The following is a 72,089-nucleotide window of genomic DNA, read 5'->3' as shown; positions in this document are numbered from 1 at the left end:
GTGACTAAGTTATTCAATTTTGCAACCCTCAAAATATTATATTTGAGTCCTTGAACCCAATATGCATCATCACATTTAATCTTATCATTCAACATTAGTGATCATTTACCTTTCATCAGGCATGGAACATCATTTCCTAGATTAACAGTTCCACCATCATCAATTTCTTCAAATTTATCAAACTTACTTAGATCACCAATTATGTGATGTGAGCAACCACTATCAATAATTAATATGATTCATTCTTACTAACATGTGAAATTAGGGTAATTTTATTCTCATATCTTCCACCATTTGGATCTTTCTCTTTATCTTTGTAGTCCTTGTTCTTCTTGTACTCTAAATCTTTCTTGTCATTTCTATCAGACTTACTTCAATTAGGACATTTGTTAGCAAAGTGACCAACCTCATTACATTCGCAACATATGAAGGGAAGTTTATCTTTATATTTACCTTTACCTCTTGATAATCTTCTTGTAATAAATTCTTCAAGTTTGTCTAGATCATCTTCAATTTTAGACACTTTCTTCTTTACTTCTTTTCTTTCTTTGAATTATTGATGGTTGATGAATAATTAATTGCATTTCCCATTGTAACCATACTTTCGTCATAATTTCTCAACTCAAATGTAGTCAATCAACCAACTAAATCATCAAGTGTCAGATCATTTCTAGGCATAGCTCTTACTTCTTGGATTGCATAAACTTTAATACCATAAATTGGTAGAAGAGATCTGAGAACCTTACTTACAATTTCAGAATTAATGGTAGTTCCTCTAACAGCTCTAATTGCATGTACAACATCCTTTATTCAGTTCACATATTGTGAAACATTCTCAACTTTTCTCATTCTCGTATTATCATACTTACCTCTCAAATTTCCATCTTTGGCTCTTCTAACATTATCATCTCCTCCATGTACAAGTTTCATTTTATCACACATTTGTTTAGTATTGGCATAGTTCTTGATATCATCAAACTTGGCATCATTGAGAACAGATGCAATCTCAATCATCAAACTATTTTGATTTCTCTTCTCATTCATTTTCTCCATAGTCAAGGGACTAGGAGGTGTAGTACATTCATTCTCCAACCAATTTGTGACATTATCTCCAATTCCAGAAACATACATCTTCATTCATTTTTTCCATGATGAAAAGTTTTCCTTGTTCAATCATGGTACCTTTCTCTTATACATATTCAATCTTTAGCTCAGGCTCCTTTAAAATGTTGGAAAATTTGGGAGATTGTTAGAAGATTAGTTGCAAGCATGAATGTTGATGATATTCCTATGGGGGAGTATTGTAGATATTCTACTATGATGATATGTTACATTCATGACTAAGTTTGTCATCGATGTCAACATAGCAGTTTTCTGTGGTATCTGACAGAAGAATAGCAGAAAGATCAAGTTGGTATGGATGGCTAGTTAAGTATTATAACCACTTGAAGTTATGGGAGATACATCTGAGTATTTAGCATATGTAGTTAACATCAAAAGAAGAAAGGATAAGTATAAGAGAAGTTATGTAAGTTTCAGTGATGTTTGTTCTGAGATAGAGTTTACAAAGACGTGTTCTAGTAAACTTGTTACATCTCTTAGTAGAATTATTATTATTAGATTTTAGGTTGAGAACATTAAGAAGACATTTTAATGATGATGTGGCTAAGCTCACTCGTCATAATGTTGTGTGTACAAAAATTTATTCAAGTTGCAAGCTGGAAGATCAATGTTATTGCTAAGTGTAACATGTTCTTAATGTGGTCCTATAATAATTAATTGAGAAGGACTAATAGTCAACTCAAGAAAATTTTTTGAGGACTTGATATAAAGGAAGGACATTTTCCTTATCATGACACGAATGATATGTTTATGATGATTGATGATAAGTAGTAGAGAGTGTGAAATGCGAAGTTGAGCAGAACAGTGCGGAAGTGAAGAAAACTTCATTGCCAAGGTTTTTGTTGAGTGATCTAAGGTTTGATATTTGGATCTAAGGTTCGTGACCTGGTCTACAAGGTCTAACGGTGATTGGTCCAGCTAACAAGATAAAGGAAAGGAGAAGATAACAGTAAATTACTTGTTTGAACAATGAGCTCTTCTTGTAGTTGAAATTGCATCTTTGGGCAATGGGCTCTTCTTGCATACATTGTACTACAACTCTTAACAGGGTTGGCACAAATCCTAATAGGGTTGGAATATCTTAATAGGGATTTAAAGTCTCCTAATAGGGACTCATTGTACTAAATATTATAATAGACTCCTAATAGGGTCCATCCTCTAACAAGGAATATTTATATTAGTACATCATCTTGTGGGCATCATTCCCACTGGGGTTTCCCTCTGATCAAGGGTTTCCCTAGTCAACATATCTGGTGTAATTGTCTATGAACATTTTATTATGGTTGTTGTTTACTTTGGTTGAATGGTTAATTTTTTTTAAACAAGATAAATGTTTTAATTGTTGGATAACTAATTCACCCCCCCCCCCCCCCCTCCCCTCTCAATTATCTTGGTGGACTATTGTTATTGACAATTGGTATCAGAGCATCAGTTCCTTAAAGGAAAAGTTTAACAACTTTGAGAGATTCATGGCAAACATGTTCAGAGAAGATAGTCCTACATCTGATAGAAGAAATTTTGACACCTAAGTAATAAAAATTCTTGGTGAGTTATCAAATTTGTGTAAAGAGTGGAGTATTGAGTTTACAGATCTAGAATCCTTTTGTTGTATACAAAGGAACAGTAACACAAATGAAGATAGATCCAAAATAGAAGAAGACATAAAGATAAAGGAAGGTATTGATCTACTTACAAAGAGAGAACTAGAATATATGAAAAAAAATTGTCATTGGACATGTAAAGAGTTTGGTCATTTCTTGAGTAAATGTCCTAAGAGGATGAGAAAAGCTAGGAAGAGTCTACTTTCTAATAAAGTTGAAGAGTTTAGAGAAAGTGTGGAAAGATCCTTGAAAGAATGTGTTAATGAGTCTAGATTGGTTGATGAAGAACAAGTAATATAAGAGACTATTATGGAAAGTGAAAATGTGAGAATTGGTAAGAAATTTAGAATACAAGGGAGAATAGTTTATTACAATTTAGATGATGATCTTGTTACTAAGCCAAGAAATGATGAGGTATTTCTTCAGACTAACAGTGATTTGCAGAATGAAGGAGAATCAAGGCAGGAACAAAGCTCGAAACCTTCAGTAGAGCCAAGAGTTGAGATAGAAACTCCTACTTTAGGAAAGAATATGATAAAGAATCACCCATGAACATATCATCGGAAGAAGAGACAAAGGAGTGATGACAAGAAGTAGAGTCAATTAAGAACTATGCTTGATATCTCAAGTTGAGCCTAAGAATGCAGATGAAGCATGCAAAGATGATTACTAGAAACAAACTATGAAAGAGGAATTAGATTAGATAGTAAAAAATGAAACATGGGAATTGGTCCCTAGGCCAGTAGACAAGAATGTGATAGGAATCATATGGGTATTCAGGAACAAGATGAATGAACAAGGAGAAGTTGTAAGGAGAAAAACAAGATTGGTATGTAAAAGTTACTCATAGCAATAAGGAATAGACTATTATGAAACCTATGCTCTAGTGGTTAGAATAGAAGCCATAAGATTATTCTTAGCCTATGCAACATAGAAGAAATTCAAAGTATATCAGATGGATTTTAAGTCAACATTTTTGAATGGAGAACTTGAAGAAGAAGTGTACATTGAGTAGCAAATGACAAATGACAAGGACATATTGTGCAAACTAAGGAAAGCATTGTATGGATTGAAGCAAGCACCAAGAACCTGGTATGCGAGGTTGGACAGGTATTTGACAGAGCTTGGATATAGCAAAGGTATGGTAGATAGTAATCTATATTGGAAAGAAATTGATGATGGTTTGATGATTTTGGTAATATTTGTTGATGATATCATATTTGGAGGAAATGATGAAGAAAGTGAGAAGTTTGTAGAAAAGATGAAGAAAGAATTTGAAATGAGTATGATAGGAGAGATGAAATATTTGCTAGGATTATAGATCGTACATAATAAAGAAGTAATATTTATTTCTCGAACTAAGAAAGGACTTACTAAAAAGGTTTGGTTTGGAAACATGCAAACCCATTGGAACACCTATGGTAACTAGACACAAGTTATCTACAAAAGATGAGACACCTACTATTGAGCAAAAAATGTACAAATCTATGATCGGAGGATTGCAATATATGACTCACACAAGGCCATATATAGAAAATGTAGATGGAATTATTGCAAGATTCTAGGTTGATCCTAGAGAAGCACATTATGCAGCAGTAAAAAGGATATTTAGATATTTGAAAGGAACCTAAGAATTTGGATTGTGGTATGACAGATCTAATGATTTCACTCTAAGTGCTTATACTAATGTGGATTGGGCAGGTAATATGGATGAAAAAAATCACTAGTGGAGGAGCTTTCTTTCTTGGAGGAAGATTGGTTTCTTGGTTAAGCAAGAAGCAAGATTATACATCACAAAAAACAACTAAAGTAGAGTATGTTGCAGCAGCAAATAATTGCAATCAAGTCATTTGGATGAAGTAGATGTTGAAGGATATAAGGATAGAAATAAATGAACCTATTGTCATATATTGTGACAACACAAGCATGGTAAATATGTCTAAGAATCTAGTATTGCATTCGAGGGCTAAGCACATTTCTATTAAGTATCATATGTTGAGAGAAAAAGTTACGAAAATAGAAATCAGATTGGAGTATGTGAGCAGTAAAGAGCAGATTGCAAATATATTCACTAAGCCTCTTCCCAAAGAGACTTTTGATTATTTGCAAGGTATGTTTAGGGTTATGCCCTTTCCTACATCAGAGTAGAAGATGCAAGAATGCATCAGTCCAATATACCAGAGCACCATTGTTCGTTTGCATCGAATGTTGATGCTTCCTATATGGGGGAGTATCTATGATGGAAAGAGTCATCTAGGACTCTTGTTGTTGTTGCTTTGAATAGTGTCTTTTGACACTTGAGCTAGTAATGATTAGTTGTTATAGAGTTTGATACAAAGATGTTAGTTGTTGAAACCTTTGACATTAATGTCAATGGGGGGGAGTATTGCATAAAAAAATCATGGAACATCATGGGGAGAAGTATTGAAGAAAGCATATTGAGGTATATCAATGAGGGGGAATGATTGATAAAGTGGATTTGAAAAGAAGACTAACATTCTTTTGTTGGTATTCTTGGAACTAGATGTTTTTTCATCTATGTTGTCATCAATGCCAAAGGGGGAGATTGTTGGAAGATTTGGGATCTTGTTAGAAGATTGGTTGCAAGCATGAATTTTGATGATATTCCTATGGGGGAGTATTATAGATATGCTACTATGATGATATGTTACATTCATGATTGAGTTTTTCATTGATGTCAACATAGCAATTTTCTGTGGTATCTGACAAAAAAATAGCTAAAAGATCAAGTTGGTATGGGTGGCTAGTCAAGTATTATAACCACCCAAGATTATGGGAGATATGTACAAGTATCTATTATATGTAATTAACATCAGAAGAAGAAAGGATAAGTCTATGAGAAGTTATGTAAGTTTTGGTGATGTTTGTTCTAAAATAGAGTTGACAAAAGACATGTTCTGGTAAACTTGTTATATCTCTTCGTTGAATTTTTATTCTGAGAATCAAGGTTGAGGACATGAAGAATACATGTTGATGATGATGTGGCTAAGCTCGCTCATCATAATGTTGCTTGTATAGAAATTTATTCAAGTTGCAAGATAGAAGATTAATGTTATCACTAAGTGTAACATGTTTTTAATGTGGTTCTATAATAATTAATTGAGAAGGACTAATAGTTGACTTAGGAATTATTTTGAGGACTTGGCATAAAGGAAGGACATTTTCCTTTATCATGGCATGAATGATATGTTTATGATGATTGATGATAAGCAGCAGAGAGTGTGGAATGCGAAGTTGAGCAGAGAAGTGTGGAAGTGAAGGAAACTTCATTACCGAGGTTTTTGTTGAGTGATCTGAGGTTTGGTATTTGGATTTTAGGTTTGTGACCTGGTCTACAAGGCCTAACAATGATTGGCCCATTTGATAGGATAGAGGAAAGGAGAAGATAATAGTAAATTACTTGTTTGAGAAATGAGCTCTTCTTGTAGTTGAAATTGCATGTTTGGGTAGTGGACTCTTCTTCCATACATTTTACTACAACTCCTAATAGGGTTGGCACAGCTCCTAATAGTGTTGGAATCTCCTAATAGGGATTCAAAGTCTCCTAACAAGGACTCATCGTACTAAATATTGTAATAAACTCCTAACAGGGTACATTCTCTAAGAAGGAATATTTATATTAGTACATCATCTTGTGGGCATCATTCCCACCGAGGATTTCCCTCTTATCAAGAGTTTATGTAGTCAACATATCTAGTGTAATGATTAATTTTTTTTAAAGAAGATAAATGTTTTAATTGTTGAATAACTAATTCACCTCCACCCCACCCCCTCCACTCTCAGTTATCTTGGTGGACTATTGTTTCTAACATAAACTTATTTCTTCAGGCATTGTGCTTGGATACCAATTGTTAGATAATTGAGAAGGGGGTGAATCAGTTATGTCCAATTATCATACAGTCCCTTCAAACAATCCTAGTACCAAGAAAACTTCATAAACATCAGTAATAAACATCAGGTGATATCACTAATTAACTATATCAACCAATTTATTCCAAACTGTTAACTTATTATTTTATGCATTACCAAATGTCAGTAAACTTAGTTATAGCCTTGCAAATTCTGTGGAAACCTATGAAGGGAAAAAAAATCACCTGGGACCAAAAACCCAAAAATACTCACTCTTTTGAAGTGACCTCTACTAGGAGCCAACCTTGTTAAAGGTTACATACACATTTTTAATGTGACATTGTTAGAGGGTTTCACCAGAAGATCATTTAGACCTTATCACTCCTCGTTCTTGACTAAAGAGTGGCCTTATTTAAAGGACTTACAAGCACCACTAATAGATGTTACCATATAACATTTCACAGACTTGTTAGGTCCACTTATTTCTTTTTAGATTTTCTACTACAATGGTTAAAAAGTAACATTAGAAATGATATGTTAAGAATAGAAACTACATTTGCTTGTTAGATCTTTGTTCTTTTCTCTTTCCCTATATGATCTCTCTCTTGGATCTTCTTTCACTTTGTACTTTTGACTGGTTGATTAACACCTTCTCTTTCTCCAATTCTGCTTGGTTCACTTGGCTCAACAATCTTCTTTCACCTTCTTCAACTTCGTAGTCATAGCAACTTAACACACCAACAATATGATTATCAATTAAATTAGCTTCAAACCAATAGCCTAGAAAAATCAACCAAAAACTATCTTGAACTCCTTAAATAGTCATCACCAATCTTTCAGATTCTTCCATCTTTTTTGACTTAATCGCAATTGTTGATCTTCAGTTCATAGCAAATTTCTAGATTGAAAACTTCATATAATGAATCTAGACACTTGGAAAATATAACTTGTATAGAAATTTGTGCACATCCCTATTATTCTTCAATCTCCATCATTAGATCCTTATTGAATTTTCTCATTCATTGATCTTGTAACAAACTTCGGCTTGTGCCTTAGACCATCTCAAACTTTCCAATTTTTTGTCAAAATTCAGCCTTAGATTTAATTTCTACAAACTTGTTCATCTAGTTGTTATTCGATAAACATAACATTTACTCAGGTAATATAGAACTTGATTATTAATATACTCGCTTGGGAAACACTATGTTTCTCTCTTTCTTTTTCAATTGCTCAGGAAATACTACAATCACTCGATGAATATAATCTCCCTTCATTAACCTTGTAACTCGCTTAAGCATGTGTTCTTCAACACATTGCAAGAATATATGATTGTAAAATAGTCAAACCAATAATATATTATCACTATCCAACTCATTCAAGTACCGATTGAATACCTTACATATCAATTTTGTCTTCATCATACTTTCTTCAAATCCTCTTCATTAATCAAATTATATGACAATCTACTAAATTAGTAATATGTCTAGCCAACTAAGACTTTGACATATATGATAATATAACAACTACTATGACTCTTTATCATACATTCATAGCATTACTTATTACATTATCATTTGGGACTAACAAGACATTCAAAAGAATGAAATAGAGATCAAAATATTCAAGTTGAATGGTTGTCAAGTTCCAAAGATTTTCCAAACCCCTAGAAGCCTCCTACAAAAAGCACAAAGTTTGACTTTCACTTTTTCAATTTAACCATAGATTTAGAGAATGTTGAATCAGATATCTTTGTTTCTTGAAGAATGACAATGTCATCTTTTCTCAAATCTATTTTTTTTATTCAATCCCACTTGTTAGGGGCGTTCAAGCCCTTGAAATTTCATGTAACAATATTTATTGCAAACGAGGGTGCATGTAGCACTCCTCGTTCACTTGCAAATGACAAAAATTGTATCTAATTTTTCTTAGCAATCAATCAAAAGTCATCTTGTACTCTGTTAACATCATTATTGCTTAACTTAACAACAAGTAGAATAGTTGTATCATACTTGTTCTAAAACAAGGATTTTTTATTAGGTCCTATTTTCTTAGGAAGGGGAGAATCTTGAAACAATGTTTTCTGAAGTGAAAGAATTGAAGAGAAATCAAATCCTAGAGGTGTGGTGGGAGGATATTTGTAAATAAATTTGGGGCAATCTAGTATTGGGTGACAAAGTAGATCATCACCATAAAACTCAAGCTGAGGCAAAGTGAACGAATCCATACTAGCAAAAAAAGGGGCATGAATGATAAATCTTTGAGGGACATGAGATGAGGAGAATGAAGTGGACTCAGAATTATAAAAGGGGGAAGAGGGGTTGCAAATGGATGGGCGAGAATAAATTAGATAAGCACTAAAATAAAATAAAAAAGAGGTAAAACACAAAGCAGGAAGCGAATGAAAAAGGGGGATGGGATAAAGAAAACAAGTCAGAAGTGGGCTTCAGACAAACCTAAAGTAGAGAAAGATTCTAACAGAGAGGGATCAACTCTTTAACTTGAGTAAGTGCCTTATGTACTAAAACATTGGTTAATTGCTAGTAGAAGAGTAAGAAAAATTGATCTGACAATGACTACTCAAATGGCTTGTATTATGGCACTTATGGCAAGTGTTATCTAGAAATCCAACAAACAGAGATTGTTTCCAAACTCCAAATTTGGAAGCAAGATTGATATGATGAGGGAAAGGTTTAGATGTATCAATAAGGAGACATAAATGAACTGCATATTCTATCATGTGAAAGATTTTATAATCTATTGTAAGGAAATTATCCACCTGGTTGCCCATGATCTCTAGCATCTTTGATTCCTGGTATTCTAAAAGCATTTGTACCCAAAAGAAGACAAAATAGTCATCAAGTGATGCAGAAGAAAAATTAGTGTGTCAAGCATGCATAACAAGACCATAACCATCATGGATCCAAAACTTAACCTTAAACACTTGATCTTTGTGATGAGGGGTGTCAAATAAAGCAATAATTACACCATTAAATTGATCTAAGTTAAAGACTCTGGAAACACTAGTCCATTCAAAATCAAGTTCTAGAAGATAATTAATATCAAAGGTTTTGTTTTAAAACATAGAAAAGGGCACCCATTGTCAAAGGTCTTGTAATGACAGAAGCATTTGGTCCATGGAGAGGACAATTGATGCACTAGAGCCTCTTTATAGATGAGCTTCATGCCATTTTGAAACCTCTACAGTATGTCCCTAAATAGGTAATTTGGAAATCAAAATATTTCTTATGACTTTTTGAAGGCTCTTATTTTCAGGAATGGGTTTGTTATATTATACAGTAGTTGGATTGAAGGGAGGTCCAAAAGAAGCTTTATTACATTCGAAAGCAATGTCTATAACATTGGCCACTATTCTCTTGGTTGAAGATTTTCCCACTTTAGTAGAGTAGATACATGGATATCATGGTTGTACATTTTCCTAAAAAAGCTTCATCCAATCGAAGGCCCCTTCCAAGTATACCTTGGGCATTCGATGGCAGGGAGAGAGGGGGGAGGGGGGTTACCTAGTACTTTGATTTGGCTCTCTAAACAATCAAGGTGTGTGCAAACAATATGGACAGATTAACACCTTGTTGAAAACTACACTCTAACTATGTATTTGATCCAAAAATATCAGATGGCAATGGATTAGACAATTTGGAAATTCTTTGTTTGGATCCCACAGCTATGATCAAGTTTTCCACTTGAACAATTGGTCGTGGTCTAAAAATGGAGAAATCTGAAGTTGTATCCTTGCACCTCTTTCTAGCTCTTTCCACTATAGGTCTATGCCTAAAGATGGAGAACGCCAATACAAATGCAGGTTGTGGACACTCTAAACCAAGTTCAAACTCTACTCCCACCTGACATCACCAACGACTCGCCATCATATATTTGAAATATTTGTTGAAATTTTTAGAATACTTAAGAGGAGGGGTGAATTAGTTATCCAAGGTCCAAATGTATGAATAAAACTTTTCATAGCTTAGTGAACCCATAAAACATTTATCATCATGCATGCATCCATAAGGTTATGCAATCACTTAAAACTTATAGGTTACTGTCAAATCAATTTACATAAATATAAACATCAAACATAACAGATTCAACAACACATTTGGCACAATGATTTATGTGGAAACCTAATTTGGGAAAAACCACTAGTAACATCCTACTCTTTTTCACTCTTCTAAAGTGATGCCTTATGAAAGGCCAACCCTATTAAAGGTTACAATACACACTGTTAAATGTGACTCTGTTAAAGGATTCAAATCACCCTGTTAGGAGTGAGCCTTGTTAGAGGACTTTAGACCATTCACTTGGAATGTCATCTGGTTAAAGGATTTACAAATGATTGCTAGGTCGACCTTAATCCAAAGGATTTACCCAACACTAATACAATTATCAGAGATTAATAGTAAGGCTTGATCTAATAACAACTTACAACTCCATTTTTAGATTACAGATCTCTATTTCAATCCTCCATTCTACTTGGTTTTCACACATTTTAGCTCTGATAGCTTGTTCACCCTTCAAGCATCCATACCCTTAAGCCTTCTTGATTAACATGTCAATGCAGACTCTTCACTTAGTTCACTTGATGAAGCAATACCTTTGACACCTTGTCTTCCTTAGGTTCTCACACATGACAACCCTTGCTTTTGACCAGCCATCCCTATAAATAGAGAATTAAGAACTTTTTTCATTCATTCTCCATCATCCAATTTAGGGTTAGGACAAATTAGGTAGGATTCAATGAATGTACCCTTCATTCCACATCACTTCTAGAAACTTCTCCTTCAATCCTCTTTGAATTTTTGGCAAAATGGTTTACCATGAATTCTGTGTCACCCGCTCATCAATCTTATTTTTCACCTGGTACACACAATCTAAGAAAACAAACTTGTTGCTCAGATCCATAGAATTCATGATCTTTCTAATAATGTTGACACTCGGCATTAACTTGCTTCTAATGCTCGGCACATATTGTGTTGCTCGACATCCTCTATAAAATCACTCGGCATGAACTAAAGTTTACTGGTGCTCGACATCAACTAAACTTTACTCGACATCCACTATTTTGCTCAACATACACTAAAATAGACTTTTACTCAACTCCAACTGATTTTTTGCTCAACTTGCATTAATTTTGCTCGGCACCTACTATCCATTCGGTCAAGCTTGGCAGACAAACTTTGTTTAACTTATTCTTCTGAACTTGCTTAGTGTAATCAACTTTTGCAACCTTAAGTAGATTATCAATGCACTATGATATCATTGTCTTGGTTGATTCTTATACTTCTTTTTATATCATAACTCAACCTTTCCTCTAGGTGCTTTTGTTACATCTTTTTGATCAAATCCTCTTCATCAATCAAACAAGTGATAGTATTTAAATAATATAAGTAGTTGTCTTACTAGGAAAATAGCAGCTTTGACATCAATGGAAAAATAATGATTGAAACACATTTATCATACTTGTATCAATCTGTTTTCAAGAATCTCCTTCAACAATCTCTCTCTTTGGAATTGATGACAAACCAAACTGATCAACCAGGCTGATTTGGTTAAAACTGTAAGACCAACAAAATACCAAAAAGAAAATAATTCCTTGTATTGAAATCTCTCCCTCTATTAGCAACTTTCATCTTCTGAATAGGCTACAAAATTATGTTTTGTTCTGATCAATTGACAATCAATGATCAATTCATCCTTATGACTCATTCTAAATTACTTCTTATATCTCCCTTCTATAGTAGCTCCCTCTTACTAGGTAGATGTTATGTCATCAATATATTTCTCCCTCATACTGTGTGTTAGGATTTCTTCCTCTTTGTTCAATCTTCAATCTCTTGTATTTCTCCCTTCTAGATTAGTTTTAATCTTGTATTACTCCCTCTTTGACAACAGTGTCAAAGACTTCTAATCTTAATATGCAGATGTGAATTTTTTTAGTTTCTCCTATGTCACCTTGCTTGTCATTGATTTGTAGTTTCAACTCTTTGATTACTTTAGGCAGCTCCTAAAATAAGATCTATTGCATCAATTTGTAACATATGGTAATCAGCTTGTTTGATGCAGGGCACTCTTTTTGTTACTTAGATAGCCTTTGATAGGGGTATCACCCCTAGTTTACCTCTCAGATACTCATGAGAATCCTTAGGTAATGCTTTTATGAAGATATCAACAATTTTCTCTTTTGTGTTAACTTATTCCATCTTCACCTCTTTATCTTGAACTAATTCTCTCAAGTAATGATACTTGATTGCAATGTGCTTAGTCTCTATGTGCATCACAGGATTCATTGATATATTTATAGCACTTGTATTATCACAATAAAGTGTCACTGGTTCAATGATCTCTTCCTTCATACCTTTGAGTAGTGGTTTGATTCATATAATGTTTGTACAATTTACAGCAGCAACAACATATTTAGCTTCAATAGTAGATTGTAAAGTGCAATTTTGTTTCTTGCTAGTCCATGCAACCAGCCTCTTGCCCAAGAAAAATGCTCCTCCACCGGTGCTCTTTCTGTCATTAATGTTTCTAGCCCAATCAGCATTAGTATAGGCTCTTAATTCAAATTTCTCATTTTTCTTATAGTATAAACCATATTCCTATGTTCCTTTCAGATATCTCATTATTGTCTTTACAGCCATCAAATGATTCTCCCTAGGATTAGCAGTGAATCTTGCAACTATCCCTACAGATAATGCAATATCAAGTCTACTATGTACTATATATTGTAATTTGTCAATCATAGATTTGTATAATGTTTGATTCACCTTAGTTGAATCATCATTCTTTGACAATTTATGTCATGTTACCATAGGTGTGTTGGAAATGTTTTAGAATAACTAAGAGAGGGGGTGAATCAATTATCCAAGGTCTAAATGTCCTAATAATACTTTTTCACTAATTATAGTGAGCCCATTAAACTACTCATCCATCCAAGCTTAAAACAAACATCTTAGCAAGTTACAACAAATCAACATGCAAGATCAACACATGACACAGTGATTTACATGGAAACCCAATTTGGGAAAAACCACCAGTAACATGCTACTCAATTCTCACTCTTCTGAAGTGATGCCCTGTTAAAGGCTTATAGCACACTGTTAAATGTGACCTTGTTAGAGGATTTTACCATACTGTTAGGAATGGGCCTGGTCAAAGGACTTTGGAACATTCACTTGGAATGTCACCCTATTAAAGGATTTACAACATGGCTATTAAACCAACCTAAGTCCATAGGATTTATACTAACTATTACAATTGCTAGAGAGTAACAATAAGAGCTTTTGATCTGATACAACTCACAACATATCTTTGTAGATTTCATATCACACTTCAGTTCAATCCTTCACTTGGCTTTAATCATTGTGGCTCTGACACCTTGTCTTACTTTCAAGATTTATCTCCTTGAGTCTCCTTGCTCATCATACCAATGCAATCATCTCTGTGGTCATCTATCGAAACAGATTTTTTGTGCTCTCTTCCCCCTTAGCACCTTCTTCAGCACTTCATGCTTTCATGCTTGACCAACTCTTTTTCTTTGTGACCTTATGACTCGTTAAATAGAAATCTGGAATACTTTTCTTGCTCGATTCTCCCTCTCCAACTTTAGGGTTTCCATAGATTAGGTAGGATACAATGTATCCATCCCATATCTCATTTTTATCTAGAAACTTCGTCTAGAATCCAATTGTATTCGCCAAAAATGTTTTACATAGTGTTCTGTGCCACTAGCTCATCATTCTTATCTTCTATCTATTTCACAAAATTCTAGATAACAACCATGTTGGCTCAGATCTGGCAAATCTTTGACTTTTCAAAATAATGCAATAGCTCGACACTTTTGACTTTCTGATGCTCGGCACATGAACACAACTTGGCACTTGATCTTCAATCGGCACTTGATCTTTACTCGGCACTTAATCTTCACGTATATTGTCAATACATCACTTTATCATTATCTTAACTGATCTTTCTGATGCTCAGCACATGAACACAACTCGACACTTGATCTTCACATATATTGTCAATACATCACTTTATCATTGTCTTAACTGATCTTTCTGATGCTCGACACATGAACACAACTCGGCACTTGATCTTCACTCGACACTTGATCTTTATCGGCACCTGATCTTCAAGTATATTGTCAATACATCACTTTATCATTGTCTTAACTGATCTTTGCACTTCATTCCAAGACCATAACTCAACCTTTCCCTTAGGTGCTTTTGTTACATCTTATTGATTCCTCATCAATCAATTAAGTGATAGTGCTTGGATCTTATAAGCAATTGCCATTTCAGCAAATAGCAGGTTTGACATTAGTGACAAAATAATGATTGAACACATTCTGTAGCAATAATATCTTTCATACAATGATCTATTTCAATCATATTACAACAAGGTGTACTTACTAGTTTGGAATCCTCAGTCCAAAAGTTTTTAGTATCTCCTTGAAATACTTTGACTGAGTGATGTATATACCATATTTCATATGATGTACTTGTAAACCCACAAAGAACTTGATCTCTCCAAACATAGACATCTCAAATTCTTGCTTCATTTCATTTGAAAAAGTCTCACATAAAGCATCTTGACCTCCAAATATGATATCATAGACAAAAATTTCAAATAACAAAATACCTATTCCTTTCTTTGTCTTCATGTACAGATTATTTTTATCATCAGTCCTTTCAAATCCAATCTTCATAAGATAATTATGAAGTCTCTCATACCATGCTCTTGGTGCTTGTTTCAAACCATATAGAGCTTTGTGTAATCTACATACCTTATTTTTATTGTTAATATCAAAAAATCTTTCTGGTTGTTCTATGTAAACTTCTTCCTCTAATATGCCATTCATAAATGTAGATTTAACATCCATTTGATAAACTTTGAAACCTTTGTATGCAGAATAAGCAAGCAGAGTTCTCACTCCTTCCAATCTAGGAACAGGAGCAAATGTTTCTCCATAGTTAATTCCTTCTTCTTGTGCATATCCTTTGCAGACTAATCTTGCCTTATTCCTTGTGACTTTACCATTTTCATCTAGCTTATTTTTGAATACCCACTTGGTGTCAATCACATTTTTGTCTTCTAGTTTGGAAGCTAGAGTCCATGTCTTATTTTTTCTAAATTTGTTCAATCTCTTCTTCCATGGCTTTACTCCAGTCCATATCTTCTAAGGTGTCTTTTATTGATTTAGGCCCTTTTATGCTTAGCAAGCATGTATCATTTCTCAACTTGTTCCTTGTCATTGGTCTAGCATCTTTATCTCCAATGATATGTGCAGCAGGATGATGTCTCTTGACATATTTGAGCAATCTTGGTTTAGGTCTGGTTTCTTCATTTGGTCTATATACTTCAAAGTCACTATGTACATCTCTATCAATTTTTTCAGTATCTCTCTCATGTACACTAATCTCAAACTCAGAATGTGCCTCAACTTCATTCTATAACTCGGCATCTAAATGTGGCTGGGTTCCTGAATGTAGCTCAACATTCATAGTATGTGACTCAGTAGTCACTGAAACTAATTGTTGGTTTATATCTTGATTTACAACATCTTCTTCAATAGGCATACCTTCATAAAAGTATACAAATGATTTGTATTCTTTTGGTTCTTTTGTAGGTTCATCCTCATGTACTTTTGTATATTCATCAAATTTCACATTTGTACTTTCCACAACTTTTTTAGTGTTAGTATTTAAACACTTGTAAGCTTTACTTCTTGTGGAATAACCTGGTAATATACCTTCTTCACTTTTTGCATCTAGTTTACCATTCCTAAAATCTTTGAGAATAAATCATTTGCTTCCAAATACCTTAAAATATTTTACATTAGGTGAGTATCCATACCATAGTTCAAAGGTGTTGAGTGAGTACCTTTCTTGACTTGTACACGATTTAAGGTATAGATAGTTGTACTTACATCTTATCTCCAGTATTTCAAAGCAACATTTTTCTCCATCATGAGTGTTCTAGCACAGTCCATTATAGACCTCTTCCTCCTTTTAGCAATTCCATTTTGTGGAGGGGTTCTAGGAGCAGATGTCTATATTTTGATACCTTTGTCATTATAGAACATCTCAAACTTATTTGATGTAAATTCTCCTCCTCTATCAAATCTCAAATATTTTAGACTTTTACCTGTTTCCTTCTCAACTCTTGCTAAGTACCACTTAAACATTTGGAAAGCATCAGATTTCTATTTCAGAAACATAACTATCATCATTCTAGAATAATCTTCAACAAGCAACATAATATACTTATCTCCTTTTTAGATTTTCACTTCAATTGGTCCACACAAGTCAGTATGAACAATCTCTAGTATTCATTTAGAGGTATGAGTTTTACTCTTAAAACTTGAGTCTATCATTTTGCCTAACTGACATTGGTTGCACATTATATTATCTAGCTTCTTCAACTTAGGCAAACCTCTAACTTTTCTCATGTTACTGATACTAACCAAGTTATCAAAATTAATATGAAATAACCTCTTGTGTTATAGCCACACATCATTTTACAATTAGACAAGTAGCATCCTCTATATCAAGATAGAATAGATTACTCCTAGTTTGATCACCCTTTCCAATCAGTTTTCCATTAGCATCATATATCTTAGCAATCTTGTTTTCAAACTCAACATTACATCCTGAATTATTCAATTGTGACACACTCAATAGATTATAGTTAAGTCCTTTAACATAGTAAGAATTGTCATGTAGAATCTTTTTTGTGAGTTTGATAGAGTCTTTTCCTTTTATCAAACATAGTGCATCATTACCAAATCTTATGCTATTTTTATCATAAAAATTCAACGTAATGAACTTACTTTTATCTCTGGTCATGTGATGTGAACACCCACTGTCAATGATCCATCTGTCATTCTTGTTCACACAAGACAAAGGGCAATTGCCTCATCTTTGTTGGATTTGTCCTTCATTGCAACATACACCACTTCATCATCATGTTCATCATATTCATCTTTTGTTTCCTCTTCAGCAATGTAGCAAGACTTCTTGGCTTTTTTCTTTGTAATCATTTTTGTCTTCATCTCTTCTACTTTTGTACTTGTCACCACCTCTGTAGTTCTTCTTCTCTGGACATCTAGCAGTAATATGGCCAACTTCATTACAATTGAAACAAATGATAGGTAGTTTACCTTTAAACTTTCCTTTACCTCTGTGAAATCTCCTTGTTAGTAATGCTTCAAGTTAATCTACGTCCTCCTCATCTGTATCACTATCACTAGACACATACTTTGTCTTTTTCTTTGTCTTCTTCTCATTAGGTTCCTTCAATGACAGCTTAGCTTTGAAAGCAGATTCAATATTTTCAAGCTTGTAATTATCAAAGTTAGATAGCTCAAAAGTAGTGAGCCTACCTACTAGACCTTCAAGAGATGGAGTATTCCCTAGTATACATCTCAGTTCTTGTATTGCAGAAAATCTAATAGCATATATAGGCAGTAGAATTCTTAAAACTTTTCTTAATATAGTATCATCATCTATTGTACCAGTAGCTCCTCTTATTGCATTAACAACATCTTTTATCCTTGAGCAATATTGAGCAACATTTTCATCTTCTTGCATTCTCATATCGTCAAACTTACCTCTGAGACTTTCAGCTTTGGCTCTTAAAACATTCTTGTCTCCTCCATAGATGGTGTTTAAAGCATCCCACATTTTCTTTGAACTATCAAGACTTTTGATATCATCAAATTTAGCATAGCTTAGGGCAGAGGCAATCTCCAACATTGCCTAGTTGTGTTATTTCTTCTTTTTCATATCCTCGGCAATTAGGACTCCAACAAGATCAACATGCTCAATAGTGATGGTAGATTCTGCATGATCTCCAAGTACTCCAAGGTGTAGCTTCATCAAAATTTTCCATGCAAGAAAGTTATCTCTATTGAGCATGCATGCATCCATAAGGTTATGCAATCACTTAAAACTTGTAGTTTACTGTCAAATCAATTTGCAGAAATGTAAACATGAAACATAATAAATTTAGCAACACATTTGACACAATGATTTATGTGGAAACCCAATTTGGGAAAAATCACTAGTAACATGCTACTCTTTTTCACTCTTCTGAAATGATGCCCTGTGAAAGGCCAATATTGTTAAAGGTTACAGTACACACTGTAAAATGTGACCCTGTTAAAGGATTTCAATCACCCTGTTAGGAGTGAGCCTTGTTAGAGGACTTTAGACTATTCACTTAGAATGTCACTCAGTTAAAGGATTTAAAAATAGTTGTTAGGTCAACCTTAATCGAAAGGATTTACCCTAGACTGATACAATTATTAGAGTGTAACAATAAGGTTTGATCTAATAACAACTTACAACTCTATTTGCAGATTACAAATCTTTGTTTCAATCCTCCATTATGCTTGTCTTTCACACATTTTAGCTCTAATAGCTTGTTCACCCTTCAAGCATCCATACTCTTAAGCCTTCTTGCTTAACATGCCAATGCAGACTCTTCACTTAGGTCACTTGATGAAGCAATACCCTTGACTCCTTCTCTTCCTTAGGTTCTCGCACATGACAACCCTTGCTTCTGACCAGTCGTCCCTATAAATAGAGAATTAAGATCTTTTGTCATTCATTCTCCATCGTCCAATTTAGGGTTAGGACAGATTAGGTAGGATTCAATGAATCTACCCTTCATTCCATAACACTTCTAGAAACTTCTCCTTCAATCCTCTTTGAATTCATCTCAAAATGGTTTACCATGAATTATGTGCCACTAGTTCATCAATCTTATCTTTCACTTGGTTCACACAATCCAAGAAAACAAACTTGTTGCCTCAAATCCATCAAATTCATGATCTTTCTAATAATGTTGACACTCGGAATTAACTTGCTTCTAATGCTCGACATTTACTACATTGCTCGGCATCCTCTGTAAAATGACTCGACACGTCCATTAAAGTTTATTGGTGTTCGGCATCAACTAAACTTTACTCAACATCCACTATTTTTCTCGGCATACACTAAAATAGACTTTTACTCGGCTCCAACTAATTTTTTGTTGGCTTGCATGGACTTTTCTTGGCACCTACTATCCATTCAGTCAAGCTTGGAAAAAAAAAATTATTTAACTTGTTCTTCTGAACTTGCTTAGTGTAACCAACCTTTGCAACCTTAAGTAGATTATCAATGCACTATGATATCACTGTCTTAGTTGATTATTGTACTCCTTTTCATATCATAACTCATCCTTTCCTTTAGGTGCTTTTGTTACATCTTTTTTATCAAATCCTATTCATCAATCAAACAAGTGATAGTAGTTAAATCATATAAGCAATTGCCTTACTAACAAAATAGCAGGTTTGACATCAGTGACAAAATAATGATTGAAACACATTTATCATACTTGTATCAACCTGTTTTCAACAATCTCCTTCTTCAACAATATTATCCATAGTAATTAATTTTAAAATTCTAACTAAACTAAATTATCTTACAAATAATATATAAACATACAAACTAACTAAAAACTTTTTTTTAAAAAGCACCTACTTGATTCTGTCAAAAGCCCTAATTGCCCTCTCCAAGCTCTCTAGAAATTGTTGTAGTGAAACTGAGTAGCTAAGGGCTCATTCACCCTATATATAGACTAAAGAAGGTCCAATCAAACCCTTTTGGCCATGTAAGTGTCACATCGTTGCCACATGGGTTCAATTGAAAGGGTTTCGTTCAGACCCCTTCCATTCGTAACCATTTCATCCATAACCCCCTCAGATGTCCTAAAAGATGGCATATATTTGTACTTTTACCCACCTACAATTTCTTGACCAATGCTTACAAGTGTACACGTTATCTTCTACCCCTTCTTCATTTCACATTAACATAAAGTTACGTTTGTAACAATCATTGTATTAATGAATGTGAAATATATTAATTACACCATTGTCATGGGACATGGGACTCCTCACTTGGCAAGATTGACAAAGAATTGGTGAGAAAAGATAAATAAAAGTTTATAAAGAAATAACAAGTAATAACATTAAAAGCACAAGTAGTCCCTTCTTTTGTACCATCGCAAATTTTTTTATTTTTTTATATTAATAATCTCTTGCGAAATTAGTAAGGTCTACAATCAATTCATTTTTAGAGTTGCAATTTCTAATTTTATAAACATCATCTCAATTTCAAATGCATGTAAATCGATAGTGATATATTTATTCTAATTTAATCAAAATTATTCATACTATTTATCAAGGTTGTCCTTTATTGTATTAAAAAACTTTCATGGTTTTATTTTTATAATTAGGTGATAGGCTATTACAAGTGAAAAACCTTTCAACAGAGTTCAATTCCTCCCTTCGAGAAAATAGTTGTGGTGACAAAAAATTTATGGGGTTAGAATACTCACTGAAATGTTTGGGTCCAATTCGACTTTCGTACTAAACTTGGCTTCCAAGCAACCAAAAGTTGTTACAAAGTAGAATATGATTTAAGATTGTTAAATGTGTTAGATCATGTCGTCCAAAATTTCACTAGCTCTGTTAAAGGTTTTAAAAAAATATGGTGCTCGCTACACAAAATGTGACCACTTACTATAAAGGGAGCACAATGACACCTTGACAATATTAACAATCTTATGTTGACCAGTATTTATTAAGCCAATAGGCTTTGTGTGAGAGCTGTTGAAGTTTCTATTTTTCCTTTAATATTTTTTTGGTAGTTTTCTCATATATTCTATAAAATGTTAAACAAGCATAATTTGCTTCTTATTTGTGCTTGTTGTAGGGTAAGTACAATTGTGACACTTTTTGGATTACTTGTACTAACTAGTTATTGAATGAGCTCTACTCTACCAATTAAAATTTATTCTTTTAAATATCTTTTAATAAATATTATGTTTCTTTAAAACTACATGCTAATTTTTTAACTCTAAAATTTCTATATACTAATTTTTCAAATTTTGATTGGATGAATGATTTGGAGTCTTATATGTTGATTTGTGAATTTGTAATATATGATTCTTTATAAATTATGTAAATTGCTTTCTCTTATCCTTTGAGCACATTTCTTTGCCCCCTATATCTATATTATAGGGCCATATTGTCTCTCCATTATCTATTTATTCAAAAGTACATTAAATTTCTATTTATGGGACCATATTGTCCATTATCTATATATTCAAAAGTGCATTAAATTTCTATTTTTATACTTCAAGATTTTTACAATAGTTTTAAAAATCCATATACCTAACTATTAAACCTATACATTATAATAGTATAATTAATAATTTGATCTTGTTGTACGTATAATAGTTTTTAAAATCTATATAGATAACATTAAAACTATACATTATAATTAATAATTAATAATTTCATCTTTTTTATGTTTCTAGAACCATTATAAATATGTTGAAAATATATTACTATTAAATTAGTTAATTGGCAATTTATATTAACATTAAATATCAAGAAAGTAATATAATATTCATTATATTCTAATAAATCAATTGATTTCAGGATTCCTATCATTTAATGCACATTTATCTCCTAAGTATGTAAAATCACAACAACATATGCAAAATAAATATTTAGTCCATTAAATTATATTGCTAAGGTCTCTATATTAAACATTAAATATTATAAAGGTATTATCATATCTATTCACCTTGTGTATATGAATTTTTGTATTATATAAAGCTTTGTAGTAACATGTATCCTACATAACTAAAGGCAAGTACTTGGCCACTATGTGGCGCTTGTTTACATAAGCATATAAGAATTTGTCTCCCCCTATGGCTCATTTGTTTAAAATAGTTATTAAGTGACAATTATCAGGTTTCTTATCAACTATTTTAAATATTGTAGGCCATAGTGGTTGTACCTAAATTAATTATGTGGGACATGCAAATATATTTTTCTTAGTTTTTCTAGTTTTAGATTAAAAATTTGCATCGACTCTTGCACACATTTTTATATAAACATAAACAAAATTCTGCAACAAATATGAATAATATTCTTTAGTTGTTAACCCATTATTAGAGTTTGGCATGCATTTTATTTCACCAGCACTTAACCCAAGTACAAAACCCCTTATAAGATGTACATATTTACGTTGCATGCACATAATGACACGAAAATATTTGCATAGGCTAAATTTTTTTTTTAATTAAAATTTAATTTTGCATGATAGAGGGTGTAGAAAAATTGTCTTAAATTTTTTAAAATTTATTTTTCATGATTTGAGGTTGTCCTTTTCATTAATTTCATTCAAAACTTGTATTTAAATTATATATTTATTATTAATTATATATTTAGTATTTTTCATGAAAATATTTGATTAATTATACATTTATTATTTTTTCATGCTAAATTTTTGAGGTAGTATCATCACTTGCAATTATTATTAATCATAGAGATAAATTATAATGAGTTTATTCTTGATAATAATAATAAAATTATTTATTTTATTTGATTTATAGAATGACTTTTCATTAATTTCATTATGGATTTAGATTACGTTAATCAATTCACAACAATCAATCTTTTTCTAAACAAACTAATATTAAATTTGAAGTTAATTATTTAATTTATAATATTGATTTTAATTATTATAAATAATATTTGGTGTAAATATTAATATATTAAGTTATATTATTCATATTTATTATTATTTTAATTTAACATATTGTATATATTATTGTTAATAATATATTATCAATGTATTTCTTATTAGTATTTTCCACTCATACATAGACACTTTTTATTTCTATATAGAACATTCATCATAATCTATATGGCTATTTATGACACTTTATAGTCAATAAGTAATGTTGGGCTCCTAGCATTATATGTGACATTTTGATGATGTGTTATGTACACCGCAGTATATATATATATATATATATATATATATCGCCTAATTGTTGCATGCGCATAACCGTGCAATTGCTAGTTTATTTCATTGCAGTGAAATAATTTTAAAAACATATATATGTAATGAAAGTCATGTAGAAGGAAAATAAGTTTTACAACTATGTGTTCAATTAAGGTTTTAAAAAACCCATCCAATAATTCAATTACTTTAATAATGGATACAATTTAACAAAGTTCACTTAAAAATATTGAAGTGTACTATCTAGAAGGTAAACATGCATATTCTTCATGGCTTTGTAATAGACATCCTAACAATTGTCATTTGTTTTAAGATATTATAAATTCCTTAGGAGTGATCCATGGAATTTTCACAAGCTCGCGACCTAAAGCTATGGATTCAATGCATGTTTATGGAAGGACATTGGGGTGTGCATATTTTAAAATCCTTTTCAAGTTGACTACTTAATAAAAATAGGCCATCCATTAGATAACAAAGATGTGAACATGCAATTTTCTCAAGAATAAATATGTCAATCAAATCATAACCATCAATTATTTTCCCAATTAAGACATGCACAATCTCATCAAATATTAGAGAACATACTAAAGTACAACCAAGTCAAGAATAGTGATAACTCTTGATGACATGCACATATAAACATAGCATCATATGACAAGAAAAATTTTGACAACTCAATGCACCTATTTGCTACCAATGACGTAGTCAAGCTACATAATAGGATGTACAAATATTCAAATTGTCCAGTCACAACTTGAGAAATAGGTCCTTCTGAGAAAAAGCCAATGCATCATGCTATCAACAAACATATGGACAAGAGCAGGGCTTGTAAATGGTGCTCTTGGCAAAGTAACAACCCACCTAACATTCTGATGTATGTTGCAGCGAGAATTGAAAATGATCGTGACCCACCATTGAAAAAGATGACCTCAAAGTTGTGTTGATTGTTCATGTATCGCTAGGTAGTTGACAACAAATACCACTCACAATGGCATGAGCTATAACCATACACAAATCCTAATGGCCAACTCTACAAAAAGCAATAATTGGCATTGACATAATGAAGACTTGAGGCTAGACATTCACATCCATGTCACGAGTCAAGTCACTAAGCAACCTTCACATTCAAGCAATGTTTTCCTTCAAGAGATTCTTAAAAATGCAAAACAATCTATATATAATTTTAAAGAAAAAATAAATCAACATACTTGCAACAACTTTCTTTGTGACAAATCAAATATTGCAAATTCAAAGCAATCATCTCCACATTTTTGTTAAATATGCATTTTACACTAGGAAAATAAAAAATAAATTTTCTTATTCATGATTATTTATTGTTTATCTATAGTTCAATAATATGCTAATTGCAAATCTCTCTATCAGTGTAACCACTGCACCTCCTTTTGGTACAAATGCTAATTATAAAATTTATTAAATTGAAAGTGCAATTGAAATAAAACACAAATGAATTTCAAAACAATGTAACTACAAACACTTAATTGATAATAGGCATATCTTGGAACAAGGTTTGTTCGTTGAACTTGCAAACTACCTAACAATAAGATGTTGTCAAAGTTCAAACCATATATTTACAAATTTATGTTTAAAACAATTATAATGTTATATTTATGTGTAAAGGTACATAAAATATATTTATCAACAAACATACACATGATTAGTCAAATAATTAAAAGAAAAACATAGAATACACATAACATATTAGTATTCAAATAACTAAAAGCAAAAAGAAAATGTTAATTTCTCATAACCTAGTTACAAATTAATTGCAAATAAAAATTCTATATGATTTATAACAACCAATACTATGGATTAATTAACAAAATAAGAAGCTAAAAGAAAAATATAAGGCGTATAAAAAGACAATAACATAGAATATTCATGTAGGAAAAAATCAATCTTCCTTTGACCCTAACAACCTTCTCTTCAAGAATCCAATGCAAATTTCAATCTCGCACGTTAAATTATATTTAAATTTACTTTTACTCAATTTCACAAAACTTAGAAATATATATAAAAAAACAAAATTATTGATGAACATGAAATTCAAAATGATTTGAAACAACTTCACTCCCTTTATAAGTATGAGACATTTTCTACAAGAAGTCAAATTGTTATATTACTATTAGGATTTAACTATGTAGTTTTTGAGTCAAAATCATTGACCCATGTTTCATGAGTAGTGGTTCATAGGAACCCATCTCTCATGAGAGTAAATGGAACACTTAGCAATCATTGGATCTAGGTTATGCTCACAGAGGTGAAGCGTCGACACTTCTCAGGAGGTCACTCATCCTAGTACTACTCTGGTTGGAGCACACTTAACAATGGAGTTTCCTTCATGGGGTTGCAAGCAAAGTGGGATTAACTATGGAGGAAACTCTGTAGTTAAGTGCGCTCAAGTTGTACTCAGACATGTGACATTCCGAAAAGTCGTAACGCTTCACCTCCATGAACATCACCTAAATCCAGTAAGTGCTAAGTGTTCCATTTATTCTCACAAAAAATGGATTTGTGTGAATCACGTACTCATAAAACATAGGTCAATAAATTTGACTCAAACTACACATTTGAATTGTGATTTCACTTTGAACTAAACCAAAAATCAACAATAATTATATTCTTTTAAAGGGCGTAAAAAGTTGGCGACAAAACACAAAACAATTGGCATCTACTATACGTACTTTCTTGAAATTAAACGGAAAAGCGCGATTTTGCATCAAGGCTCTCAGCCATGAAAAAATAAATAACTATTAAAATTAGTCAAAAAGTAATATTAAATTTCGTAAAGATTAACTTCTAGCCCGGAGGAACGCATGCATTTCCAATGAATAGATTGTTCAGTTTTCCTATAAATACATGGAAATTAAACTAACTTCTAGCCCCGAGGAACGCATGCATTTCCAATGAATAGATTGTTCAGTTTTCCTATAAATACATGGAAATTAAACATTGTCTCCAGTTGACAATTGCAAAGAGTCATAATGCGTCGATGATAGCAAAGATACTCTCAAGTAAAATAGCGAAAGCAACTTAACAAGATTGGATACGCTTAAAACAAACGGAAGAAATCTAAATCTAGCTTGCAGAGGTCAGTTTCTGCGTGCCCAAATTAAGCATTCATGACTGTTTTAGAGGGTTATTTATGGTGTAAGATTTCATAATGATCTTTCTAATTTCTGTTTGCAGTAAAGGTGGTTGGAATGAGATCAATCAATTTAAAAGCGTATGGGGGAAGCTCTGGCAGAGTACCACAATGTAATTCCCAGGGTTGTGTTTTAAATGGTCTCTGCTTTTCACCATTATTCTCTACAGAAAAGGTCAGTTACATATGATATAATGCTTAAGCCTTGAATTTTATCCCCCGACAGAATTTCAATCACTCCCTCTCCACGCGTGTATCAGCAAATGGTTTGCATGTACATTTACCTAGAAGAAATCGATTGATAAACACTGATATTGTCTGTATTGCCATATTTTGGCGCTATATTTTTTATTTCGGAGGTCGTTCTACTAACTCACACATACAGTGCTTCTGATCAGGATAACAAAAATCTCTCTCACCTGCTAAAAAACTAAAAAGAATCACATTTTCATTGCCAAACTCTCTACTATCACTGTTTACTTGTAAGGATGATTTGATTTTAGAGAACACGACAATTATGTTAGCTATTTTAATTTCACCATCAATATTGCTTTCCATCTAATACAATCAGGTGAGATCCACCAGTTCTTACCTCGTTACTATTTGACTTACTGACATCAACCTGCAACAGTTCTAACCACAGAAATAAAAATTGCTGTAAACTCAACATAATCGAAAGCATTGTTTACAACAAAGATTACTGTGGCATATTAATCGATGGTACTGCGAAACTTTTGCACTTGGCCGTTGCTTCTCCTTTAACCGTCTCAAAAGCATGCATGCATGTACGTAATATCTAGCATTGATTGCTGATTTGAAATCGCACAAAAGAAACAGCTTTTTGAGGGTGGACAAAAGTCAATATTACACCTGAATATGATCTTGCTAATTTGCTAAATTTGCTCTCATGCTTGGGTTCCCGGAATGCAGTTACTGCTGTGTGACTTTGTTGTACTGGGAACGAGTTCGTGCCCGTGGGAGAAGTTCAAAGCGAGGCGATGACCTTGCTACAACATTTCTAGATGTGCGTTCTTTCGTTTCAGGGTCAACTTGCCATTGTGCCACTTTTGAGTTTTCATCTGCAAAACGAGCAGTGTTAATTTTACTAGTGAAGTAGTGTCTTCTTAAAAAAGATGATGGAAATCAAGAGTGGTGAATATATATAGTATTTCTTCATTTACCTTCCTTGGCAGAAGATGCTTTCCTACTTGAAGACTTTTGTCTCATTTTATCTCCTCCATCAGAATTTTCCTGATAGGGTAGACTTACGTTGGTCTTCGAGCTTTTAACATTCGACATGGATGGTTTGGAAGCTCTTTTGCCTTGAAAGCTCTCTTCAACAGTTCCTAGGGAATTCTCAGCTGTATCATTTGTTTCTGATGGTTGTTTGACAGCGTGAGAAGTTGTGACCATTGTCCTTTTTATATTCTTGGCCTCCAATGATGCTTTATCTGATGTGCACGTGCCATAACCACTATCCTTTGAGTGTTCTGTAGTTGCTCCATTCATATCTTCTGTACAATCATCAATTGGTATTGTCTTAGCTTTTGCTCTTTCAACTGGTGCTGCCTTGTATTTTCGCTTGCCACGATTATTGCTCTTCTCTTGTGGATCTTTATTGACTTTCTGATCATGTTCATTGCCATTGTTAGACATGATAGTATTTTCAGGATCGGGTTCACTGAGGTCAGATGATTTTCTTTCCTGCTGTCGCAGCATAGACAACTAAAAGCAATCAGTCATCTAAATAACTGCAGTGGTGGTCGAAAATTCTGACTAAACAGACTACTGCATATTGCTATATGCTTTTTTGCATGAATAGAATAAATGACATTATCGTATATTGACATGATTGAAAGCTAAGATTGAAACAAAAATGCATTACGAATTTCTCATTGTATAGATAACTTGTGCATTGCACTCCACTTCATAATATTCACCAACAACTACAGATGTACCATTACATTTAATATTGAAAAAGGACTTTCTAAGAACTTTAGTGACTTAGTAACATATAGCAAGTGCTGCTACTATTAATTAAAGACAGCATGATAATTAATACAGACTTCATTATATGTTGAAAGCTGCATTGACAGGCTAAAACTAATTTTCATGTCCATTTTTGCCAAGCCCTTCAAACAGCGCTTCAAAAGCAAGAGATCTTTGTTCAATCTGTTGGACTGAACATCAGATATTTTTTCGCATTGACAGAGTTTGGTGACTGTGTTGCATAAGCATGCAGATAGCAATCAGTCCCTAGTAAACACATGGAGTTGCATTCTTTCAACCAAGTAAGAACGTAAATTATGGTCTTAGATTACCATAATCAGAAAATTGAGAAATCGTTGGACAGGATGGATAGCTTAGAAACGGTTTGTGCATGTCACAGGCATGATGTGGCATTTCAAAAACTGAGAGGAGTAAAATTAGTCTTACCATTTTTGGCTTTCTGACATTGAATCTAGTTGCAGCAGAAGACCCATTAATCTCTCCTTGACCGTGCTCAGGTAGCGTTGGTTCATTATTTTCAGTCTCTGTATTGTGCCAACTTCCACATGTTTCCTCTTTATCTGACACAGAAGCAACATGGAACCTTGGAGAGGAGCGAGTTGAGACAGCACCTAGATGTCTGTCTCTTGATCTTGTAGAACTTACTTCCTTGCTAGCATCTTTCTGCCTCTTTCTTATGCTTTGTTCAGTTGATGGGAGATTTGCATTTGTCATTGCAGAAGCCTCCTTTGCAGTGGAAGCAATGTCTGATGAAACTTTTTGCTTTGCTGCTACAGAAGCTGAATATGTTCTTTTCAACCTGGAATGACCCGAGGAAACCTGTGAAATTTTTGTGCTTGTGTGACCACCATGATCTTTACTTGCATACTTGTTGCTGCTAGATTGTTTTGAGGACTTCACTTGAGCAATGGATTTACTAGTCTTGGGAACTCTATTGCCTTTGTTGTGATGCCTAGTGTCAAAATAGGTACCAGAAAGATTCAGGGAGACCTTATCAAATTGATTTCTGAACTGATTCTGGTATACTGAACCAATAGAATCTTGATCTTTTCCCTCATGAACATTATCTGTCCTCTCTTTATCAAGGGGCAAATCCCAAACAGCCGCAGCCAAGGCTGCTCGTGCCGCAAGCGGGCTTAATCGAGGCCTATTTTCTAAGTGTAATAAAGCAGCAATATTTACATTGATGGGCTCTGGTGCAACTCTTTCTGAGCTTACAACTTTTCCCTTCTTTGAAGATTTGCGCGGAGGCACACTTCCATTGCCCTCTTTACTGTCCCGAGCGCGTTCAACCAAAGAATTGACATTCTCATGACTTTGTTGGCTATTAACTGTATCAGGGAGAAACAGCAACAGAAATTCAGTCAATATCAGAATTTATAGTATTCTGCAGTCAATATCAGAATCAATAGTTTTCTTGTTTCACACAACCTTCCAGTAGTTCATATGCAACGTAAAATGACCATAGTTTGCAAACTCTCCGAGTAATCTCAGAGTTGCCGAGTACTCTCAAGTTTTTTAGCTGGGTGAGTACTCTCAAGTTTAACTCTCGCGTATTTATAGATGTTAAAAAAATGTGGGTAAAAATGTTGATGAGGGTAAAACATTGGATTAGATGCACTTTTCACATCATTTTAGTGCTGTAAAACAAAACATTTTCTCTATTGAAATCTCAATTACTGATTTAATACAATTTGTAATTGTATTCTACAAAAACTATATGTTTCTTTAAGAGATTTTAAATTTTAGTACTTCTTGAGTTGCCGAGTTTTCCCCGAGTTTTTGTCAAGTATATGCCGAGTTTTTTCCGAGTTGAAAATTTTGGGCTTGCCGAGTACTCTCCGAGTCCGAGTTTGCAAACTATGAAAATGACCATTAATTTCCATTGACTTTATTTACTCTAGGATTGGGGAAAACATTTGCTTTGGCTACACAAAAAAGAACCCTGTATAATATCTAAATAGAAAAAGCATTTCCCAATCAATCAATTTCCTTATTCTTACCAATTTCACAAATTTAGTTGATACTTTTTCATTATCTAAATAATAATAAAATGATTCTGTAATCCCTAGCATATAGTCTTTATTGCACTTATGTTTGGCAAATTAAAGTTAGGTTTGTGAGATTTATTACCCCTTTTATTTTTGCTTGATCTCTCCTCAGTGGTGACATTTTCAATTGTATCTGCCAACCTCGTGATTTCTTCAATTTGTTGCTCAAGCAAAGCATGGATGTCACTTTCAACAACATTGTCATCACGAAAACCTCCAGTCAGTTCTGGTGAATGAGAAGACTGCTTTGCAGATTCCACTGCTTCAAAAAAAGCTGCAACAATTGGATGTTCCTTGATGCTTTCTGGAACCAATCGTTTAATTGAGCTCGCTGGAACTGTAACTCTTTCTCCTTTCAACTCACTTTCAATCCACCTGATTTCAAAGGTGCATCTGCAGAAAACTTTATTTGAATGCTTCAAACTTTTTACCTGCACAAAATCCAAATCACAGTCTTTAAGCTAAGCCTTTTACTGATAAAAATTAATGACACAATAAGCTATCTGCAATTTCATGTATTTCTGTCATGACCACAACTATTAATTTTCCGGATTTACCTTTCGAAAAAATAAATTTCATATTAGACAGTTTAAACAACTTTAACAGTCAGTAGTCTCTATTGATACAAGAGTTGGAAGATAAAATTGTACTGATATTATCCTCTAACCCATCTGTAATAGATGGTTAATTTCTTAAAACAGAAGCACACCTTTTCAACCTCTGCATCAAAGAAATAATGCCTGCCTGCACGAGTCTTTTGTAGAGCAATAATAACTTCTCCCTCTTTCACCTTTTGGCATTCACCATCTGATAAATCTGTAGAGCGCACACGGAGGCAGGCAAGGGCTTCTTCTTTCCGCAGTACAACACTGTCCTCATCATTCTTTAAGTTCACAAAATGCACTTTGAGAGATGTAGATGATTGATCTGCAGAACTACAAAAATTAAACAGTACTTCACTCAGAGATTCATCTGATACCAAATAACACCCCGAAATTAGCAGCAAATCACCAAACTCGTCAGATGAAATCTCTGTAGTTAATGTCATTTTGGAAGCCATCATCTTGTACAATATAATTTTCAAAAATGACCCACAGTGAGATTACACAATCTTCAACTTCATAGCAAGCAACAAATACATCTGAAAAATGTCAATTAGCTTACTTCAAGAGTCTAGTTCACCAATTGAGCTTTAGAAGAATATTTAATAGTAGATACCTATTAATATAGTGACCAATAAAGGGCTCCATGCTATCATACATTACAGATTTTCGGTAAGATGGTTCCCCCAATGCTAAGTCACAAAGTTCGAATTCAAATTCAAATTCGCTGATCATAAAATTCGAATGAAATTCAGCAGGCTAAAAATTCAAAAAAAATCTACATTGAATTTACCTTAGATAAATTTATTTATTTTAAATGTAAGTAATGTACCCACAGAATTGTCAAAAAAGATTGACATTGCTAGATAATTAATTAAATAACTCAATATTACTTTAAAATAAAATAATATTATATTAAATATCATTAAATTTGAATGAAGCTCAGAAAAGGTAAAAATTTGCTGAAATTTGAATTTCATGGATGAAATTCGATTGACATATCTTGTGACTTAGCCCCCCACAGAATGGATGGTTCAAGTAAAAGCTAGATGGTACCTTTAGGGGCATCCCCCATTTGGTTGGGACTGGATGTGTTCCCTGAGATGATCTTGCTACTTCCTCATTTGGGCCTTTTCTAGACACATTACTGGCAGGATCAATAATATGACAACAGTGAGAAACATGTTTAAAGGTTTAAAAATTAAAAATGGCCATTTCCTATGGAGCAAAGCATCTGTTGGTTGAAGATGACTTGGTGCAGAATACGATGGAAGTAATCCAAACTGGAAGCTGATTTATATCCTTGCTGAGGCTTATGAAACCTCAAACAGAGATTATTTTAGGGAGACCCATAAAAGTGTATATCTTACAACCTATTAAGGCATGGAAAAAGATCCTAAAGAACAACATCCTTGTTTAAATAACCTAACAGCAAGCTTTGAAGAAACCTCATATATAGATTACTTTAGGGAGAGTAATAAAATTGTAACTATTCGGAACATGATATCACCTAACTTCAATATATTACCAACTAACTCAGTAATAAAACTGTAACTATTCGGAACATGATATCAACTAACTTCAATATATTACCAACTTAACTCAACTCTTCTTCCGTATTCATCTCAATTATAATAAATGCCTAGATATAAACCGTGCCAAAATCATAACCAACACCTAGTAATTCTAGGGCAGATTCATCACCAACAACATCTGAAGACATATGCCCCGGCCCCCTTAATATTCATCAGTGAGGAGAATCATTGAAAGTCTAACCTATTAACTGGAAGACTATATACAAAATCCCATTGTTGTGCTGTTAATATCCCAGATTTGGACATTTTGCTTACATAATTATCTTTTCTTTCATAAACTCCTGAATTTTATATTCAATTTGATTGAACATCTTTCTATCAAAAGATCCTTACTGCTCAATACTCTATAGTTCTGCACAAGCCAATAAAACACACATTCAAAGTGTTTTCCATGTAACTTGTAGCCATTAAGTGCCCTTAGTTCAGCAACAAAAATTGTTGCCGTAAAAATTTTAGAGCACTGCATTTGAAGCTTACAAAGCAAAATATATTGTGTTCCTGTCGTGGAACTGCGATGCAACAACAAATTATCTACTGTCTCACGTGCATTTTGGTATAATATACTAGACAGGTCATGGATTGATCTCTTAATGTGGCTATTCAAGGTTAGAACTTATTACTAGCTTCCAGATAAAGTGTATATCTTACAACCAATTAAGGCATGGAACAAGATCCTAAAGAACAACATCCTTGTTTAGGCTAATAACCTGACAGCAAGCTTTGAAGGAACCTCATATATAGATTACTTTAGGGAGAGTAATAAAATTGTAAGTATTTGGAACATGGTATCACCTAACTTCAATATATTCCCAACTAACTCAACTCTTCTTCACTATATTAATGCCTACATGTAAACCGTGCCGAAATCATAACCAACACCTAGTAATTCTAGGGCACATTGATCACCGACAACATCTGAACACATATACCCCGGCCCCCTTAATATTTATCACTGAGAAGAATCATTGAAAGTGTAACCTATTAACAGGAAGACTAAATACAAAATCTCATTGTTGTGCTGTTCATATCTCAGATTTGGACATTTTGCTTACCTAATTATCTTTTCTTTCATAAACTCTTGAATTTAAGATTCAATTTGATTGACCATATTTCTATCAAAAGATCCTTACTTCTCAATACTCCATAGTTCTGCAAAAGCCAATAAAACACACATTAAAAGTGTTTTCCATGTAACTTGTAGCCATTAAGTGCCCTTAGTTCAGCAGCAAAAATTGTTGCCATAAAAATTTTAGAGCACTGCATTTGAAGCTTACAAAGCAAAATATATTGTGTTCCTGTTGTGGAACCGCGATGAGACAACAAATGATCTACCGTCTCACATGCATTTTGGCATAATGGACTAGACAGGTCATGGATTGATCTCTTAATGCGGTTATTTAAGGTTAGAACCTTATTACTAGCTTCTAGATAAAGTGTATATCTTACAACCAATTAAGGCATGGAACAAGATCCTGAAGAACAACATCCTTGTTTAGGTTAATAACCTAACAGCAAGCTTTGCGATGAGACAACAAATGATCTACCATCTCACATGCATTTTGGCATAATGGACTAGACAGGTCATGGATTGATCTCTTAATGCAGTTATTTAAGGTTAGAACCTTATTACTAGCTTCCAGATAAAGTGTATATCTTACAACCAATTAAGGCATGGAACAAGATCCTGAAGAACAACATCCTTGTTTAGGCTAATAACCTAACAGCAAGCTTTGAAGAAGCCTCGTATATAGATTACTTTAGGGAGAGTAATAAAATTGTAAGTATTCGGAACATGATCTCACCTAATTTCAATATATTCCCAACTAAGTCAACTCTTCTTCCATATTCATCTCAATTATAATAATGCCTACATGTAAACCATGTAGAAATCATAACCAACAACTAGTAATTCTAGAGCAGATCCATCACCAACATCTGAAGACATATGCCCCAGCCCCCTTAATATTCATCACTGAGAAGAACCATTGAAAGTCTAACCTATTAACAGGAAGACTATATACAAAATCCCATTGTTGAGCTGTTCATATCTCAGATTTGGACATTTTGCTTACATGATTATCTTTTCTTTCATAAACTCTTGAATTTTACATTCATTTTGATTGAACATATTTCTATCAAAAGATCCTTACTTCTCAATACTCTATAGTTCTGCATAAGCCAATAAAACACACATTAAAAGTGTTTAAAGTTTTCCATGTAACTTGTAGCCATTATGTGCCCTTAGTTCAGCAACCAAAATTGTTCCCGTGAAAATTTAAGAGCACTGCATTTGAAGCTTACAAAGCAAAATATATTGTGTTTCTGTTGTGGAACTGTGATGGGACAACAAATGATCTACTTTCTCACTTGCATTTTGGCATAATGGACTAGACAGGTCATATTGATTGATCTCTTAATGTGGTTATTTAAGGTTAGAACCTCATTACTAGCTTGCAGCCATCAAATCATGTACATTTGGGTCATGAGGCAGGCATCAATGTAGAGACACACCATATGAGATCTATATGCTAATTCTGCACCTAGGAACCTGACTGTGCTCGATAAATTCACAGCCAGATTTGGCTTCATAATTGCCCTCTCTTTTCCTTGTCCAGGAAAGGGTGTCCACCCTAAACCGCACTGGAGTATGGATGTAAGATGCTCTTTTAAGAAGATTTTTGGGTTGCCTATACTATTGCAGAGATTAAAGTCATGCCATTTTGCTTCCAAATTCCTTGATCTAGACATTCCTCCCAATAATTTTCACTATAATGCCCCATTCCTTGCGTACTTTTCTTTGGGACTAATCTAAATCTTGTAAACTATCCAACAAGGCATTACTAGGCCAAGAATCCAATCAGAATTTAGCATTTTTGCCATTCACACTTTTACAGAATAATTTGATTGCAAGACGTTCCTGGATACCACCATGAAATTCTGAACAGCAAAGCCTGACAAATCTCACTTCTATAAAAAAGGAAATTGGAGAGACATTCCCATATATATTAATGTGAGAATATTACGCTAGATCAAGTTAGGTTCCATTCAAAATTTCCAGTCTAACTTTGTACCCACTGCCATGTAAGAGGAGATCCTTCAGCCCTCTCCTTGCTTAAGATTGCATATGCTCTCCCATTTGATTAATGGTAACTTATTATCCTTTCCCAATTGAATAACAAGAATTTCCTTTTCCTACCGATTAACAGGAATTTATGATCCTTTCCGAAGACTCACCATAAATATTTATGACAGAGAGCTATATTAGAATGGTTAGAGTTTTTGGGATGACCAATGCATGTAGAAGATAGATATGAATCATTGAATAATCAATGGGGATTTTTGCTGCTGGCCAGCTAAGCTTATAACAATCTATGACTCTAGAATGATAATTTAGCTTCGAGTTTTTTCAATATTTTCAAACCGAGTTTATTGCAAATCTTGCCCATAAACAAAGGGATTCCTATGTGTTTACTGGGGAGGGAATCCACATAAACTTGTTAGTTGCTCTTCAAATAGCATAAAGAAGCAAAATGGAAAGCTCTACTAGAAGGGCACTAATTGAATTTTGGTGACGCAACACAAGGTTATTCTACTCCAGCATGTGTTGATGTGCTTTATTAATCCAGGGCAATTCTATGCTGGGAGAAACTCGAGGCTTATGTTAGGATTAAACCACGGACAAAAATAACAATTACATGCAAATATAACCAATAACAAAAAATAATAGATCACATAGAAAAGAACACAAGGCACCAAGATTTAACGTGGTTCACCCAAACCTTGGGCTATGTCCACCAAACAGCAAGTGCAATATTTTTATGATCCATTGATTACAATTCGTAATCCCTTACTGCTCAATACCGCTGCAAGAACCAATTTCGCATCACAACTTATGAAAACAATCCCTAACCCTAAGCCTTTTTATACAAGTATTTTAACCGCTTTAGGGTTATAATTAATAATTACATGTCGGCCCAAAATCCCGATAAAATAAGAACCCCAAAAAATTTATGAAGTATGTACAGTACTTTCTTGATCAATCACCAAAATCTAACAGCTTAGACCATTATATTAATAGAGAAGCAGAATGGAAGGCACTTTTTTCAGGATTGAATTTGCATATGCTGAAAAATGTCCAGAATATATTTGGAAAGGGAGATTGCTAGTTCTGGTAAATGTGTTGGACAAAGCATCATCCCTTAATTGGAAACAGCCATCCTAAAGGAAATTTTAATATGTAATTTTTTCTTTGAGAAGGTTATAGAGGTCCATCTTATCAAAATAAAAAAAGGTAGTTAATTTTTTCAGGAACAAAGGAATAAAATTATCTAATTTCTTAGCTGTAGAAATTAAGGAAATTAATGAATGGCAAGGTCTTTCCAAACTTATAATTTTATAAATGATGATCAGCCACTATGATTGAAAGTGAACATGGCATTTGAACATAGGCAAGCCTTAATGGCGTTTCTTAAAGCTTGTTTGGGTTGGTTAGTGACAGTTATGTGATGTTGGTTCTTCACACATGCTGAGGATGCGGGTGGCCATAACTTGAATATATCAGCATGGAAAGGAACGAATGATATGTATCCACTGTGAGGTTTAGGTAGTTGTCTGATGGTGCATTGTGATTGTATATTCGGGATCACATTCTTCCTCAATTCCTCTTCCTTTGGTACTCATGCGTTGTTTGTTGATGGAATTGCTTTCATGGGTGGGTAGAGAGGCTCCAATTTGGCAAGATCATGTTTCAAATCACTGTTCAAAAAAAATTTTCAATTGCTAAAGCGTGGTCAACCTGAAACTGTTTAAGCCTCTTCTGATAAAGAAAGAGGACACTGCGATTTTGCGGCCACAGGTTTCAATTCTGCAGGTTTTCAAGACAAAGCTAGTGGCACCTGTACAATCAACTAAAGTGCAGGGCAGTATTGTGGAGCTTTTTGTTAGGCCGTGCCTACAAGTGGGAAGCTTGCAGGAAGGAACACCTTTGGTGAAGGATTAGATGCATACCCTTCAGTTGCAAGGCAAAAGGCTGGCCAATGAAGGTGATAAAGGTGTGAAGGCTTAGTCGTTGAAGTATGAGGATCAACCACTGATGAAAGATGTGACTACTGTTACAGTAGTTTGCCAAGATTTTAATATGGTCTTAAAAAACTTATGGTGTCACAATCTAAGGCTGGGGTCCCGTGGAGGGAGACTTCCTCAAACATAGAGCTGTTGCCGCTGAGAGATTTTAGGAAAATTTTAAGATTAGTAGTCCCATGAATTTTGTGATGCATTTCAGCTTGAAAATTTCAACTCCTAAATTTAAGGTTGCAAAAATGAGTCAACTTAGTTCTAAATTTTTGGATCCAATTTACAATGAATTCTTTGGCATAAGTCATTTAGTTTTAGTGCAAACTAAAGAGTGATTGACATGGGCAAAAATAACTCCTAAGCTTGTGGAGCAATTTCTGGCCCCGCCACTTTTTTACCCGCTTAAATTTATAAATCTAAGAAGTAGGGGCTTCTATTTTTTAGCAAAATAATCTATTTAATCTTGTAGCAAAAAAGTAAAATTTTCATGGGGCATCCTGCTCCTTAAAAATGGAGTTTAAGCCCACCTGCCTAAACAGATGTGGTAGGTGTCAAGCAGACATTGTAATGCCCATTTTTTATGGAGGGAAAAAAAATGAAACAATTATTTTTATTATTATTATTATAGTTTTACTATGCATAACCCCAATTGTTTTCTCCAACACTTGGAAAGATGTAATAAGAATTCTTTTATTAGGTAGAACATTTTAAAGCTGTGATTCCTAAATTATCCCAATTGCAATAACTGGCTAGGTGAAACATGTGTACAAGAAGTGGAGATCATATTTATGACACCAACCTTATCCCTAAAGGCGACACATAACTTCTTAACATTGGTGTAGACCTTAATTGAAAATCACAGTACACTTATTTACATTACTTGTAATTTATATTATGGTTTTTAAATAGATATGTTTAAATTCCAAACTAACATGCTACTTTGGAGACATAATGAATAAGTTATTCTAAATTTAGTCTTTTTAGGCCTTGGGTTGTGTCATGACAACATCTGCCTTCCTTGTGAAGCCTCGCTTGAAAATGTCTACAATACCATTAAGCATGTGCATTCTTTTCCATGCATACACGTGAAAGGAGTTGTTACATAGTATTTATAAAACAAAAGTTAGCTGCATTAGTGTATATATTTTTGGGCATTACATACATGTTGCCTTTACTTGAGCATTATAAGCTTTTCACTATACTAGCAAGCAGAGATAATTAATAGCATAAAATTTGATAGTTTGGAAGCAAATACAACCTTAGTGATGACAATGTCTGGAGGCATTATTGGTAAATCTTGTATACAACAGAGCATATGAACATTGCAAATATGTTCCACAACTACAAGTTATGGGAATGGGCCACTGGGGGTTGATTCAGCTTCATAAGGAACTGGTGGCAGTGTGTGCAATGGTTTCTCTTTTTGCTAGAATGTCTTCTGCCACCCTTGGGATGGCAGATATCATGATATACAATGTAGTTTTATGTTCGTCTTAGCTTTTATGTTTATTTATTATGTGGTTAGTGGCAGCCTGCATCACCCTTTATAGGGTAGTTTATTTAGGGGCTTCTTTAATATGGTGTAAATGTTACAGTCTACTTGCAAGGCTGGGGCCCTTTTGGAGAACACCAATATCATAATCTTATAAAAAAAAAATTAAATAAAAATATTCATCTATTTTTTTCAAAACAGATTTTGTCCCGTCTAGGGAACTTATATAAGTCTTCAAGTGTACACAATTTAGAAAAAATTCTCCCTAGAATAATTCATGGGAACACCAAAATAGGGGCAGCTACAAGCATCCTTGAGGATCACACTATATCCACAGTAATATAACCAGACATCTGGAATTGGTAAGGATATCATAGGCATATTGAATTAGGTCAAACATCCCTATCTGCCACAGGATGACATAAATATTTCGACTAGTACCAGCCAGTTTAACTTCATGACGTGATTTATATATTTCAAGTGAAATTGATACCTCAATATCCCTAAAAAGGGAATGTACGTGAACCTCAAAACAAGTCAACTACATGCTTCACTATTTATAACACAGGAACGAGAAGTAACGACAGTCAATTATGACTTTATTCTTTCAACCTTAGTAAAGTACTTCGCACTATAAGAGAAACTGTATAATTCCTTTACCGAGTTAGATACAATAGACAAACAGCATTTAACTCTGTAGGAAACAAAGTGTAGCACTAAGAAAGTTAAACAGTCATACTTTATAACTGTCGGTTCGTCAATGATCAATAGTAACTACCAACCAGTCTTCATAAAAATTTGATCAAATAGTACCAGATCTTGGACAAATCAGCACCTAGATGGCCCCAAAAAAGGTGATCAATTTCAGCTTATGGGCTGGTGTCAGAACAGCAGTAATTTTTTAAATATTCAGTTCTTCCCTACGGCACTTGCTTAAGAGAAACTTCTCACATGCAATTAATTCACCAGTGTGTATTAATACGAATTAATAAGCATTTAGGACTTGTGAGCTTTTGTAACACAAGATGGCCCTTGCTGACTTGTGTCAGAACTGCAGTACTTTTTTAAGTATTCAGTTCTTCCCTAAGGCACTTGCTTAAGAATAACTCCTCCATGCATTTACTTTACTAGGATGTACTAATATGAATTAAAAAAGCATTTCGAGCTTTTGAGCTTATGTGGCACAAGATGTCTCTTTCAACAGTATTACTGTAATAAATGATTTCATTACTACTATGTCAGCCAGACGAGAAAATGAGCATGTTTACAATTTTGACATTTCAGTAAATTTGTGACAAATGCAATGATGCCATTATAACGGGGCTATAATTAATATTAATAATGTCATTAACCTAAGTTACCATGTATTCCTAGAATCAATCCCATTGCCATACCAAACAGGATGCTATGGGAACGGACATTTCTGGGATGTTCGGGGCACGACCCTGCTATCCCAGGGGGTATGTTATTTGTCTGATTTCAGGAGACCCACGTCCAAACACAAAAAGTATCCAAAACTAATTAAACGAATTTTAAAGCTTGAGGACTTACAATCTCCTGGAGAACCCAGCAGATTTGTTTGTCTTTCTCCACACTGGCAGACAGAAACAGGTGCAGTCGATAATTCTTCATTTGACCAGTCTTGCTGGTTGGTTATAAACATGGTAGCTTTCTTTCTTTTTGAGTATTTTTCTTTATGTTGATAATCTTATAAAAAAAAAATTAATTATAAAATTGAATATATCTAATATTTCCTTGAACAATAAATAAACATCAAATACTTTGTGTTTGTTTGACATCATTGGGAAGAAACTGTCATTTTTTCATGCTTTGCATTTTTTTATTCTATTTAACGTTGCAAATGTGGTTGTTTGGCACCATTGGGAAGAAATTTTTAATTTTTTTTCTCAAGCTTTGCATTTCCTTATTGTATTTAATAACAATGGTTTCAATATTTGGTTGTGAAGCTTACAGGGCTCCTTTGTCTGATGGAGGTGAAGATTGACTTCATAAAAGGGATGTGTGATATGACTCTAATTTTGTGTTTACTTTTTTACTAAAATTTTGGCAAGTTTCAGCGATAAAATTATCATTCGCTTTACTTGTTTTGCTTGCGAATTTTGGTTTATGTACATTCCAACTTGTGCCTCCTATTGTACTAGGATGAATGAATGAATGAAAGATTTTAATAACGTCCACAAGGCCACAACAGCCTATGGGACCCACAATCAGCACACACCCCTAAAAAGGGGGAAAATACTTAATTAAGCTGTAACTTTTTGATTAACTCCTCTCTTCACGGATGGATTTTAATAATCAGGTTTACTGTTTTGCCCAACTGCTCTTCTTCAAATAAGTAGCATAGGTTGCTGCTTTCTAAAATCTCCAACCCAGCTCTGATGTCCCTGTATGCTGGGCACTCTATAACAAAGTGATGCTCCATCTCCACATCCTCCCTATCACATAATAAGCATGTCCTGTCCTCCCATTCCTCTTTAAGAAGTTGACTACACACACAGGCTGAAGAAACATTGGAAAATAACCCCGAATGCGCCAACTTGGATGCATCAAATGTGTGAACAGCTTAAACATCACACACTAAGGCTTGATTCCTAGTGCAAAAGTGTTAAATAGTCAAAGTTTGACTTACTTTTCCAGGATTAATTTCTTCCTTAGTGTGTGATGTTTAAGGCTGGCCTCAAATGTGTTTTAAAGTCAGTTTGTGTGTGTGTGCATGTGTGCGCGTGCAAATTAATGCTATTTTGACATTTTTTATATAATTAATCAATCATACATACAAGAGATGTACCCAAGATACTAAAAGAGCTGTCATACCCCCATCACCCAAGCTCGCAATTTAATCATAAACAAACCCTTCTCGCTCTAACTCACTTTTTTGAGTTTTTCAGATTTCTGCACCGATTTTCGTTTCTAATAATTAAAATATATTTTTTATCAACTTCGTTCATTTTAATAAGCCACTGTTTTGGAACACACTAGTAGACTCTTTGTCAGACTATAATTTATATTAAAGTGTGCAAAGGATTGTCCTCGTTGTCAAGCTTTATCTCTGAGAGGATCCTGTAAATACAATACTATCTTAGTAGTCTGGAATTCTGAATATTCAATTCCCAGCTTCTTTTTGTTGCAGGGAATCAGCACCATAACAAGCTATTTCCAGCTTCTCTATGTAGTGGAGAGTCATTGTCAAGACCATATAAGCTATTGACTATTAACTGCAAAATCCAAGAGTTTTTCTAGGGCCGCAATGTTAAAGTAGCACTTAGAGTAAATGATTATTGATGAGGGAACTTAGGCAGAAACATGAGCTTACAACTCCAGTTTGTTGCAACTAAAAATCATTAAACATTGTCATGGTCTCATCACTGTATTGCCCAAACCCGTGGGTATGGATTCCATCTGTGCCATGTCCCCATTTGAAACCCTATATGTGATATCTCCATCTGCTTCACATCAATTTTTTGGAGTCTCTGAGCAACAAAATTGCAATGATGAATCAAAAAGATCATACTTGAAGAACTATTAGTGATACCAAGCATGATATGTAGGTGATTAACAAATCATCTAAAGTAGGAATAAGGAGAGGTGTCGTGGCTGAGTTATGCAAAGGAGTATTTTATCAGTGATAAGATGTTCATATTGCCTGTTAATTCTTATAATAATCTAGTGCTGGAGAGATCACTCAGCATGCATATCTGTGGCCAAGGAGTCCATTCACAGCGAAATTAATAACTGTTCCTATTTCAGCAGTGCAAAATTGAAATTCCATTGGATCGTTATATCTAGCGATATGAAATCCTAAACACTTCGTATATATACAGATACATCCTCTGAAGGTGCATAAAAATACTGAGGACATTAGACTGTCTATATGCTTTTACCAATGGGACATGAGAACAGTCCCTAACTAAGATACACCATACTTTTTCGCTTTATGGATTAGGGATTGCTTATTCACTACATCTTTGTGCTGTGAACGTTCAATGTGGAAGAATTATTACTTCTAGCTAAATGATGCATACACACTATGATAAATACATCAGTGAATTTACATGAATGCAACCCTATCCAAGCAATCTAATGCTAATAAGATGGAGTGACGTTGTGACTGGCCTTCCACTTTTTACAAGGCACTATGTACCTAGATTGGAGAGAGAAATCACAAAAAAATTTAAAAACATGAAGAGTAGCTTGGTAGATGCATGCCTAATAGAAAGTGAAGAAATTGAGGAATATTTATGTCTCTCTTATTGGAATATAGAAATTGCTCTCTAGATGGAAGTCTTCAAGGATTCTACAAATATAAATAAAAGCAAGCAGCCTAGTATCCCCTATCCTTGGTGCATTAGTCCCTAGCTAATGCAAAATATGCCTGTTAAAAATGAAGTGCTTGCATTTATCATTCAAATTTTGCATTAGTATTAACAATTCAAAAATCGAGAAAAAATATTGCAAGAATTAGCTATTAGACATGTTAACATCCCCTTTTTATATGGAAAAGGAGATGGTGTTGTTGACTGCAAGATAAGTTTGAGAGCTAGAAATAAGTATTTGACCCACAGGGGTAGAGCATTGCCTTTGATTGAAGAAATCTTAGTTTCTGTTGAGAAAATTCTAGCAATTTGAAACCTAAGCAATCTAATCTTATGTTTCCCAGGGAGGCATGCCCACTCTTCCTCCATATTTCGCTTTTACATTCAACACTATTACTAGGATCATGGAGCATTTCTTCCCCCCCAATTTTGGCATTTCAGCATTTCTCCTTTGTCGCCACTTCCACTCTCACTCTCCCTTTCTTTTCTGCATCCAACAAAACAGGGACTTCTCGGAACAGAAATATGAACAAGGTGCTGTTATGTGTTTCTCAAGAGTTTTCCCAAAGATGGAAGCATATTTGTGAAGGCAATATAAATTGGGGACTTTGTGGCACATAAATTTAAAAAAGGCACTTGAGTTCCTTTTTCAAGACTTTTTACAAAATTGTCATCATGATTTTCAAAAGAATACAAATTAGTATTATACATCACCTGTAACCGTTCTTCCTTATAAATTAGTAGTTTGAGTTATAAAGTAAAACACTACAAACACTGAAGATGACATTCAATTTGAGTGGGAGACCACTGTTGGAAGCAAACACTTTAGCCAAATTCAGACAAATCCTATTAACATTTGGTAATCCAAACTCAGACAAATCCTATTAAGATATTTCATATTACTAAACAGCAAGGTCACAATAACTAGTGAACCTCTGAGTGACTTTTTTGTGAAAATAAGTGCGGAAGTTGTAACACAGTGACATCATATTAGTTGAAACAACAGGAGACTATCCATGGTTGGGAACTAATGACCACTACGATGAAAACTGGAAAGTGTGGTTATGAATAGAAATTGCCAAAAGAACGTCAAAAAAGAGCAATCAAGTTCAAGTGCTTGATTAGACATCAAAGTGGAGTTTAGATTACTTTATTGATGTTAATGGAAGCAGATCTTATTATTGGGACCCTTGAAGGAGATACAAAGTTTGAAATAGTAGCTGATTTTATTGAGAAATCAGCTAGCTATGGAATCCCAAAATACGTTAAGAGATCTTTCTGATGTATAGATCAAATGACCTTATCTGAATCACGGAAGCCTTTATTCAAGGCACTCCTCAACTTTGGATTCCTACAAATGGAGATGGTCAATTTATCTTGGTTGATCACCAAATTAAGACATTATCCATAGGAGCCAAACAGCACAAGAGTTAAAGTGAAATGTTGATGCAGATATTAGTAATGTTGATGCAGATATTAGTGCGGTAATAAATTCTGAATAAAATGTAAATATTTACAATTAGTCTTGTAGACAGAAACTAGAGCTTAAACAATATATTACAGGAAGCTGAGGGATGACAAGAACCTGCTCTAATCTACCATGGAGCAACAAAATGCATGGGTCAAAATCATATCCAAACAAATGAAAATTACAGGTAAGTTTCTTACAATGGCAGCATCTTCTAACAATCAGCAACATACCCCTAGTCACAAGCGAGATAATTACACCCACAAGCAGGAATATAGAAAAATCTTTCCACAGGATAGTATCAAGAGAAAAACATACATTTTCTTACTTGCAGGCAGTCTGGTATGTATCATCTTCAATATTTCTATATGTTTTGTAAATTCTTTGTATGATTTAATGATGAGCACCGTCGTATCTTCATTAATTTCTTAAGATACTAATTATCAAGAGTTGCTCTAAAGTTCACAAAATCAAGGTTGAACCATATTAACTCCTGAGTTGTATTTACGTTTGAAATTATTAGTCTATCATCAGTCCTATCACAGTTCAGCACTTTGCATGTGCAGCTGTTCGCTTATGTGAAGTTACATTTGTGTATATTAATTTTCAAGTCACTCTAAAGTATGCAAGGTCAATGTTGAATCCTGTCAACTCTTGGGTTGTATTTAAGTTTAAAATTATCAATCTATCATCAGTTCTATTGCAATTTAGAGCTTTACATGTGAGGCTATATGGTTATGTGTGAATGCCAGCTTTGCTTTATTTTTATAATTCATTGCTCAATAATTCATGTGGCTGAAAGACTAATCTTGAAAACAATACAAGTAAATAGTGCTACTTAGTAAGTAAATCCCACTGGGGAAAAATTTCACCTCATGAACTCATAATATAAGCCATGGCCAATTGTGATATTAATATACCTTCCATTATTTTGTCAGTTCCTCTTTGGCCATCTAGTTGTGAGTAATCTTCAGTAATCAAATTTAACTAAATGCATAAATGTTAGAAACTAAACTTCTGGAGGCTACTAGTATACCTGGAGGTTCTTGTCACAAAATTCTGGTAAATCCACTGTTTTGATAACATCAAATGTTTATTATATACAATGTACATCGTCTTGTGTCATTCAACATGAGATGAATCCTGCTTTGTTGGGTAAGATTTTGACCATTGCCTTCAATTTGTTGTCTTGTTTAGAATTATTGGGTAGATAGGTCACGCAATATCAAATTAGATTGTCTTCATTCATTGTCTAGTATTAATATGGGAATATGATTTGCTTTGGAAAGCCAAGGCTCAAGTAAGATGTATCCTTGTTTCAATCCAATGTTCACATAGAAAAAACAACAATAGGGGGTATACAATTTTTTTCTAAAAAGCTTTAATTGAGCCTCCTCAGAAGACTTCTTCCTGCAAAATTTTATTTTGAATGAGCTTTGGCTTTGATTGGCGTTGGCATAGTTACCAAGTTTGAAAGATCAAAATACTTAAAAGTTACAGAATTTTCGTTTTAAATGGTGAGATTTCTATATAGATTGAGAAGTCACGACCAAACAGACAACTCCAGCAGATTCAAAAAAACAAATCTAGCTGGGTTTGGTTTATGAAATCCGAATTTGGTAACTAGAGGTTTTTGGAACAACAATGTAAATTCATTGCCCATTGGGTTCATAAAGCAAGTGCTTTGTTTGCTTCATTGTGGAAGGAGAGATTTTCCTCGTGATCATAATGCTCATCTCACTTAATATATTTCATATTTGATCTCTAGAGTAATGTAAGATGCATTTCTGACTTTGAATGCGTAAGATGTTAGTTGCATTTTTCATTGTGTGTTTCTAACTGATTATCAATGTCCTTGTTCTTATTTTTCCTACACATTATAAATTACAGCCATGGAACATTACAGGTTCTTTATTAAACGTGACTTGAAAAGGCTCAGGTAAGATGTATCCTTGATCCAATCCAATGTTCAAATAGAATAAACTGACAGCGGTATGCAAATTCTTTCTAAAAAGCTTTAATTAAGCTTCTTCAGAAGACTTCATCCTGCAAAGCTTAATTTTAGATGAGTTTTGGCTTTGATTGTGCAAGTTAAGCTTGATTGGCTTTCCCATGGTTACCACATTTGGAAGATTTGACTTTTTCGGAAGATCAAAATACTTCAAAGATACAGAAATTTCTTATTAAATGGTGAAGTTTCTATATAAATTGAAAAGTCGGGGCCAAACAGACGACTCCAGCAGATTCAAAAAAAAAAAATCTAGCTGATTTTGGTTTAAAGAATCTGAATTTGGTAGCTAGAGGTTTTTGGAACAACAATATTAATTGATTGCCCATTGGGTTCATAAAGCAAGTGCTTTGTTTTCTTGATTGTGGAGGGAGAGATATTCCTTGTGATCATAACACTCATCTCACTTAATATATTTCATATTTGTTCTCCAGAATAATGTAAGATGTGTCTCTGAATTTGAATGCGTAAGATGTTAGTTGCATTTTTCGTTGTGTGTTTCTAAGTGAAATCAATGTCCTCGTTCATATTTTTCCTACACATTTCTAACTTATGGCCATGGAACATTACAGGTTCATTACTACACATGGCTTGAAAATTAACATCATATAACTTAATATTTGAGCAGTCCTTTGCTTGGAAACATGGTAGCAAGTGATGCTTTTAGACCAGAGTCAATTCTTGCCTCATTTCATTTAACAATTCTTGTCGTTCTGCCTTCTTTTTATCTTTTTTTGAGATTACCTTTGACTGTTAAGATTGGGAATATACATGACAATCAATCAGCTACCAATCAGTTTTTCTTTTACCTGTTCATGGGTATGTCAGGGTTGTAAAATTAGTTAGATCCATATGATCTACCATTGGAGGCCTTTCTTTTGTTGCAAAATTACTGGAATTTGTCGTCTATAAACCTCTCTCGCAAATCTTTAAGGCAACATGCAAGTTATATATATATATATCACTAAATCTTCTTAATTTGAGATTGATTCTCTGCTTTTGGAATCATGTATGATTCTCATTTCATTAAAAACCTTTCTATCCAGTGAATGACTGATATTGTGCTGAAACTTTGAGATCTGTTCCACAATGTTGCATTGGCTCTATTATTATGATTATTATTGCAGTGTCTCTGGCTTCTTTAATTACTGCTAAGGGTTTCAAAAGGCCCACTGTGCATGGATGAGATCTTAAATAGAGAAGTTACTTAAATTTTGGACATTTCCTTTTGTTTTGGAATCCAACCCACTCTTCAATATTTCTATCAAAAACATTGCTAGTTTTTCCAATTTATAACATTGCTGATTTTTTCAATTTATACATTCATTCATCATTCTGATTAGTGTACCATAGCACAAGTTAAATAAAAATACCAAACAAGAAATGGTTAGAAATTATAACTCTCTGAAGGTTTATACAGATCATAAGCACTGCAAAAGTTTTTCTTGTTGTCATTATTGATTGTTGCTGTTTCCTGTGGGAAGTGAACTTTCATATTAATAGCATTTGTTTTCCACTAATATTCAAATCAAGAGAGCAAGTTTAAAAAGGATAGTCATGGTGCATACGGTAAAGTCATAGTCAATGACAACATGTAGTTTCTTGCACAAAAGCATTCAAAGATGGAAACAAGTACAGGTTGATGGCACAAGTGCTAAATCTAGCTTCAATGCTAAAGTGGTTTGTGTTTGCATGGAGGATCAAAAAAAATGTATTATGATAATAGATAAGCATCTATTATTAGTTAATAGTAATCTATTGTAAATATTAGAATGTTTCTAATATTTAGTTAGCTGTAGTTATCTGTTAGCTTTCTTTAGCTTTCTTTTAGCTAGAATAGAATATTTCTATTCTTTATTTTCTAAGGAAACATCACTTTATTCTTTTGTATATATAGGCCTCTCGGTCTCGGTTAATAACAAGCAAGAATTTTACCAATTACTTCATAATAACATGTTTTATTAATTTTGCTCAATGAAAAGAGTTGCCATCTTGAATCAATACAAACTCAACTATATGCATCAATTTAGAAAGTAAAATAATTTTTCATCCAGGAGATGGAACTGGCATGTTAGGGACAGAGCTAGAAAATGTTATGAAACTAAGCTATCACTTCACTGAAAATAACATTGTAACTCATTACATTTGAGGAGCTACGCATTGCTACAAAACCAGAAAAGGTAAGAAGACATGCACTGCTGGAATTGTAGCCACTCTAAAAATTAGAATTAAAAAGGGAACCTTGTCAGCTCAATCTGGACGAATTGTTGGATAAGAATGTTGGCAAGACATATATGGTGTACAAGAATGTACATTACCAGATGTTTTGCAAATTACAAAAATCCTTTTTTATCTTGTGTTCTTACTCTGGAGGATCAGTTAAGCATTATAAATCAGCAGCACAGAGAAATTGGAATCATACAAACTGCATAAACCTCAGATGCAAATAAATATCAGGAGGTAGTCCCATTAGACTTTATGCTCATATAGCATTGAGGTTTTTCACCATATTTGATTGTTGTTTTACTATTCTGGAGATAGAGACTAGGCACTTCCAACATAATTTGACAGATTGTACCTTAAATGAGTCCTATGAACCATTCTTAGCTACTTTTGGACATTACCATATTAAACAAATTACTATTTTTAATAATGAAAAGTTAAGCATAAATACTGGTGGTTCTGATCTGAAGAATTGACCGACTCATTATCCAAGTGCCAGTTATCAAAGGAGATAGTTAAACTGAGCTCTTAAGTTTTTCTTGTGTCTAAGCAGACACTAAGGAAGCATGATTCCTTCTTACTATTATTCCTATAACATGTAAGATATGTTAAAGACAAGTGAATATGCAAGCAAGGCAGACGCAACAGCATTCAAGCTCGTGCATCTCTTAGGCAATATGTAAATATGGAGTATCATAGTCACGAGTTGAATGGTTTATTGGCACTGATGTTAATAATACAATTCAATATCTTCATACCACTGGTGTAAATTACCTACAACGCATAAAAAAACTTTTGGTCCTTCCAACCCAAGGTTGTTCTCAAAAATGAAAACTAAGCAGCAGAGAAGGTTGAAACAGCCTAACTATAGAAAGTTGCTCCAAATTTGAGGATTGATATCATGAGGTAATGCCATGGACTTGCTTTTTGTAGATGGATTATTTACATGCTTTATGCGGATGATAGTTACAGGATGCTTTGTTCACTTTCTTTCTTATATAGTTCTAGATTGTAAAGATTCTTAAATAAAGATCATTTAAGGTAGAGAGATCTAACACTGGCTTTCTGGAGTGGACAGTCAACAACACAGGAGCACTCATCTGAATGAGGCTTAGAATTGCAGCAAAATAAAAACATGCTTAAATTATAAAACAACAGATACTGATCAAAACATTCATGATCGAACTCTCGGTGAGGTTCCAGACAAAATATTTTAACCTGCTTTGAGTCTTGACACTGACAATAGCTTATCCCACGATTTTCCATGATCCTTTTTTGGTGATTTATAAACATAATGAGCAAAACATCCTTATGGTGTACATGATAAACATGAAAACTGTGATGAGTTAGATTTCAAACAAACCATGTGCCAGCATCCTACTAGATCCAATTGCAAAAAGCTGCATCATATTGAACAAAATTCTTATTTCATGTCATTTTTAGATTTTAATGTATACTTTAAATGCAACAGTATTATAAAATGAATCCGCATCTCTTTGAGAGTTTCTGAACAGTTATTGTGTGATTTTGTCTACTTTTTAACCCCTGCTCAACACGTTGATCTAGTTATTCTAATCAAGCAAAATCCTGGTTCAAACAAAAATTTCAAATTGCATTCTGATTCTTACTTTCTATAAATTTGTTGTTGTGAATAGCTTATGTCAGCATTTGGCAGAGCGGCCTCAGAAGCAAAGCAAGATCCCTTAGCTTTGAAGTCTAAAACCATAGTTACATTAGCTTTGAAATATGAAACCGTAGTTACATTCCAGTTTCTATATTGAAAAATTCAAAAGTAAATTTGTTTGATATGTCCAACTAAACATAAAACCTTTCAGTTCTAGCTATTGTAAAGTGAACTTTGTAGCACTGCCTAACGAAATTATGTTACATTTTTCTATTGTGGAGATAAAATTTGATCTTTTTGATGGTGGCATCTGTAGTTGAGCCTTTGAAGCAGGATTAACCTTAACGTTGTAAGTCATAGCTTAATATTAGAATTAACTACAGATCAAAGATATTTTCTTGGCTGAGGATATCTAATAAATTTAAGCGATAATTAGGCTTTGATTATACAGAAATATTATAGATCATAGTTGGATTGGCTCTCTATTCACCTGGTGCTACCTAAGACAAGGGGAGGTCATGGTCCTGCTTTAAGTTTATACGCATGCTAACAGGGTTTCTAAGCGCAACCTGGATTGAACCTAAGCTGTTAGAAGGAATGCGCCACTATTTTTACCACTCGACAGCAGATCATGATCAAAGCCTATATCGTCTTTATAAAGTAGCACACATGTAAAAGAGGGACTGTCTTTCTTTAGACATACGCATGGGCGTTTTAGTTGCCAAATTGTCAATGATTGGACGCCTAAGGTGATTGAGTTCAATTTCCCTAAGAAAAGGGGCTGAGGTCCCCCTCTTCTGGCCTCCCAGCTATTATGATCACGACGATTTTTTTAGTTTTAAGATACAACAAAATTACCATGAGGTATCCGTTTGATTTACTCTGTAATCATCAAGATTCGTTCTTGTAAGAATTGGTAAATAACAACATAACACGGGCGATTCCTTCTATTCATTGATTAAATAAAATGCAAGCAAACAACTCAATACCTCACTATCAAAGGCAGAGCATTCATTAGCAACATAAATTGCTGTAACAACGTCGGGATCCGAAATTAAAGCCCGCGTTCTCGTAGCATAATCAGCGAAGAATCAGCACAAGTCAAAACAGTATACCGAAAATAAAACTCAAAATACTTATTTTCGCAATGTTTTAGGAAAATTGCAGCAAAAGCTACTATCTTCCGTGAAAATTTATACTATCAACGTGCTCGGAAAAGAACAGAACCGCGCCCTCACTAATACGAGGCTAAAATTCAAGTATTTTTTATTCGCCTCTTAAATTTCGCAAAATATGCAAATATACCGCAATATTTCACTATTACGATGCACGGAGTACTTATCGTGTCACTTTTAAAGCTGGATGCACTACATTCAACAAAATCTAAGCGCAAGCAGGTATCAAGTAAGTCAATATTTGAGACATCAAAGTTTAACATATCCAGCGTTAACAGAGATTCTCCGGCATACCTCAATGAAACCTCGCAGTCATGCCAGGCATTATCTACTTTCCGCTTGCCCTGAAGCTCGATGCTCTTGGATTTGTCCCCGTTAAGTAGCTTGTTCTTTCCAGCCATGGCGTCCAATCTCACACCTTCCCTAAACCTCCGCTAAATTTTGATTGTCTGGTCGCCAGATACAGAGCAACGCGGGGGTTTTAGGCAAATCTTACCAGGGGATAATCTTGCTCATCATTGTGAGACTGTTCTTCATCTTCCCTCTCCTTCTTCGTACGTGTTTTCCCTCTTTCTCCTCCGCAGAAAGAACAAAGTGCACACGCACAAACAGAGACTGAAAAGAGGAGTGGAAAAGATATACTATATAAAAAGCGTCCTCGGCTGCATTTGTGTTTAATGACAATCTAATTTGCAATTATAATGTCTTAAGCAAGGGGAAATTTGATTTCAATGTACAATTTACTTCCTGTATTTTGTGCGTACATCTTGGGCAAACGTACCATCGAGATCCAGCGAAGATGCGACCGTGGTAACATTGGGATATAGTTTAATAATTACTGGTTTTACTTTACCCGATGTCTGCGGAGTAAAGTAGAGAAATATTGCAGGTATATTAAAACATAAATAAGTAAAATAATAATTTTGAGACGCGTGAAACCAAGGAGTGCCTGTCAAAAAGGTATACTGTGAAGGTACGATGTGCTTGCTGTGAGAGGCAAAAAGGTGGCTGTAGAGACTATTCAGCGTGTTCATATTGTCTTAAGATGTGGAGGGATATATCCACATCGCTAGTCTCGCGGGGTAGTTGACGGAGAAGTGGCTTGTCGAAAGAAAGCATGGAAGAAACAAAATGATAAATGGTTTAACAAGTAGAACATTGACTACCAAAAATTTTTCAAATTAAAAAATGGGTGGCAGAAAAAATCAGATATGTCATGTAGGCAAACCAGTTAGGTACGAAAAAAGTCTATTATGTCAAAGAATTTAATCTCACATGCGAACATGACGAAAAAGAATATTTAAGAACCAAGATCAAAGGAAAGGCAAAAATCTTAATCACTCAATTGAGATCTAGTTCCCACCATTTGAGGTCTGCCACTAGTAGATGCAAGGTCCTAAGGAAAAGTGGGAGAACAGAATTTGTAGATTCTGCAGCGAGAGTGTGGTGGAAACAAAGTGGCACTATCTAAAGGATTGTACAGCATACGAAGACATTCACAACCAACACAAGAAAAGGTTAAAAGTGAACAAAATGAAAGACCTTTTCAAAGGATTGAGATTCCTCGAAGGGGCCATTTTACTTTTGCAGATTCACAGCAAAAGAGATAGGCTCGAGAAATCACATTAGACTAACTAGGAGTTTTATGTGGGCCCTTTGGACTTATGGCCTCATGGGCGTCATTAAAAAATCTTTCATTTCATTTCCATCGCGAGCCACTCTCTAAGCTCAATAATGGGGGATATGGGATATTCTCTTTTTTTTCAACTCTTGCTTGATGTGGGCACTGAGTATCTCACACCTCTCCAAATGAGAAATAAAGAATGAGGATATTTGAGTATTTATGTTCTCTCTTGGGTAAGGGATCGTCTTTATTATATATTTTTACTGTAACTATGTATATTTTTAGATATATATTTGTTGTAGAGCTTTTCATTTTGTGTGGAAAGAATGATTTATGATAAACAAGAGTTCTAAGGAGTAAGAGTTCTTGTCTTTTGTGAAGGTTGGAATAGTAAATCAATTAATGTTTATGTGATGTGCAATTTTATTTTATTTTAGTAATTTTTCTTTGATTTTCAGTTATAGCCACATATAATTTTTGGAATCCAACAAGGTGAAATTTAATGGAGAAGTTTTTATGATTGAAAGCACAATTGCATTTGAGTTTTATATTTTTAATAACAATTAAAAGAACTATATAATATGATTCAAAATATTGATAAAAAAAAATTACATGATTTAATCCAAAAATAAAACATACCAAGAAAATCAGATCACATTCTAAAAATTTAAATTTGAGCATCAATTAACAACTTTAGCTTAAAATAATCTAGAACTGGAGAGTTCATCGAGGTCTTTCTAGATGCATTCTTCTTTTCAATGTTAAAAAGGCTCCCATCATATAAACATCTCAAGGCTTCTTTGTCAACAAAATGCTCAAAAATACCTATTTAATATGACATAGCAATTAGACACAATTATAAAATTTTGACAAACCAATATGCACTTACCGTCAAAAGAAGTCATTCATATACAGGCCTAACCCCTCCTTAAATAGACTCTATATTTCATTTGATACAAATGGGCCTATTTCATTCTCCAGGTCATGTTGAAGGCTTCATAATTTTAACAGTCATGAATTCCTTCTAAGAAGGTGTCTCTCCCAAGATAAGGCCCTGGGTCTTAACTACTTCGATGAAGAAACACAAAAGTTAGATGAGAAGCCACATGCGCCAAATTGTGGCTTAAGAAGGATGGAAGAACTAAGCAATGTCAAAAAAAATTTAGTAGAATAGTCATAGAGCCAATGACCATGTAAATGGAAAATCAACCCAAACATCTAGGAGGATAACAAACATATAATGGATTGCCTTCTTTTGGAGAAAAACAAATCTGGTCTACATATAGTCCAAGAAATAAATAATTTTAAAATCATTAAATTTTGGTTTTGTTCGTACTATTACCGACAAATTGTTTAGCTAATTATTTTTAAGCATAACCAAAAGGATATAGTTTCATTTGTTGTCAAAACACCCCCACCAAAGAAGTCAAAACCTAAAGTACTTTGATGCTTTGGACATGCCCTTTATGTCATAGCTATTTATTTGTATAACTATAATTCTTTACACCTTTTGCATTTCATGACTTTTAAAATAGCTATGAGTACTTCGAGGTTTAAAATTAAAAGCTATTATGCAAGAAAAGTTTGTAAGATCAATAGTAGTATCTATACATTAAATGGAGATCAGTCTCAAATCATAGATTTTGGCTTGTTGTCACTCACATTTCAACATTCTTTTCTCCATCTTCAATATCATATGGGCACCTTCATTACTACCTTCATTAGAAGCTCTCTTTTGGTGCCATGCCTGAGTTATTTTATTCTTTCTACTCTGGCATTTTGTATTCTTGTGATTTAGATCTCTAGTATTTTGTATTCTTTTTATCCAGATCTCCCTGGCAAAGGAAGCACATGTTCTTAGAAAGTCTACCTCAACTACAAATTTGAAAACTAAAACAAACATTAATGAAAATAGAAGTTAGAATTCTTATTCGTCCATTGCAATATAAAAAGTTAAAATGAATGCTGAAATTCGATATCATGTCTATGGTTGACGAAGTGATATGTAATAGACAAATCTAAATATTGGAGCCAATGTTATTTTTATTTGCAGGTTCTAATTTTAAAAATTGGAGTCAATGTTATTTTTCTTTGTAGTTTATATGTAACAGATTATGTTTTACATGCTTTGCTATGACAATTTAAAAAATAAAATTAAGTTTATAGAAAAATGAGGAGTTTTACAAAATATTTTTTTTATAGAAAAGTGAGAAATTTTATAAGTAGAGAATAAGAAAGGAAAACTAGCAACAAGTTTAGTTTCTTTATCATTTTTATTTTCAATCTTTTATGAACACATTATTCTCTCGTTGAGATTTCTAGAAATGAAAATATTTACATAGATAGTTGGAAGCCATGTCTCTTATAAACTTGTTATTAGTTTGTATTATATACTTCATATTGTCTATTAAATACTCAAATTAATTTAGATTCTTCATGAATACAATATATGAATTTTAGAAGCTTGTTTTTGGTTAATTTACTATTTTTCATATGTAATAATAGGTTTTCAAGATTATTTCAACAAAAATATTGATATATATGTTTTACTATTAAAAAAATAAATTTACAATCATTGTATACACATTATTTTTAAATTTTTAAAACATCAATATTTTTCATTAAAAAAATTAAACAAAAAAGTTAAAATGATAACAAAAATTCACATAATAGATAAGATAATGGTGGCCATCTAATTCTAAATTTGATTAGCAATAATAACATAAATTCAATACATTACAAACATAGATTGAAATTCCAAGATTAAAAAATAACAGGACAATAGTTCAATTTTGCAGGTCATATTATTTTCAATGTCTCAATAAAATAATAGTAATGAATATTATTAATATATGGAGAAAAAGTTATTGAATAGAAGCTAATATGGATAATGTGAATATTCTTCAAAGCAATTTGAAATAAACGCTTATGAGAAAGATGTAACATTTGAAAGGATTGAACATTTAAAGGAAGGAGGAACATGCATTCGACAATGATGAAGATAGTAATCAATAAGGTGATCAGAATATGTAGAAATAAAAATTTTGAAAAATAAAATTAAAAATAGGTGCACTTTTATGATGCTTCTACAACAACAGCCTAATATTAGCCTTCTCTATCATTCATTCATTTGAAACACAAGGATCGACTCTACTCGAGGCCTCATACATAGTGGGACAAACTACCTCTTTGACTTGTACATTATGCCTACTCATTGCCTGCACATTGTAATACTTATTATAACTACACCACAAATCAAAATTTCCATGCCCTTCTTCATCTTGTCTTTCAAGATACCTAAAATTGTAATTGATGTTGCAATCCATCTACTTGTCTCCTTTTTGTTAGTGAACAGATTGTCCTCCAAAGAAATACATACAGATTAACCCCAAAAAGCTTAGATGGGAAGATTGAATATATACTAACAGTTGGGTCACTTTGCTATTGAAAAGCATAAGTGCCCTCTGAATTTATCCGGGTACAGCTCCCCGTGTATAATTTACAATGAATTTAGAGAAATACAAGTACAGATGCTTTTAACCAGAAGGTACAAAAGGTGGACAGACATCCGCTCGTAAATATGATGTAGATGGGAAGAGACCGATTAACTAAAAGAAAACAATAAGCAAATGATACAAATCTCATTTACCCAATCGTGACATTAAAGAAAAAATGCAGAAAGAAAGATGAATTGTTTTTTCCAAACACACGAATAACAAAGTCCAAACTCTTAATAATAATCACAGCAATAACTATATGCATCAAAATTACGTATAAAGACAATTAAACTAACTCAAATATTAACATTAACCAGAAAGCTAATACACAAACCCAAAGTTCTGGTATACTAAAACTCTCTTCCTCTAAAAGCAACAAAACAAAGAAAAATCTGCTTCTTGACACATTCTAATCATTCATTCAGAAAATTATATATCCTCCTATAGCACAAAATCCACAGAAAAATACAATCCCCCTCCTCTGCATTATAAACAGAACAAAATAGAGCAGAAAACTCCCCCCTCTCGGAGGCCCAATGTCTATAAAAAAAAGGAAGTCTCTTCCCTGGCAAAAACTGGAATCCCTCTATGTCTCTGTGGTTGCGATAAATAATAACGAAACCAATGTCATTCAATTTTGTAACTAAATCTTGAAAACAGTTTCTCCTCGCTTCCCTTTTTCATAATGAAGAGTTATCACATCTTTACTAATTTCTGTTCAAAGAAATACTCTCATGAGCATGACATTGTTTTTCTGAGGCGTCCCTAAATCTTACATCTTTGCAATGTGACATGAGGGTATTCCAATAAATTTATCATCTTTTATCAAATATTTCCTTGTCTATACCTTGCTATATCTGCTCTAGGTGAGTGTGTAAGATTATTTGACACATGTCATATGATGAACACTCCATATTACTATCTTATTCAGCGAAGCACATCACATTGCAATGGACATTAGTAGAATTCTGACAAATAGTTTGCATGCATTGTCTATACTTTCCTCCTTTTGTGACGATCTTTGCACTGTTATTTGTGATTACACGATTGTAATTCCACTAAATTAGAGGTCTCGGGTTCATCATCCATATGTCAGTGACTTTCACTCATCAACCATGCTTTGTATACGTGGCGACTTACTTCCATTCCCCGGACTTAGGAACATAATGAGGAAGATCGAGAACCAAGCTGCCCCATTCTTACCCACAACTTTCATGTTGAAGTATTTTGCCGAACAAGAGAAGTGCTGTCTACCTTCGAGAAGTGCCGTCTACCTTAGAGCTAGTTAAACACATTTTCTGCTCAGTCTTCCATATACCTCCTGTCAACAATTTGTTAACCAATCTATGTTTTACAGATATAGAAGTACTCGCGAGGACCTTACGACGAGGATTATGAATTATTTCCCTTTGGGGCTCTCAAACATGGGTATTTGATCAAGTGTTTCAAATCAGAGATTCAACCTCCCAAATGACAACTTCACAAGGCTCATAGTTCGTGTCTCGGGCTTGCCTTATTTTCTTCACCTTCTTGTGACACGGGATGAGGTTTGGGTCTCCTTGCTTGAGGCATTTGGTCAGACAATCTGTACACAATCGAAGAAGGCCGTAGAAGAAAGGAGCTCTGACCTGGTACTATCCTCTGCAATTCAGAGCTATCGATGTCATGATTAAAGGTAGGCAGGAGCGTGAAGAATCAATCCTAATTGGAACTTTGATCTGTGAACCTCTCTGCTTTGTTTGACAAGTGACGAAGATGTTTCTTGAGTCGTGCATCCCTTCTGTCTGCAATCGACTTTGGCGTCTATGACCATATTGACATTTAGTCAAATGATTTGCAGACCTCCTTGGTACCTCTGCAATGACCACCGAATGTTGCGCCACGCCAAGATGACTCCCTCAAGATTGCAACAGGATCCCGCAAAGCTCATCCTTTAAAGCATCATGTCCTTGATTTTGGAGAGAAATAACTCTTTGTGACCCATTTCTCTTTTGATGTATTATATATCGTTGATTCCTCTATTCGGTTCAAGCTATTATGACCAATCTCTGACTCTGTATCTATACACAATGTCTGTGTTGCATGTGTATCCTTCAAGTCGGGTTAGATTCCACCATTTGATGTTCAACAATATTATGCTAAATAGTTGTGTAGGTCTTTTTCCATTACGTCTTTCTAATTTTCTCGCCTTTGCTTATGGGATCCTTGACTCCTGATGAACTCATCACCTCTTTTTTGGTTTACTGCTGCGAAAAGCTACCAAGGGTCGACTATGGACTTTAAGTCGTGTGGATGAGCATTTTTGTTAAACACATTACATGTACTATTGTGCCTTTAGGAGTTGAGTTCACTCAAAAGAGAAAGTCCACCATGCTCATTATGTGTATTGGTATATAATGAGAGACGCAATAGATTTATGAAGTGTTGTTGAATTACCACTTCTACATCATGTTCTTGTGGCCATATCAAATACTTCAATTCCTATGTTTCAAGATTCTTATTTAAAGAAATTATGTACTCACATTGATCTCGTTGCATCACGAGGTGAAGATTGACTGACTGCTAATGAAATTTTGGTTTGGAGTGATATACATAATCCTTGGAGATGGCTCTAACAATTTGGATTTTGAGCTTTTTATTGAAACTCGTAATTCTGCAACTGATGAGTTGAGCTCAGAATTGGGTTGGACCTCTCAAACATTCTGGACCATAAATATCTGAGAGTTAGGGCCATGTAGCTGCACCTTTCAAGTCTAAACCTGAATATAATGATCTATGCACCTTTGAACTGGATCACTGAACTTCTAAATCTGCAAATCTGTAAATTGAACCACTTCGAACCATTGTTCAAAGGAGTTCAAGACCATAATTTAAAAATTTTGATTACTGGGTCTACATGGCTACCAACACTTTTATATATTAGAAAGGCCATGAGTTGGCACTATATGATGTCAAGGTAGACCGTGGTGACTATTACATGGACATAAATGATTTTATCTTATCTGAGAGCAATAGTAAATCTCATAAATCTTGCACTACAACTGGTGTTCTAATTGTCTTTCTTGTACAATTTATTTCTTTTCCTGAAGATTATTTTCCCCTCTCTTTAACCTTGCAAAAAACCCTAAAAATCTAGCTAAATGTTTGTTTTCATTGTTTATAAGACAAGAAAATTAAATTATAAGCAAAAATCCCTAAAATTGTAGCTAAATGTTCATTTTCATTGCTTATAAGATGAGAAAATCAAATTATAAGACACAAAAAAGAAAGAGATACAATAGATCTCATTTAGCTTAGAAGTGCTTAAGGACTAGAGAAGCAAATGAACAAGGTAGTTGAAGGGACTATCAATAGTTATCTATCAACAAAAAAGAACATTGAAGATGAAGAAAAAGGTAGATGTAAGAGTGTTCTACCATCCTTTAAAAGAATTCCCTCCACTTGCTTGAAATGTCATTCTGAGAATACAATGTTGAGATATTTTAGTAACAACTACTCCAAATCTTTGCAGACAAGGCATATGTGTTGTTCATGCAATCATCCCTATGCTTTTAGAGGAAAAATATACATCAAGGAACACAATGTTTTAACTATCATGCAACCAAATCCCCAAAATGGTCTTGTTTTAAATTATCATGGTAGAGAGACATTGCCTAATTGATTTATTTAAGAAGGGAAAAAATGGGCAATTGAGGTAATATACCCCTACTAGAGATGACTCTTTGATTAAGTTACACTTATATCTCGAGTAGCCCAAGATTTTAGTTACAGATGCAAAAGATCTTATTTTTGTTGAATGAAAAGGAGGGAAAGAAACCAATTGCCCAATTGGTTTTTTCGAGAAGGAAAAAATTGGTCAAATGAGTTAGCACACTGACCTAATAAGGAACTAACACTTCTTCCACCTTTAATAATTCCTCATAATGGCTTATATTGTTTCCATCATATAATGGATTTCCCATCATTCAACTTTGGCACCCAGGAGAACTAAAGTGGGTTTAGTCGCAGATATGAAATGGAAAACATGAAAAGAAGAAGATTAGTCATAAGCTATTTGAAACATACATCAAAGGTTCGCACTAAGTTTGAAGCCAAGGAAAAATAAGAGTAATGACAACCAAATGTACATTCAACATAGAACAAAAATGCCAGAAAATTCTTGAAAGAAATAGTATTTACTATTATAGAAGTTATTTACCCCGTATGGTGTTTGCAAAGACTGCACAAAATCTTTATCACACTGGTTGATAAATCTTTCAGGTATACCAGAAGCAACAGCTTTGTCTCACTTTAAATTGGTCATTGATGAAGCAATCTAATGTCATTGCACTCTATAGATTGTGTCTACTTCTCCCATTCCTAAAATTATATGCTTCAATTTTAATGATGCATACAAAATGTAGAAGTATGAATAGGACACATGAACTATTTTCATAATGCCACAATGAAGGGTGCATATAAGTGGAGTATTTAGACCTTTGATGTTCACAATTTAGACATGCACAAGATACATGAGAAAAATATTTCAAACTGTAACCTACCACCATTTCCTATGGTCTTATTTTTTGCCTAATTTTTTCACACATAAAATAAAAAGACTACCAGCAAAAAAGTTGAAGGCAAATAGGAAAAAAGAAATTAAAAGTCAAAAGTCTTCTTTAATAGAAAATATTGTTTCAATCATAGTATAAATGAAATCATTTGCAATTCAACTAGTTCCCAAGACAACAACTAATATGTAGAAACAAAATGAAAACTATAGTCTTGCAATGAATGCACATTAGGTGCAAGCACTAGTCTTAGAAGAATATGAGTCTCGTTTAATTGTTCTAAAGTTTGTGATATTGTTGTAAGGATTTGTATTTCTCATTATGTAGGATGGATTAATCTAGCATTTATAACTTTATTTTGAATCAACATTTTAGAACACACTCTATGATCTATCATCAAAATGATGAAAACATTGGAAACATAATAAAATAAGATGAAATAAAAAATAATATTTAATAATTTAAATAAATCTAAAGTTTATATTATTATTATATATTTTAAAATAGATTATTATAGTTTAAAAAATCTTTATAATATTAATAAGTTTTTAAAAATTGAATTTCAATTATATTTTATATCTTCATAATCTACAATATGAAGATAAAATAAATTACTTATATAATTGTAATATGTGTGTGTGCGTGTGAATTTGAATTTAGAAATAGTTATTGTAACTAAATTCTTCGTCATTCTTAAAAAGACAGTTTGTGCATATCCTACGAATGTTTTATTTATAATAGAAGAATCATGAAGAAATATATCATGAAGTCTACCATAGACATAAGCTCTATAACTAGGATGTTTTTCTTGGTATTTCGACTGAACTCAAGTAAATTAGTTAACAAACGATGGCTTGTGTAGTTTAGAAAGTATTTCAATCTCATTCTCGAGTAGAGTATCATCTTCTATGATCCAGAGACCAAGTAAAGGCTTCTCGTTAGGTTAAAAAGTAACATCTCACAAAACATCCTTATTACACAACCATTGTTGCCTTTTCCTAATAGACTTTTTGTTAACCCAACCGGTCGCATTGGCATTACAAAGTATGATGTCATTGATTGGCAACCGTTGACGAATGCTCACCTCTTTACTACCAGTAGATACCTTCATCAGTCTGCATGAAAGAATAAGACCAAGCTAAGACTAATCCAGTCAGCATGAGGAGTCGTCACAGTGACTGGCATAATAGGTATAGCGAGAATTTAAATTAATTTTTTATTTTGATAAGAATGATGAAATGCAAAAAGGACAAATGAATGAAGACAAGATCCTTGTTATACTAACAATGCTACCATTATTGGGTCTCATGGGTCACTCGTGAACTACTCAATAGTTCAAATTCATAATTTGAATTCACTAGTTTGAGCGAGATACTGTTTAAGGGTTTTGACATCCATGGATAAGGAGTGGCTTCATGCATTCAATGGAAGAAGTGGAGAGAGAGAGAGAGAGAGAGAGAGAGAGAGAGAGAGAGAGAGAGAGAGAGAGAGAGAGAGAGAGAGAGAGAGAGAGAGAGAGAGAGAGAGATGAGTGTGAAAAAAGAACTTAGAAAGGAAGGCTTATGTGTAAGCGAGATTAGGAGATGGAGAATGAAGACCCACACCTGACTAATGGAAGTTGAGAATACTGTGAAGGAAAGCAGAGGAGAGAAAGGCAAAGTGATATGGAGGAGATTACTGAGTACACCTATTAGACAAAGGGAGATCATGGCATCTCAAAGGTATTCAGTGGAGAACTACTAAGTAGAAAAGTGTTATATGTTTAGATCACATTTGATTTCTCTTTAACCATTGTAATTAAGTTGTAAGCTCCTAACAGAGCATGCTTTAATTGTAAGCATGCTTTAAATCTTTTTAACCAGGTGCCTGTCAGAAAGAGTGCTAAATCCTTTAACAAGGTAACCTTAACAGGTTGATTGTAAACCTAATAGTTTACAGACATTCCTAATAGGATGTGCTCTCAGAAGGAACAAGTTGTAGCTCTTAACTAGGCAACATTTTATCTATAGTAAAAGGTTACTGCGTATATTATCCCCATTATGGTTTTCATCTTCTCATCAAGGGTTTCCACGTACAAAAATATGTGTGTTCATTGATGAATACTTTTGTGTGTGAGTTTATATGATTTTACTTCACTGCATTCATAAATGTGTTAGCTCTCAAGTGGTTATAAATTAGTATATTTAAAAGTAGTTAAGAGTTTAATTAGTTAGCTAATGGTACTGATTCACCCCACCCCCCACCCCACTCTTAGCATCGGTTGGGACCAAGAATTGGTATCAGAGCTTGGACCGTGAAAACAACAAGCCTCACATCTTGAGGGAAGATCAATCAACAACCATAAAGTACAGTGTAATGCCCCACCAAGGGATCCAAAAGAATTAACCTAAAGTTTTACTAAGTTTGTCAAACATTTCTTATTATTATTTTTAAACAAGAAAGATAAATCATTCACATCAATCACATAGTAGCGGAAGCAATAACATACAATCAATTGTAAACATACATAATAGGTTACATTCCTTAAGGATCCCAAGACGTTGAGTCACATTTAAATTTAATTAATTCTAAGTCTAACATCTACCACATCACATGAAAGAATAATGAGTACGCTATCGACGGTGAATGGAGCAAAGGGGGTGGGGGGGTGGGGGGGTGTGGGCATGTCCCACCCTCCCATAATATGTTTTATTATTTTATTTTTTAAATTTAAATTCATAAAATTTATTCAAACAATATCGCGCCTCAATTAATATTTTATATATATATATATTTTTTTTAAATTTATATATATTTTTGAAAATGTGTTTTATTATAAATTACATTGTAATTTGAATTGCAAAATAAATATGATTCTTATTATATCACTCACACACACACACACACACACACACACACACACACACATAATCACAATTTTAATCTTATACGGAAAATACATTTTATCCATTCAACTTTCTAATATGAAAATTTCTTTTTATTTCAAGCCCTTCCCGAATCAAATTTTAAGTTTCTTCAATCTACAAAATGGGGTTTTTCGATTACTTTACTGGTCACCACGTGTGCAGAAGATAATGTCATGTTTTTCAGTAATTTACAACATTGAAATATTCATAGTTCATCGCAAAGAAATTCGGATTTGCAATCCACAGTCACGAAGAAGACATAATTATTTAAATAGCGTAATTAACTGTGTGATTCAAAACATAAGAACCTACCTGGTTCTGATGCTAAAATTGCAACACCCAGAAGATTTGCGGGAGAATTCGCTTCTATCCAAGAAATTCTTTCTAACAGTCTTTCCCAAAATTTCCCTTTCCAAAATTTGTGTCCAAATTCATCTCCAAATTCGTGTCCCTCAAAAATGAACCCTCTATTCTCTCCTCAAATCGGGGCACTAATTGTGCGTTCACCCGAGAGGACTCTTTGCTCACCAGAGTTAACTCTAAAATTAACTTTTATTAATCTTTCTTTTATCTTGCATTAATCTTTTCCATGCACGATTATGAATTATTAAATTACTTTATTTAATATTCACTCAACTTCTATTTTTAATTAATTTATTACTTTTAATCCCATGTGCACTTTATGAAATTAAAATAACATTATTAAGTCCACATGTTTTATCTTTTTAATTAATTTCTTCCATTTTAAACTCATGCACGCATCATGCAATCTAAAATCTTTTATTAAATAATTATATTTTCACTTTTTAAATTATTTTAGAAACTTAATTGATAAAATATTTATTAACTCAAATAATAATAATATTTAACATTTATTTAAAAATGAACTCTAAATATATTATTATTAAATTAACTAAATATTATCACGTTCTAAATTTATACTTAAAACTTTTATCTCCAAATTTTAATTCTTTTTATTTAATTAATTTCTCAATTAATTAAATATAATTAAATATTAAAATATCATAATAATTTTCCATTAAATTAAATCATTAATTTAACCTTTTAATTAGACTTAATTAATAGAAAATACACCAAAGACTCATAAAGACAACATACGAAACCCCATCATGGAAGAACGCATACAAAATCAAACTAAAGGGTTATAATCATGAATTAACATCATTTGACACATTCAGAGGGTACTCAACTTGGATACTTGGTCTAATTATCAATTAGGACAAATGGCTAAGGGTTTAGGATTTGGACTTAAGATTTATCTCCCCTCTCTTACCATTGAGATAATGCGATAGGGTACGCTCATCCTGGCAATTCAGGGAAGTTGATACTCGGTACCTGCAACCTGCATAAAATCCACACATGTACATACACAATATATACTAAGCTAAACAAGCAATGGCAAGAAGTGGTGCATCTTGTAGATCTCGACTAGCAGGTGACTACGACTCCCTTCCTTAACCACATTAGAAACGCCATACATGAAGAAAAAAAACATGCACACCATACACATGCAGTATGGGGTAAGTATCCCTAAGTCAAACACATATTATAATCCATCTAACTAATCATCATTATTAACTGAAACCACTGAATAATCATCATACATACATGGAATATAGGGTACCAAGTAATCTCATCATATAATAAACTGAATGTAAAACAATATCTAATAATCTCCAAAATAATAGTACTAATCATCAAACATAAGACTGGCCTAAAAGAGTTTGGCAATGAAAGCAAAATGCGAACTAGGGGCAAGCAATACATACAATAAGTTATAGGAAGAAGAACTTGACACCATAGAATACTTGAAGGAAAAGCTTGAGGATTCCCTTTAAAAAGAAAGAAGCTTGTGAAGAAACTGAGTGAGATTTGTTGAATTATTGAGAAAATGGAAGAGCGGAATGGATTAGATGGATCTAAAGAAAGTATCTCTAACCTCACATTTGATAACAAGAAGTTGAGCAAGTTGGTTGCTAAGCTAAAGAAAGAAATGGAAGAAGCATCAGAAAGGGAAAAGCAACGCAGCGCAAACATTGGAGAAAGTTGAAAGAGCACTAAATAAGCCATGGATGCCAAGAGAGCAAATGAAGAAAATGCTAGACAAAAAGATTAAAAAAATTCAAAGGCTAATAGAGGAACTAAAGAACACCAATGAGATAAATGAGAAGCTAAGAAGGTTCAATGACAACTCCAAGCACAAAGGAGGACAAATGACACAACTGATCTTGGTTGTGAAGGAGTCGACAAGATTGAATAAGGAGAAGATTCTAAGAGCAAAACCCAGGCCAAATGAGGATGAGAAAAACATCATCTAAAGGTAAGAAGCCTAAGAAACCAACATGTCATTGATGTGGTAGAATTGGTCATAACTCAAATGTATGCTGGTACAAAAAGGTTGCACTCAATTCACAACACACCTTCTATGGGCATTGCAAGACCTATCACAAGTATGGTCACTCTTCTAGTGAGTGCAAATCTCACACTAAGGAGAGAAGATTTGATAGGTACTATTACTATTGTAACAAGTTTAGGCATAAAGCTAGAGTATGCACATCAAGACTATGGAAAAATTAGGAATCTCAGTGGACCTCCAATCCTTGCTTGAAAAATAGAATCAACATGCTTGTATACTCTACCTGTGAGAACAAAGGACATAAGGGTGATCACTAGAAAACTCGAATCGGTCGAAGAAGTTACTCGGGACCATGGAAAGGAAAAAACATGGCCTATTACTACTACAACAAGATAGGGCATATTGCCAAAGATTGCAAATCAAGGAAAGGAGCCCAAGTGCAAAAATCATATAATAAAGGAAAGATCAAGATAGTAGACAAGGAGGAACATAGAAACAACTTCAACAAGGTATGGACAAAGAAGGTAGATGAGAACAAAAAGGTCAAGTCTATAATAGTAGAGAGCTCACTTGTTGATGGTGAGACTTTTACAACAAACTAAGTTAGTCCTAGCTTGGAAGGTGTTATGCACTAAAGGATATGAATACGTCGGTCTCCTTTCAAAATTGGTAAAAGGAAATGCAACACAAACATGAGGAACCTATATCAAGATAAGAGAATGTTGAGATTATGACCATTTTTGCATAGAACATATGCATTAATTACTAAAGAATGGGTAGGTAAGAAGTATGTTTATCATTGCTCACTGAAGAAAACCAAATGATGGCTCAAACGATATAAATAGGTCAAGAATAGATCGATCAATTACCTTTAAAATTGAATTCTTGCTTATTGATTTTTTTAAAGAAAACTTAGTTGACCAACAACACACTACCCCTGTCACCGATGAGATCTCCAAACATGCAAAAGTGTAAATGATCATACTTAGTGAATCAATTTATTCAAAAAAGGGCATCATGGTAGACAGCATTCATAAGACTATTATTGTCAACAATGAAGAAATGTTAGAACCAACATATACCATCACCTCACTGAAAGGAGATGCAAGGAATTAGGTAGCAACACTATCCTCATTGCCTGCAGATGTTCTACTTGTAGAAGATGTAAGTACACACCTAAATGTGAAAATCATGGAACTACAATTAGATAAAATCTTTGGAGTATTATCCACATTTCTATAAGATAGAAGAATAAAGATAGAAAAACAACACACATTGAACACAATTTTACACCAATTGAGAGAGTTTCCTAACTTAATCCAAGAATACTGGGTAAGAATTGTACTGAGATGAGTACATAGGAAACACATATGGCTTAACAAACCCTATGAAATCACATAGAGGGTTATATTCAAAGTAACAAGACTCGATGACATAGTAGCAAAGTTGAATACAAGAAAGGCAACACTTGATGAAGTGGCCAGAATGACAGGAGCAAGGAAAGAGAGATGTCCTAGAAATAATAGTCCGCCAAGATAACTAAGAGGGGGCGGGGGGTGGTGGTGAATCAATTATCCAACAATTAAAATTTTTATCTTCTTTAAACAAACTTAACCATTCAACTAAAGTAAACAACAACCATAATAAGATGCACATAGACAATTACACTAGATATGTTAACTAGGGAAACCCTTGATCAGAGGGAAAACCCTGGTGGGAATGATGCCCACAAGATGTTATACTGATACATAAGTTCCTTGTTAGAGGATGGACCCTATTAGGAGTTTGTTACAACATTTAGTACATATAAATCCTTGTTAGGAGACTTTGAATCCCTATTAGGAGATTCCAACCCTGTTAGGAGTTATAGTGCAATGTATGCAAGATGAACCCACTACCCAAACATGCAATTTCAACTACAAGAAGAGCTCACTGCTCAAACATGTAATTTTTTGTTATGTTCTTATTTCCTTTGTTTTGTCAACTGAACCAATCACTATCAGACCTTATAGACTAGGTCACAAACCTCAAATCCAAATATCAAACATTAGATCACTCAGCAAAACCTTGGCAATGAAGTTTCCTTCACTTCCGCTCTAGTATGCTCAACTTCATATTCTGCTCTTACTATTGCTTATAATCACTTCTCTATATCTTGTCTATCTGCTTCATGGTAAAGGAAAATGTCCTTCCTTTATACAGAGTCCATAAAACAATTCCCTGAGTTGGCTGTTAGACCTTCTCAATTAATCATTATAGGATCACATCAAGAACACGTTACACTTAGCGATAACATTAATCTTCTGCCTTACAACTTTAATATCTTTCCATACACATAATATCATGATGAGAAAACTTAGCAACATCATCACCAACATGTCTTCTTTACATCCTTAACCTCAATTCTCAGAATAACAACTCTATTAAGAGATATAACAAGTTTACTAGAACATGCCTCTGTAAACTCTATCTTAGAACAGACATCACCAAAACTTACATAACTTCTTCCAGACTTATCATTTCTTCTTTCAATGTTAACTGCATATACTAGATATTTAGAAGTATCTCCCATAACCTTAGATAGTTAGAATACTCAACTAGTCATCCATACCAACTTGATCTTTCCATTGTTCTTTTGTCAAATACCACAGAAGACTACTATGTTGACATCAATGACAAACTCAATCATGAATGTAATATATCATCATAGTAACATTTATACAATACTCCCCCATAGGAATATCATCGGTATTCATGCTTTTGAAAATCTCTCAACAATCTCCCCCTTTGGCATTGATGGCAACATAGATGAAAAACATCTAGTTCCAAGAATAGCAATAAAATATTGTTTGTCTTTTTTCAAATTCTCTTCATCAATCATTTTCCCCCATTGATATACCTCAATGTGCTTTCTATCAAATTTTTATTCTATGTTGTACTTGGTCTTGCTTGTTTTTTCCTCATGATGCTCTTCCTCATGATCTTATGATATTTTTCATGCTGAACTTCTCCCCCGTTGACATCAATGTTAAAGGTTTCAACAACCAACTTTACTGCATCAAACTCTACAACAACTGATTCTTACATAGCTCAAGTGTCCAAAGACACTATTCAAAAACAACATCCAAAAAGAGTCCTAGATGACTCTGTCCATCACAGATACTCCCCCATACAAGAAGCATCAACATTTAATCCATACAAGCAATGGTGTTTTGTTACACTGGACTGATGCACTATTACATCATCTATTCTGATGTAGGAAGGGGCATAACGCCAAGCATACCTCACAAATACTCAAAGGTCTCTTTGGGAAGAGGCTTAGTGAATATATTTGCAATCTACTCTTTAGTGCTCACATACTCCAATCTAATTTCTTTTTCTGTAACTTTCTCTCTCAACATGTGATACTCAATAGAAATGTGCTTGGTCTTCAAATGCAACATTGGATTCTTAGACATATTTATCGTGCTTTTTTTGTCACAGTGTATGACAACAGGTTCAATGATTTTTACCTTTATATCCTTCAACATCTGCTTCATCAAGACAACTTGATTGCAATTGTTTGCTAGTGCAACATATTCTTCTTTTGTTGTACTTTGTGATGTACAATCCTACTTCTTGCTTAGCCAAGAAACCAATCTTCCTCCAAGAAATAAGGTTCCACCACTGGTGTTATTTCTATCATTCATATTGTCTGCCCAATCAACATCATTATAAGCACTTAGAGTAAAATCATTAGATCTATCATACCACAATCCAAACTTTGATGTTCCTTTTAGATATCTAAATATCCTTTTGACTACAGCATAATGTGCTTCTCTGGGATCATCTTGAAATCTTGCAATTATTCCAACTACATTTTCTATATCCAGCCTTGTGTGAGTCATATGTTGCAAACCTCCAATCATAGATTTTTACTTCTTCTGCTCAACAATAGCCATCTCATCCTTTGAAGATAACTTATGTCTAGTCACCATCGGTGTTGCAATGGGTTTGTATGTTTCCAAACCAAACCTTTTCAGTAAATCCTTCAAGTACTTAGTCTAAGAAATAAATATTCCTTTTTTATTCTATACAATCTGTAATCCTAGAAAATATTTCATTTCTCCTATCATACTCATTTCAAATTCTTTCTTCATCTCTTCTGCAAACTTCTTACTTTCCTCATCATTTCCTCTAAATATGATATCATCAACAAATATTACCAAAATCATCAAACCATCATCAATTTCTTTCCAATGGAGATTACTATCTATCATACCTTTGCTATATCCAATCTTTGTCAAATGTTTGTCCAACCTTGCATACTAGATTTTGGGTGCTTGCTTCAAGCCATACAATGCTTTCTTCAATCTACATACTATGTCCTTATCATCTATCAAAGAACAACCTTCAGACTGCTCAATGTATGCTTCTTGTTCAAGTTCTCCATTCATAAATCTTGACTTGACATCCATCTGAAACACTTTGAATTTCTTTTGTGTTGCATAGGCTAAGAATAATCTTACTACTTCTATTATAGCCACTAGAGCATAGGTCTCATCATAGTCTATTCCTTCTTGCTATGAGTAACTTTTACATACCAATCTTGCCTTGTTCCTTACAACTTCGCCTTGCTCATTCATCCTGTTCCTAAATACCCATTTAGTTCCTATTACATTCTTGTCTGCTAGTCTGGGAACCAATTCCCATGTCTTATTCTTTACTACCTGATCCAATTCCTCTTTCATAGCTTGTTTCCAAAAGTCAGCTTTACATTCTTCCTCTGCATTCTTAGGTTCAACTTGAGATATCAAACATAGTTCTTCATCGACTCTTCTTCTTGTCATCACATCTTT

At 33.7% G+C, this 72,089-nt stretch overlaps 1 protein-coding gene across 3 annotated transcripts; it reads right to left on the bottom strand.

Moving 5' to 3' along the window:
- Positions 1-27,157: 27,157 nt before the first annotated feature.
- Positions 27,158-52,914, bottom strand: LOC149543490 (uncharacterized). Of its 3 annotated transcripts, none has more exons than XM_089798291.1 (6): positions 52,592-52,914; positions 31,413-31,638; positions 30,786-31,134; positions 29,079-29,983; positions 27,824-28,367; positions 27,158-27,721 (listed from the first exon to the last, which is right to left on the bottom strand). In XM_089798291.1, the coding sequence occupies exons 1-6, from the start codon at positions 52,696-52,698 to the stop codon at positions 27,573-27,575; spliced, it is 2,280 nt and encodes a 759-aa protein (XP_089654417.1). In that variant the 5' UTR covers positions 52,699-52,914; the 3' UTR covers positions 27,158-27,572. The 3 variants fall into 3 exon arrangements, with proteins under 3 accessions (XP_089654417.1, XP_089654418.1, XP_089654419.1); XM_089798292.1 differs by having other exon boundaries at positions 27,824-28,349; XM_089798293.1 differs by having other exon boundaries at positions 27,824-28,346.
- Between the last annotated feature and the right edge of the window lie 19,175 nt (positions 52,915-72,089).

Source organism: Cupressus sempervirens, chromosome 8, assembly GCF_028749045.1.
Source record: "Cupressus sempervirens isolate cs-2001-9-10 chromosome 8, ASM2874904v1, whole genome shotgun sequence".
In the NCBI taxonomy this organism is placed as follows: domain Eukaryota; kingdom Viridiplantae; phylum Streptophyta; class Pinopsida; order Cupressales; family Cupressaceae; genus Cupressus; species Cupressus sempervirens.
This window is presented reverse-complemented; position numbering and strand designations above follow the sequence as displayed.

What these genes read in the sequence shown, in the direction of transcription:
- LOC149543490 (XM_089798291.1), bottom strand. Translation starts at nt 52,698, where the DNA reads ATGGCTGGAAAGAACAAGCTACTTAACGGGGACAAATCCAAGAGCATC. An exon ending in GACTGCGAGGTTTCATTGAG is followed by an intron (nt 31,639 to 52,591) that starts GTATGCCGGAGA and finishes TAATTTTTGTAG; the next exon opens with TTCTGCAGATCAATCATCTA. An exon ending in ATCAAGCAAAAATAAAAGGG is followed by an intron (nt 29,984 to 30,785) that starts GTAATAAATCTC and finishes TCCCTGATACAG; the next exon opens with TTAATAGCCAACAAAGTCAT.